Consider the following 72,089-nt stretch of genomic DNA (forward strand, 5'->3'; position numbering starts at 1 on the left):
CATAAGCAAGTCTTCTAGTAGCTTTAAAACTCTCTCAAGAGATAAGATAAAGATAAGCATTTTCAACATTTTAAACTTCTCTCTTCTCATTCAAATTAGTCAAATGGACGAGAATAATTAATCTAGATTGTAGAACAAATTTACTTCCTCATTTGTTGTGTAACAAGATTAAAACACAACTCATGTAATTAAAATAAAATCAAACATACTAACTTAAAAATTTTCACTCCACCAAAATTGTCGTTCTATCTGTTGTTCGAACAAGAATTGAAATAAGAGAAGCAAATAAAGTTCCAACAAAACTGATAATAATCTGTCTAAACTTGTAATATGGATATGTCCAATCACACTATTATTGATGACTTAAAATTTGAATTAATAGCGCAATAATATAAAGAAAAAAAAGTATAGTCATAACTTGTATAGAATTATAATTAAAACTTTTATCAAAAATCCATTTGATAGAGATTCGAACTGTATTATTCATCTTCACTCCTAATATTATATAAAAAATATAAAAAAAATTGATTTATTCAATTTGATTGTTGAAGTATAAAGTGTGAAACCATCACTTCATGTAGGGCATCCGATTCATTGAAATTTAAACATGAAAACACTTTTAAATTATATAATATTTTCCATACAATAGGTGTTCTCCACCTTCATCCCAACTTTAGAATGATTTAAATAAAAATATTCTAGGTATTGTTTGATTTAATTATAACACAATTTTTACTATTTCATAAATTACCCGACTCGTCTGAACCCAACAAAATCTCAAAATGTGAGACAACATTCGTAAAAGGTACAATTCAATAATACAATATATTTGTCCATCACCCATTTTCTATTTGTCACCATCATTGGAGAATAAATTCTTTTATACACAGCACGACACCAAAATATTTAATATTTAATATATAATATATCATCAAAATAATACAATTATATAAACATATTATTAAAATGTCAAATTTTATAAAAATAAAATATTTAACATAATAAAACATTGGTTAAAATGTGCTTATAGTCCTTTACCTTTCAAAAATTAAGAATTAGTCCTTGTACTTGTACTTGTACTTGTACTTGTATTTTCAAGAATTTAGTTCTTTTAATTTTTAAATTTTAAAATTCAAGTCAAATTATTAACACTTGTTTTTTTTTTGCTAAATTTGTTATTGTAATATTTTGAAATAAAAACTACTCACTCAATAGTCATGTAATTAAAAAAAAGATGTTGTAATTAACAAGAATTAATTAACAAAAATATTAACAGCATTAACAATTAAACTTAAATTTTAAAATCTAAAAATAAAGATATTAAATTCTTAGAAATACAACTATAGGGACTAAATTCTTAATTTTAAAAAGTATAGGGACTATAGACATATTTTAACTTGAAATATATATTAACAAAACATAAATATACAAAAGTCCCTAATGAGAAGAAAGACAATCATGAGACATCATTCACCTAATGTTCATTTTAAAGTCTAATTTTTAGACACCACATGTTTCACTTTTTCCCTAATGATAAGAAGACAATCATGAGACACCATTAATTTTTCATCACTTTTTCCAAAGTGGAAGAAAATCGAAGAGAATCTAATGCATTTCAAAACGTTTTGTTTTATTTATTTATTTATTTATTTAGATTTTATTCTTTATATATATATATTAAAGGAAAGTGGTGAAAACTTATTTTGGTAGGAGTATACATCTTGAGATTAAAAAAAAAAAAAAAAGGTTGTATGGACATTTACCATACCACTTAGCAAAATTGTTAAAAGCCCAAGATAGCCAATAAGTGGCACAACCCAAAACCTGAAGCGGACACAGTAGGCAACAAACAAATGAAGTTATGCACGACTCTAACAAACGACAGCCCACAACGCTAACAAAGATGTTTCAGTAAAGAACTAGGACCAATAATGAAATTATTTCTCGTTTTCTCTTCCCCAATTAATTGGTTTAGACCTCGCAAAAAAAACCTTCGGTACACAAAGCCTCAAGGCCTTCGCTCACTCATCACTAGTAGCTCATTAGCGAAGTTAAACGACCTACCTCATTAAACTACCTTCAAATAATGCAACATTTTGTTAATTTGATCACAACAAGTAGAGGTGTCTATGGACTGAATCGAATTTGGTCAAAATTTTAGGCTTAGGCCTGGTCTGAAAAATGGGCTTAAAATTTTTTCAAAGCTCGACTTAGATAAAAATACTAAAACCCTGGCCCAATTCGGCCCGACCATATTACTTTTTATATTACTATTTTTATATAATTTTTTTAAAAATACAATATTTCAAAAATACTAAAAACATTAAAATAAATGTTTCCCAATAGATTAAAAATAAATTTTTTAAAAAATATGTATACTTCAATAACACTAAGATATGTGTAACTTAACAACCAAATGTCTCTAAAATAGTAACAAAATTAACAATAAAGCAAGAGTTATATAATATCCAAACAATAACAACATAATAGTGAAATGGTAGCAAAATAATGAAAAAAAAAACAAGAAAATAGAAAAAAAAATAAAAGAAAACAACAGATTTTTTTTTTTGCATATCTGGGTCGGGCTCAGGTAAAAAAAGCCTTACCCGAAGCCCTACTGATTTTCTAAACGACCCTTATTTTTTTTTACCCTAGCCCATTTTTCTAGCCTATATTTTTACCCAAACCCTCCCACTTTTCTAGCGGGTCAAGTGGCCCAGCCCATGAATAGGTCTAATCACAACACTACCATTGAAAAGATATCTTGTTTGAAAACAAAAAAAGTTAATTCTTTATTCATGTTAGAGTCAGGGTTGTTTAGCAATGTTTGTTCAGTTACCTGATCAGTTAAAAAATTGGTCAGTTAAAACGCAAGACAGCTTGCACATATTTATATGTTAGTTTTTTTTACAAGGGTCTTAATTGATGTTGTTTTAATAAGCAAATGAGCTTTTTGGACGTTCTCATTCTAGAATTCAAAACTGAAATTAAAGTAGTATTTATGAAGAGTTTGAGTATGTTGAAGAGATTGAGTTCAACTTGGGTTTATGGTGAGAATCTTTCTCAATCTCAAAGACATGTTTTCTAGCTACTTTCAAGGAAGTTTCTTCTATTTAACTTGGGATTTCATTAATAATATTTTCCAGTATATGTGGCCAACAAGAAGTCAATTCAATCTCGATTTATTTGAGCTTATCTTTGTTGCCTGTGAAACCTATAAATAGGTTGTTATTCCGCAATTTGATGGAGCCTTTTGGAGTGCTTTTGGGTGTTTATTTGTTTATCTTTTACTTGGTATTTTTGCACTATTCTGTTAGACTTTTATTACGGAGTTTATATTTGATGTAAGTAAGGTTTTGGGGGTGAGTAATTTGTAATAATTAGGGTCGATGTTGGGGCTGCAATTACTTCTTTGTATAAGGGTAGATTAGGCTAGAACTAATATGTGATCCAGAAGATTGTTGAATAAGAATCATTCACTAAGCGACGCTCCGTAGAGTAGGAATGTTTCCAAACCACATTAGCAAACAACTACGTGCAAAATCTCCCTTTACTTTTTTGTTTTTCATCTCTCTTTCATTGGCTGATCAATACTGTGACTGAACACGACATTGAACAGACTGATTAAACTTGCAACAAACTGACGTGTGTGTTTTCAAGTGGTATCAAAGAAGATTTTAAGAGTTATTTGAAGGTGATCCTATGTTTAGTTTGTTACTGTGGAATCCATGAAGGAAGGTAGTTTGATTGCTTGACTCTTGTTGCTACTTGGTTCAGAAAATTGTGCATATTGGAAGGCTCGTATGAAGGCATTCATCATGTCTAGTAATGAAGTTGCTTGAGAAACTATTGAAGAAAGGTGGGTCCAACCTATTATGGCTATTGTTGATGGCATTAGACATCCCAAAGATAAAAGCAAATACTTTACTAAAGAAATTAAGGCTACTCATGGAAACTCACAAGCTTTAAATGTTATATTTAATAGAGTTAACAAGGTACAATTTAAGATGATCTCCAATTATAAGTCATCAAAAGAAGCATGGATTATTTTGCAAAATCAACATGAAGGAAATATTGTTAGATCTAGTGCCCTAAGTGTAGTATATTCGTTTGTAAACTTGTAATTTTTTTTAGTAGATTGGTTAATAAAATAATTTATGAATTACATTAATATACTTTGTATAATTGTCTTCATGTAGTTTTTGTATGTAAAGAAAAATAGAAGCAAATATTGACCCACTGGTTACCTAATGTTTAAACAATACTAAGTGGTATCACGTGATCGGATCGTAATACGGAAAGACAGCTTATATTAATAGATGAACCTAAACATTTCCTTAGTCTAATTGGAAATAAGCAAACCAATTGAAAGATTAATATGTTGTTTATCAAGTCTAATTGGGGAGATATTTGGTCTTGGGCATCGAAGCAAATGACTAATAAAACATAGAGATATAAATGTAACTGACTAGACTGACAGTACATTGGATTGGACCCAAGAAGAATAGATCCCAAATCTATTTATGGATTTATTCATTTGTGACATTCAAAGTATGACATACCTTAATCCTGATTGGATGACAGACTGTATATGTATAACTCGTATATTTGAATGTAAGAAAAAACCTGAGTTCAACTAGAAAAGGAACCGAAAGCTAGTGCGTCAGGTATATGACTTTTGCAGTATGTAGCATCATTCACAACAGTGGAATTCATAACTCAAGAATGGGTAAATGATATCTTGGAATTACATGGTTGATGAAAAGTAAACATGGCAACGACTCGTTTGTTTCTGTAATTGTTTCTGTAATGAATGACTTGATTACCATTTGATAGTAATTGACTTTTCATGAAAGAAGATGTAATGGTTACCATGAGATAAAATAGGATCATATTGGGAGAATGGATTATCTTAAAGGGATTAAGGATACCCTATGAGGGTAACATACTTATGATAAGGTCATTGGACGAACATTGATTAAGTTACTTTCATAATGGTATGTCGTTGGGGAGACCTTAGTCACGATACTATGGTGGAATGAATTTGTGACTAAATGAGTTTACAATTAATAGGCGAAAAGCTAGAACTTAATTATAAATCATTTTATCCCTAATGATATATGTCTAATCGGTCCCTCCGCTAGCTCGTTAAAACCAGAAATGAATTGCATGTTAAACCAAATGAACAAAAATTGATAGAAATTGTGAAAAAGGAGAAATGGAAAACATTTAGAAATGAATGTGGTTTTTTTCAAAATGGAAACATTTGGAAATGAATGTGGTTTTCTTCAAAATAAAAATGATCTGGAAATGAATTTATGGTTTTCGAATTAAATAAAATTCAAAAAATGGAAATAAATCATTTGGTCATAGTGAACCCGTGAATATAGAAATTGTAATGCCCCAAAATTTAATAATTTGAATGTTAGGTCTTGTTGTAATTATATTTCTGTATCTGTGATTATGTGCTCTACTTACGTGAATGAGGTCAAGTGTACAAGTCGAATCCTTAGAATTTTTCTAATTCATTTTAAGCAACCTCAATCTTAGAATTGTATAATTAAGTTAATTTAGTGTAAACTTGTGTCATGAATGAGTCTTTTGGTTCAGTGGTAAGCATTTGTATCCTGTTTGGTCTTGTGTTCGAATTTCGGAGTATGCAATCAGGAACATTTTTGCTAAGTGTTAGAAATCTGCTGGAAAGTTATGAGAATTTTTAATTTATCATCTCATTCTTTTTTTTTCATTTTTCCTTTCTATCATTCTTTCATTCCCTTTCTTTTTCTTTTTCAATTCTTTTTATTTTTCTTCATTCTGGTTGTTTTTGTAAGTAAATATGTGACTAGTTGAAGTTATACACTGTAAATTGTATCGATCGAATGGCTACTAAGTAAGTTACTATCAATTCGCTCATTTTCACGGTTTTTCCTTTGTTCTTCTCAACTTGCTCTGAATTGGGTGATTGAGTGTGTTGTGAGGATCTTTGATAGACAATTGTTTGTTTTTCTATCATGTAAAAATTTCGAAAGTAGTGAACGGAAACACACCAATTCCAGCGATCGTCATTGAGTTCTCGGTAAGTATTGGTTCCATTGAAGGTTTTGTGTCAAAACTTTGGACATAAGTATTATGGTCGTAATGGGGAAATATTTTCAATTAACTGGCTTAATTGTGTAATTAGATAGTTGTATTAGGCTTTGGAAGTCCCTTACGTTGATTTAGCATCAAAACTACTTCAGGTGCATACCGAAAACCCTTATTTTTGCCAATTTTAAATGTTGAAAAATGTGGTTGCCGATGCCACACGGCCGTGTGGTTGGCTATGTAACTCACTGTTTATTGAATTCGAGCCACATGGGCAAGGGACATGAGTGTGTGTCTAAGCCGTGTGTAGCCGTATTAATGCAGGGTTCACACGGGCAAAGGACATTAGCGTGTGCTCAGGTCATGTGAGGCATATGGGCAAGGAAACAGATGTGTGTCCAGGTCGAGTAACTCACTGTTCACGATTTAAAACCACATGAGTAGATGACATGGGTGTGTATCAGGTCGTATAAGCCACATGGGCATGTGCCAGGTTGTGTGGCATATAAATAGGACCCGAATCTTGTTTCTGAAACCGTAAGTGTTTTCTAAGACAAGCATTGACCTCCACCATGTATTTATGATCTGAATTTGAATGTATGATGACTATTTGATGCTTTAGGACTGAGATATGAATTGTATAAATACATATATAATGTGATAACTGTTATGTTACCGATTTGTATTAACTATTTATCAATTAAGTTTGAATGTCTAAACACATATTGTTGATATCTATAATTTGCATTTGCATGGGTTTGGATATTTGTAAAGGAGGAAGTAATTTGCTCTGAATCAGTGGCTAAGTCATATTATGTGTGTGTGTGTGTGAATTTTGTGCTCTGTCGCAATTCGATCTAGCAGTTAGTTTGCATCTCAATAAACGTGTTAGACAGACACTTTATGGTGTGTAGGGATGGTTGGCCATTAAACACCCTTAACGGTGTGTTAGGATGGATAAAGATGGTGTGTAGCAGATGGGGGTAGGAATAACTGCATATGTATCTAATTTGTTCAGTATCTAAAACTAGAATTGCTTCTGTTATCTATCTGAATCTTGAGATTCGGGAATTATCTTATAAATGTGCTTTAATTGAATTGATGTCTTATATCTACTGAGTTCACCACTCATTTTGTTGTTGATTGGGTTTCAAGTGGCTCTCAAACTTGAACGGGTCAGCGTTGTAGGAGCTTAATCAATCTGTTTATCTTTCCTTCTAACTTTTCTATTAGTACCTTTAGCTTTCTACAATATTATGATGTTTGGGAAGATTAAAGAAATCACTACTTGATGTGATAATTATAATATGTTGAATGGTTTCATTTGACTGCGTTTATAAATGTGGGTTTCCTAATAACAACAATGTAACTCTCTGGACTTTGTCTGGATGTCTAGGCCAGGTTTAGGGTATTGCAAAAATATTAAATATATTTTCTCATAGATTTTTTTACGATAAAGTCATAACGATTTTAACGAAATTAGAATTGGGTTGAGAAGATTATTTAATTAGAAAACTAATTGAGATGTTTATTTTAAGAAATAGAAAAAAAATATAGGATTGGATCGAATTATAAAGTACTGTATTAAAAATCCAATAAGTACTTATAATTGGACCCAATATGAGAGAAGCCCAAAAGTCATTCATGTTAAATGGAGGGATAATAAACTCTAGTATTATTAATTAGTGTTTTCACCCCCTATACTTCTAGTCAGATTAGGAGTTCGTTTTTCTAGTTGAACTAAACCTCTACAATCCAATAAGGGTTTTACTTTTTCTCCCTATAAATCGATAGCACCAGTAGGGCTAAACATAAAACTTTAAGATATTGTTACTCTTCTTGAAAATAGTGAGAGATTATTATCAAGTATTAAATTTATTTTTCAAAATAACAACTCTATCGATTTCTATTGAGAAGAGATTTTCATTTTCGCACTAAAAGCAGAGAAAACTATTTCTAGTTTTGTGTTTGATTCAAATAATGTTATTTACTTTTTTTTATTTTTAAGGATTTATTTATTATAATTTTTTTAAGGATTCTCATTATATGTTATGTACTATAAATGTATAAATGATTTTTTATTGAATTTTTAATATGTATATAAATTTTATAAGTTTGTAATACATAACATATGTAGGGCCCAAATTTTGCCCACCCAAATACTACAGGCCCAATCCAAAATACCAACCCTCAAACCCAATTCAATCAAGCCCAAATTAAAAAACACTACCCAAGCAGAAAACCTTAGTTCTAAATGCTTCACCACTGCAGCCAAGTCGGTTTCAAGCGCCATCGTTGCCCTCCGACTGTGAGCTACTCTCTATGTCAAGACGCCCACGACTTCCCCACGTCGCCATACCTGTGAGGAGATAGCAAAAACAGTAGAGAAGTTGGTTGTATTTTTAGCTATAAAGAGCCCGAATAATGATGGTGGGTGGGGTTTTTTTTTTTCTTTCTTTTTCCTTTTTCTTAAAGAGATAGAACACAAGTTACATACAAAATACAGTGAAAAAAATCAATAGAAAGCACACAAGAGAATACTAGAAAGGTGATTATTTCTTGTAATCTATTTTTGTCTTTATTTTTTTCATTTCTTTCTCCTCTTTTCATTCGGATTTAATACAAATACAAAGTATAAGAGAGGGAGGAGGGGTCTTACCGGAGTCGTGCTCGTGCCGTCGGTGACCATGGACCGTGGGATCTCTGATGGAGGTGGCGTCCGACGAAAATGGGAAGAGAAATGAGAAAGCCTTTGAAAGTTTATAGGTTTTTTTTTTAAAAAGATGCAAAGGTGAAAATGATGTTTAAAACAAAAAAGTGATTTTAATAGCAAAATAAAACAGCACCGTTTGGTGCTGGACCCATGCCTTTTGGCTCAAAATGGGAAATTGGCACAATGAGTCCTTCTCCTTCGCGCTTGCATTCAATTTGATCTTTCCCTATGTTCTTTGTTTTTTTTAAGTTTTTCCCCTGAAACTGGCGCATTTGTTCACTTTAGTCCGCATTGAAATGTTGCGTTTTGAAGCTGGGAATAATTTCGTTTTTGGTCCTTGCATTTGAGCGCATTGCGCTACGATCCTTATTTCATTTTCCATGATTTATTTTATTTATTAATTATCCTTTGATTTTAACTTTTTTCAATTAAGTTTACTTTTTTTATTTTTTATTTTACTATTCATCTTTTTCATACATTATTTTATTATGTACTTGTTTTTAATTAATTATATTTAGGTAAGGTTTTTTTTTTTACTTTGATTTATTATATGACTTATTGGATTTAAAACTTTTTGTATAGTTTTATACCTTAGGGATTTATATGACATTTATTTTTCCACCTTAATATACATATATATCGTTTACCCCAAACACTTTCATTTATTATTAGTGTTTATTATTTTATTTATATTAAGTTTTCTTTATTTCATATATTCCTATATTTAAAGATCTATAGATGTCCAATTCAATACCATTATACATGTATATACATAACTTATATTTTTTTTACTCTAAGTATGCATTATTGATTTCCTATTATTTTATGTAAATATTTCCTTTAATTTTTTTATATTTTCTCTTTATATGCATATATATATATATTATTGATTTTATATTATTTTATGTATGTATATCTTCTTCCAAGGATCCTATTTTAAATGGTATATTATATCTATTTTGAATATTTTCATATGCTAGTATCTTTGTTTTTATATATAAAATTTCCATTTTAATGTATATCATTTATTTAGATTGACAAATACTATGTTATATGTTATTCACTTTTCTTTATATATACATTATGTCTTTTGAAATTTCATTCAAATATTATTATTTCATATATGATTTTTATTTAATTATTTTTGATCTATTTCGAACTTTCATGTATGCTACTTTAAGATTTGTATATATGTTTGGTTGTTTATATATTGATAATTCCAAATTGCATTTCTTCTATGTCACTTATTTATTTGTTAGTTTTAAAACTTGCCACATATTGTCTGTGTTAATTTGCTTTGAACTTCTTTAAATTTGCTTTTAATTCGTTAGCCTTCAAATGTGAATATTGGTTTTTTTTAATATATAGTATGTCGCTTTTACATGTATCCTAATCCTTTGTATTTTCCTCATTATCTATCCATTTCATATTACTGCTTTTTAACCTAAAGTAACCCAAGCGAATATATTTTGAGCTGATTTTATAATTGCTTATTTGGGAAACTTTTTCAAAACAAGGCAATGTTTCATGTTTGGGAAATTCGGGAAACCGTGCCCTAACATGTTGGGTTTCGTTTTTTTCGTTTTGTCAAATAACAGAGTACCCTTTTAAGAGTTTGTTACGTGTTTTGGGAAATTTTGAGGCGATCTCAATTTTTGGAGGCTTAAAATATCATGTCCTAACGTGCTGGATGTGGTATTTTATTTCTTTGAAACGAGTGAATATTGAAATCCAATTTGAGTGATCACACATTTTTAAAGGAATCGTATTTTGGCATTTTTCCTTAAGTTTTCAACGATAGGACATTAAATAATCAATTGGTACCAATTTTGGGCGCTACGAGGGTGCTAACCCTTCCTTGTGCGTAATTGACTCCCGAACCCTTTTTCTCAACTTTTGTAGACTTAAAATTATTATTTTAATAAATCAAATGTTTTATTAAAATGATCAACCTCAAGGTGATCCGATCACACCTAAATAAAAAAAGATTGGTGGCGACTCCAAACTTTCGTTTTAAAAGTCGATTCCCTTTTTTTTCAAAACTCTTTAAAAATGGTTTCAACAGCTTGGCGACTCCGCTAGGGACTAATAAGAAAGTCAAGCCGTAAAATTGATTATTTTCTGTCTTTTTGTCGAAAATTTAAAATTTAGATTTTAACATACGATCCTTTTATTGCATTTCATGGGTTTTATGGTTTTTGGTCATTTTATTTGTGTTTTACATTTTGAGTTTTTTATATCCCTTCGCATCATCTTGCATGACCGTTATGGTCGCACCTTTTTAAGTGGGAGTGAGAAACTACGCCTTCGTGAGGTTTTCACCTCCGCATGGGCTAGTGGACTACTTCCGGGATACATCCGTACCTATGTCTTCGTGAGGTTTTCACCTCCGCATAGCCGTAGGGAAATGTATTCCCCTGAACTGAACTCGATCTGCATGAGCCTATAATGGGTGAGGGTTGAGGAATCTGCTAGTTCAAGTACCATTTTCTTAGAACCGAGCCGCATATAGTGAACTCTAGGAGCCCGCCCTAAGTAGAGCTATGTTGAACTCTAGTGATTACCCAGTTAGGTGTTTAATTATTTTCTATTTGTTTAGATTTTATTTTTTGATACTAACTTGTTGCGTTTTGTTGTGATCATGTTTTGCATGTCATTTCATATTAAAGAGGTGCCGATTTCTATTCGGTTGCTACATTAGAAAGCTTGTTATGGGGAGCAAATTCCTTGATAAAGTAGAGGATAATACGGCTGTCCGTATGTGGTCAGAGAAGATGCAACTTGAGAAATGAGATAGCCTATCTGAGGGGTATACATCGGGGTTGTCGGGCTTTACTCGCATCAACGTGACGCAAAATGAGTTCCAGGCATTGGGGGATATATGGGCTCGTTGGGATGATGAGACCAAACAGTTATTCTATCAAAGTTATGGTGACTTACCCTACCTGCTCGATATTAAGGTGGACAAGTACTTGTTTCGGGCTATGGCTCAGTTATTGATCCACTGTTTGCAGGACAGTTTGGTTGGGGCTGGGACTAAGTGGTACAATCAATTAAGTCGTACCCAAGTCAAATCATGGAAAGACTTAGCGCAGGCCTTCATGAAACAATATGGCCATGTGACCGACATAGCGCCTGATAGGATCACATTACAAAACATGGAGAAGGAGTCGAATGAAATTTTCAAACAATACGCTTAGAGATAGAGGGAGATTGCTACACAAGTCCAACCCCCACTGTTGGAAAAGGAAACAACCATGCTTTTCATTAATACCTTGAAGGCACATTTTATTAATCACATGTTGGGAAGTGCAACTAAGAGTTTTGCGGATATAGTTATGTCTGGTGAAATGATTGAGAATGCAATAAGGTGCGGCAAGAGAGAGGCAGGGGAAAGCACCCGGAGGTTAGCCCCAAAAAAGAAAGAAAATGAAGTCAGCAATGTGAATATGGGTTATGCGAAACCAATCATGGTAAATCAACTGAAAGTGGTAGCCACGGGCCAGCAAGCTTCGCTAAGACAGGAGCCCAATACAAAGCAGAACACGGAGAAGCCCCAGTTTACTCCCATTCCAGTAACGTATCGGGAGCTATATAAAAGTTTGTTTGATACACACGTCGTATCTCCTTTTTATTTAAAACCACTGCAACCCCGATACCCCAAGTGGTATGATGTAAGTGCTCAATGTGAATATCATGCTGGAATCGCGAGACACTTGATAGAAAACTGAACCTCTTTTAAAAGGGTAGTCGAAAGGCTCATCAACATGGGTATTGTAAAATTCGATGATACACCTGGTGTAGGAAATCCATTACCCAGTCATACTGATAAAGGGGTAAACGCAATAGTCAATAATATGGGGAGGAGAATTAAGTTGGTTGTGGCAGAAGTGAGAACCCCGATGAGGGAGGTTTTGAAGAAGATAGTGGAGAAAGGTCTAGTCATGCAAGACTTTGGGAGCAAATCCCGAGAAGCAGGGAACTATTGTGAGTTCCATGGAGAGGAGGACCATGAGATAGAAGAATGTAATAAATTTAGGGCCTTGGTACAGGCTTTAGTGGACAACAAAGAACTGAAGTTCTTTGAGTTTACTGAGAAAGAATATGTATGTTCCTCGGAGGAGGGGTTGATAGAGAAGGTTACTGAGGTCAATCACCCAGTGGTGATCATTTCGCGACCGAAAATTAATGAAGTTGGAGCAAAAATTACACTGAGAGTTGTAATACAGAGACCCGCGGCTTTTCTATATAAGGATAACAAAAGGGTGCCTTGGAATTACAACTGTAATGTGACATATCCAGGGGAGGAGAGTCTGGTCAGCATGCCAAGTACAAAGGCCGAGCTTGGAAAAGGGAAGTCCGTGATGATTGAACAAGGGAAAGAGAGGACAAAACCACTGGTTAATGAACCAGTAACTGAAGATGAAGCTAAAGAATTTTTGAAGTTCCTAAAACATAGTGAGTATAGTGTTGTGGAACAGTTGCACAAGCAGCCGGCATACACATCAGTACTAGCTCTGCTTCAAAACTCGGAGGTTCACCAAAATGCATTGATGAAGGTGTTGAACGAGACCTATGTCACTGAAGATATTTCAGTGAACAAGCTAGACTGCCTTATCAGTAACATAAGCGCCGATAACTTCATCTCCTTCAGTGACAATGAAATACCACCAGGGGGTATGGGATCCACCAAGGCTTTACACATCACCACTCGTTGCAAAGGGTATACACTACCGGGGGTATTAATTGATAATGGGTTAGCACTGAATGTTTTGCCCTTGTCCACATTAAATAGGTTACCAATTGACAGCTCTCATATGAAGACATGCCAGAACATAGTGAGGGCATTTGATGGCACTGAGAGGAAAGTGATGGGAAGGATTGAGGTACCTCTGCTGATCGGACCAAACATATATGAGGTAGATTTTCTTGTAATGGATATTAGCCTTCTTATAATTGCTTGTCGGAGAGGCCTTGGAGTCGCTCGGCAGGGGCAGTACCGTCATCGTTACACCAAAAGTTAAAGCTGGTGAAGGAGGGCCATTTGATAACAATAAATGCTGAGGAGGACATTATTGCATCCGTTACTAGTAGTGCACCGTATATAGAAAATGATGAAAAAGAAATTGAGTGTTCCTTTCAGTCATTGGAATTTGTAAATGCAACTTTCATTATTGAATGGGGCAGGGTCCCAATGCCAAGAATATCTAAGGCTACGAGGATAAGCTTGCAATTAACAGTGGGAAAGAGAGTATTGTCTAGAAGAGGACTTGGAAAGTATCTTCATGGATGAGTTGAGGTGCCAGTTTTGGCTGACAAACAAGATCACTTTGGCTTAGGGTATAGGCCAGATGCAAAGAAGAAAAGAAAGGAGATGGAAAGGAAGCAGAAGAGACAAAGAGCACGACTGAATGGGGCAGAAGTCGAGTGGGAATCAATGACTTTTCCCCATATATCTTATACATTTGTGTAGGGTGGAGTTATTTATCCTGAATTGAAGATGAAAAGAGAGGGAACAGTTGAAGACGCAATGGAAAATTTGAATATCAATGTCATATCTGAAGAGAAAGTGATAAAACATGACTTAGCAAGCATTCGTCCTTATGAGCATGGAAGTATTCTGAACAACTGGACTGCGGAGGAAATTCCAGTAGTTTTTAGTGCTAATACAGAGTAATATTCAAAACACATTTGTTGTTTTAAAAGCTTAAAAGCAATAAAAATCTTTTGTAAAATAGGTTCATTTTCAAAATGTTTATTTCAATATAAATGCACTTTTATGTCTTATTCTGAGCAAATATTCTTTTATCTTAAATAAATTTTCTTTTCTTACATTTCGTTTATAATCATACCAGACAAATAAAGCTATACTTAGGTTCATTTGTTTGTTGGATATTCTTTCGTGCCTACAATAGGTCTCTAGATATCAATGGCATGAGTGATTGTTACAAACCCGGAGTTCCTTTTTGAGCGAGGCGTGTGTCGGAGGATCTCGAGGATTTTGAAGATGATGAAAACTGTAGCTTACCTTCAGATTTGTTAAGGATGGTAGAACAGGAAGAGAAACAGATTCTACCCTATAAAGAGACAATCGAGAGTGTGACCTTGGAAGAGAGGAAAGAGGTGAACATTAGAACTTGCATAACTGAGGAAACAAGACGGGACCTCATTGATTTACTGCAAGAGTTCAAGGATATCTTCGTGTGGTCAAATCAAGACATGCCTGGCCTAAGCGCTGATATTGCGGTGCATCGCGTCCCCATAAAAGAAGAGTGCAAGCCTGTTCAACAGAAGCTTCGAAGGATGAGACCCGATGTTGTAGTAAAAATAAGAGAAGAGGTCAGAAAGCAATTTGATGCCGGGTTCTTACAAGTTGTTAATTATTCAAAATGGGTAGCTAACGTCGTCCCTGTCCCTAAGAAAGATGGAAGGATGAGAATGTGTGTAGATTACAGGGACTTAAACAAGGCCAGCCCAAAGGACAACTTCACCTTGCCTCACGTCGACACTCTGGTGGACAACACAGTAGGTTACTCACTGTTCTTCTTCATGGATGGTTTCTCTAGGTACAATCAGATAAAGATGCATCCTGAAGACATGGAAAAGACCATATTCATAACCTTATGGGGGACTTTTTGCTATAAGGTGATGCCATTCGGGTTGAAGAATGCCAGAGCAACGTATTAAAGAGCCATGGTAACCTTGTTTCACGACATGATGCATAAGGAAATTGAGGTTTACGTCGATGACATGATCGTAAAATCCCGAACAGAAAAGGAGTACATACAGGTTTTGAGGAAATTGTTCCTGAGATTGAGGAAGTTTCAGCTAAAGCTCAATCCAACAAAATGTACTTTTAGAGCTAGGTTAGGGAAGCTGCTTGGTTTCATAATCAGCGAAAAGGGAATCGAGGTCGACCCCGACAAAGTCAAGGCTATACAAAAATTACCTCCACCGCGCACTCAGAAGGAAGTTCGAGGTTTCTTGAGAAGACTAAATTATATCGCCCGATTCATTTCACAGCTGATTGAGAAATGTGACCCTATATTTCGCCTTATCAAGAAACACAACCCAGGTGAGTGGGATGATGAGTGCCAAAAAACCTTTGACAATGTTAAACAATATTTGTCTAATTCCCCGGTGCTAATGCCACCTAGCCCTGGTAGGCCATTGATATTGTATTTGACAGTATTTGACAATTCAATGGGATGTGTGCTCGGTCAACATGATGAGACAGGAAAGAAGGAAAAGGTGATATATTACCTCAGTAAGAAATTCACTGAGTGCGAAATGAGATACTCGCCAATTGAAAAACTATGTTGTGCTTTGGTTTGGACTACTCGGAGATTGAGGCAGTACCTGTTGTATCATACGACTTGGTTAATTTCAAAATTGGACCCTTTAAAGTACATGGTGGAGTCAGCTGCTTTGAGTGGAATGATGGCCCGATGGAAATTCTGCTTTCCGAATTCGACATAGTTTATGTGAGTCAAAAGGCTGTGAAAGGGAGTGCAATAGCAGATTTTCTAGCCAGCAGAGCTTTGGAAGATTATGAGCCTTTGAACTTTGATTTCCCAAATAAAGATCTAATGTATGTGGCAATTACCGAAGAGGACACCTCAGAAGATCATATGTGGAAATTGAATTTTGACGGAGCATCAAATGCCATTGGTAATGGAATTGGGGTAGTCTTGATATCCTCAGCTGGAGATCATTATCCGTTCACTTGCAAATTGGATTTTGATTGCACAAATAATATGACAGAGTATGAAGCATGTATCATGAGAATCTGTACAGCCATCGAACGTAAAATTAGGGTTTTAGAGGTATATGGGGATTCTGCACTGGTGATCTATCAACTCAAAGGTGAGTGGGAGACAAGAGACCTAAAGTTGATCAACTATCGAGAGCTAGTTTGGGATCTAATTAAGGTGTTTGATGATATCACTTTCTTTTATCTCCGGCGAGACGAAAATCAGATGGCAGATGCCTTGGCTACGTTAGCTTCTATGATCAGAGTAAATGGACGAGAGAATATGAAACCGATCCAGATGAGTATATATGAGGCTCCAGCTCATTGTTACAATATAGACGACGAAGAGGAAAGAGATGATTATCCATGGTATCATGATATTTTACGACATGTGAAGAATCGTGGATATCCTGCCCAGGCAACAAAAAATGATAAAAGAATGTTGAGAAGGCTAGCCAGTGACCATGTCTTGGATGGAGAAATCTTGTATAAAAGGAGGAAAGATCAGGTACTGTTAAGATGTGTTGATGCTGCTGAAGCTAAGAAAATCCTGGAAAAGGTCCATGAGGGTGTCTGCGGGACGCATGCCAATAGGTTCACAATGGCCATGCAGATTATGAGATTCGGGTACTATTGGTCCACAATGGAAGGAGATTGCATCAGCTATGCCAAGAAATGTCATAAGTGCCAAATTTATGGTGACAAGATCCACGTGCCTCCTTCACCCATTCATGTCATGATTTCTTCGTGCCCTTTTTCAATGTAGGGCATGGACGTTATAGGGCCGATTTCACCAAAGGATTCTAATGGGTATCGATTCATCTTTGTGGTCATCGATTACTTCACCAAGTAGGTAGAGGCTGCTTCATATGCCAATGTCACAAAGTTGGCAGTCGGCAAGTTCTTAAAGAAGGAGATCATATGTCGATATAGCATGCCAGAAAGGATCATATCTGACAACGTGTTAAATTTGAATAACAGTGTGATAGTAGAGGTCTGCAAGCAATTCAAGATTAAGCACCACAACTCGTCACCTTATCGCCCAAAAATGAATGGTGCAGTTGAGGCAGCTAATAAGAATATCAAAAAGATCGTGGGGAAAATGACTGAGACCTATAAGGATTGGCATGAAAAGTTACCATTTGCTCTTTATGCCTTTCGAACATCTGTCAGAACTTCTAGCGGGGCAACACCTTACTCATTGGTTTATGGGATGGAGGCAGTTTTGCCCATTGAAGTCAAAATTCCTTCTCTCCAGGTTTTATCAGAGTTGAAGCTGGACGAAGCAGAATGGATTCAGTCCCGGTATGATCAGCTGAACTTGATTGAAGAAAAGAGACTTAAGGCTATTCGTCATGGTTAAATGTACCAGAGGCGAATGATGCGAGCTTATAACAAATAGAAGGGGAACTTGGTATTGAAGTTAATTCTTCCTATGCAAAAAGATTTCAGAGGGAAATGGATGCAAAACTGGAAAGGACCTTATGTGGTAAAAAAGCTTTTTTTGGAGGAGCATTGATATTAACTGAGATGGATGGTAGGAGCCTGCCTAACCCAGTAAATTCAGATTCAATCAAGAAGTACTTCGCTTAAGAGGTGAAAACTCGCAAATGGCGCTTAAAAAAAAAAGAAAAAAAAGGGAGAGGCTGAGGTGAAAACCCACAAAGGGTGCCTTGAGACCAAAGGGGTTTTGAATTGAAAACCCGAAAAGGGCAATTCAAATTTTGACCAAGGATGGGGCAGGAGGTAGTCTTGCTATGCTGGAATTAATGAAGAAGAAGTACGCATGTCTTGGGGTATCGACAGAATACACTAGATCTCCTAGGCACATGATAGGCTCAAAATGGTTCTCGTGGAGTTCATATGGATGAGCTTAGGCTGTGATATCTGAGGCGCTCATTTTTGTTCCTCTTTAACTATTTTTGTACTTTGGCAATATTTGCTTCCTGTAATTAATCCATTTGTCTTGAATCTTATTCCTAATAAACTTTAATTTTGACCATCTTTATCTTTATGTTCACGTGCTTGTATTGAAATAATGATTAATGGACTAATAACACTTTTGCAAAAGAGGTTTTGCATATTACTCTGAAAGTTTCTAAATGGTATAAGAACCTGAAACAGGACTTTCGTTTAGAACTTACCCAGCTTAGGAGTGGAATATTTGTGTTCAAATTGGGATTATCTCTTCAGTGAAAGATATTGATTGAATAAGAAAACAGGATGTTGTGACAACCAAAGCATAAGAGAGGATCATTATGTTCTTCATTAATGAAATATCAGGCGTACATATCTGGTCATAGGGCCCGAGGAGTGGTGTAATAGACCGAATTGATGGAAGAGGAAGTTTTGAAGATGGTACAAATCTTAGGTTCTAGAAATACAGTGAAATAGACCCTGAAGTTGCAATGGGGCAAACCAGTTAAGCAAAATGGGTTGTTTCTATGGGTTTCGCTAGTCGAGCAGGAAGGCAGCATAATACGATGTGATAAAACTTTGATGAATAACGAGTGATGATACTTAAAGCTTTAAAAAAAAGAAATCATTTTCATTTCTACATTCATATCATTCATAACACATTAGGTTAGGTGCATCTGATTCATTTCAGTCATAGCATTCTAGTCATTTGGCATAAACATAGATATGAAATCGAGTCCGCAGGGCCCCAGAGGACAATGTAGCGACATCGATGAAAGTTACAGATCTTATCTCCATGTATTGGCTATGGAGTAGATCGAAAATGTCAAGTATTATCTCCATATATCGGCTATGGAGCAGATTTTAGCCACCAGCCTTATCTCTCTGAGATAGCAAGAGAGCAGGTTGAAGATACCGGTCTTATCTTCCTAAAGTTGTAGGAAGCAGACTGAAAATTACAGATCTTATCTCTATGTATCAGCTATGGAGCAAATAAAAAATGGCGAGTCTTATCTCCATGTATCGGCTATGGAGCAGATTTTAGCCACAAGTCTTATCTTCTTGAAGTTACAGGAAGCAGACTGTAAATTACAGATCTTATCTCCATGCATCGGCTATGGAGCAGATCAAAAATGGCGAGTCTTATCTCCATGTATCGGCTATGGAGTAGATTTTAGCCACAAGTATTATCTTCTTGAAGTTGCAGGAAGCTGACTGAAAATTACAGATCTTATCTCCATGTATCGGCTATGGAGCAGATCAGAAATTGCGAGTCTTATCTCCATGTATCGGCTATGGAACAGGTTTTAGCCACCGGCCTTATCTCTCTGAGATGGCAAGAGAGCAGGTTGAAGATACGAGCCTTAACCCCTTAAGCAGTAGGGTAATAGGTTAAAAATTACAGATCTTATCTCCATATATCGGCTATGAAGCAGATCAAAAATGGCGAGTCCTATCTCTATGTATCGACTATGGAGCAGATTTTAGCCACCGGCTTTATCTCTCTGAGGTAGCAAGAGAGCAAGTTGAAGATACGAGCCTTAACCCCCTAAGCTGTAGGGTAACAGGCTAAAAATTGCAGATCTTATCTCCTAAGCAGTAGTGGAGCAGATGGAAAGGAGTTCCTATACCCCTGAAGATGCAATGGGTTAAAGTGAGGTTACCTGAAGAAATGAAGCATCACGAAGTCAAACCTTGGCAAGATCGGGCAAAATTGACCTATTTAAAGTCTTTGCTCTATTCTCGTTACACGACAACGAGCAAAGAGGGGTAGCTGTAGGGCCCAAATTTTGCCCAGCCCAAATACTACACAGGCCCAATCCCAAATACCAACCCTCAAACCCAATTCAATCAAGCCCAAATTAAAAAACACTACCCAAGCAGAAAACCTTAGTCCTAAATGCTTCAGCCACTGCAGCCAAGTCAGTTTCCAAGCGCCATACATTGCCCTTCCGACTTGTGCGCTACTCTTTACGTCGGCACGCCCACGACTACCCCACGTCGCCATACCTATGAGGAGATAGCAAAAACAGTAGAGAAGTTGGTTGTATTTTTAGCTATAAAGAGCCCGAATAATGATGGTGGGTGGGGGTTTTTTTTTTCCTTTCTTTTTCCTTTTTCTCAAAGAGATAGAACACAAGTTGTATACAAAATACATTGAAAAAAAAATCAATAGAAAGCACACAAAAGAATACTGGAAAGGTGATTATTTCTTGTAATCTATTTTTGTCTTTATTTTTTTCATTTCTTTCTCCTCTTTTCATTCGGATTTAATACAAATACGAAGTATAAGAGAGGGATGAGGGGTCTTATCGGAGTCGTGCTTGTGCCGTCGGCGACCATGGCACGTGGGATCTTTGATGGAGGCAGCGTCCGACAAAAATGGTAAGAGAAATGAGAGAGCCTTTGAAAGTTTTTAGGTTTTTTTTTTTTAAAGATGCAAAGGTGAAAATGATGTTTAAAACAAAAAAGTGATTTTAATAGCAAAATAAAACAACACCGTTTGGTGCTAGACCCATGCCTTTTGGCTCAAAATGGGGAATTGGCGCAATCAGTCCCTCTCCTTCGCACTTGCATTCAATTTGATCTTTCCCTATGTTCTTTGTTTTTTTTTAATTTTTCCCCTGAAATTGGCGTATCTGTTCACTTTAGTCCACGTTGAAATGTTGCGTTTTGAAGCTGGGAATAATTTTGTTTTTGGTCCCTGTGCATTTGAGCGCATTGCGCTACGATCCTTCTTTCATTTTCCATGGTTTATTTTATTTATTAATTATCCTTTGATTTTAACTTTTTTTCAATTAAGTTTACTTTTTTTATTTTTTATTTTACTATTCATCTTTTTCATATATTATTTTATTATGTACTGTTTTTAATTAATTATATTTAGGTAAGTTTTTTTACTTTGATTTATTATATGACTTATTGGATTTAAAATTCTTTTATATAGTTTTATACCTTAGGGATTTATATGACATTTATTTTTCTACCTTAATATACATATATATACGTTTATCCCAAACACTTTCATATATTATTAGTGTTTATTATTTTATTTATATTAAGTTTTCTTTATTTCATATATTCCTATATTTAAAGATCTATAGATGTCCAATTCAATACCATTATACATGTATATACATAATTTATATTTTTTTACTCTAAGTATGCATTATTGATTTCCTATTATTTTATGTAAATATTTCCTTTAATTTTTTATATTTTCTCTTTATATGCATATATATATATATATATATATATATATATATTATTGATTTTATATTATTTTATGTATGTATATCTTCTTCCAAGGATCCTATTTTAAATGGTATATTATATCTATTTTGAATATTTTCATATGCTAGTATCTTTGTTTTTATATATAAAATTTCCATTTTAATGTATATCATTTATTTAGATTGACAAATACTATGTTATATGTTATTCACTTTTCTTTATATATACATTATGTCCTTTGAAATTTCATTCAAATATTATTATTTCATATATGATTTTTATTTAATTATTTTTATCTATTTGAACTTTCATGTATGCTACTTTAAGATTTGTATATATGTTTGGTTGTTTGCATATTGATAATTCCAAATTGCTTTTCTTCTATGTCACTTATTTGTTTGTTAGTTTTAAAACTTGCCACATATTGTCTGTGTTAATTTGCTTGGAACTTCTTTAAATTTGCTTTTAATTCGTTAGCCTTCAAATGTGAATATTGGTTTTTTTTAATATATGGTATGTCGCTTTTACATGTATCCTAATCCTTTGTATTTTTCTCATTATCTATCCATGTCATATTACTGCTTTTTAACCTAAAGTAACCCAAGCGAATATATTTTGAGCTGATTTTATAATTGCTTATTTGGGAAACTTTTTCAAAACAAGGCAATGTTTTGTGTTTGGAAAATTCGGGAAATCGTGCGCTAATGTGTTGGATTTCGTTTTTTCCGTTTTGTCAAATAATGGAGTATCCTTTTAAGAGTTCGTTGCGTGTTTTGGGAAATTTTGAGGCGATCTCAATTTTTTGAGGCTTAAAATATCATGTCCTAACATGCTGGATGTGGTATTTTATTTCTTTGAAACGAGTGAATCTTGAAATCTAATTTGAGTGATCACACATTTTCAAAGGAATCGTATTTTGACAATTTTTCCTTAAGTTTTCAATGATAGGACATTAAATAATCAATTGGTACCAATTTTGAGCGCTACGAGGGTGCTAACCCTTCCTTGTCGTGAATCGACTCCGAACCCTTTTCTCAACTTTTGTAGACTTAAAATTATTATTTTAATAAATCAAATGTTTTATTAAAATGATCAAACTCAAGGTGATCCGATCACACCTAAATCAAAAAAGATTGGTGGCGACTCCAAACTTTCGTTTTAAAAGTCGATTCCCGTTTTTTTCAAAACTCTTTAAAAATGGTTTCGACAACATATAAATAAAAAATTATCATATATTTAAAATTATATTATTTAATAAATTTTAATTTTAAATAACTTGTTATTAATTAAAAATTATGAAAAAAATTAGAAATTCAACAAAGAGGGTTTATTCTATGTAAAAGGAAGTCCAAAATATCTTCTTTACACTGACGCATGGCACACACTCATGTTTTTTACCATTTTATAAAAATGGTTAATTTTCAATTTTGGTATTTTTAATATGCTTAAAATTAAAATATAATCTTTATACTTTAATTTTAACATAATTTGGTCTCTATATTTTCATGATGTTATTAATTAGTTCAAATAGTTATACAGTTAACTTTTCAATTCAAATATTATGTGGTTATATATAATTCAAAAGTAGATTGTTTTAAAATCCCAAAAGTAAGATTAAATTTTTGAAAATAAAAGGAGGATTAATATGTACATAATATAGAGATTTAGAGTTATGGTTATTTGAATCGGATTGGTTAGCCGAACCGAGAATCAATCAGGATATCAATCTGAAAATAGATATCAAACTAGTTGATCTACGAATTGGTATGAATTGATTGAACTGGACTAAAAACCGATTGAACTAATTTTTTATTTTTTCAATTTTTTATTTTTATGATTTTTCTAATAGTTTATTTAATTCAATTGTACAAATTAATAACCTGACCAATTTAACCATCATTCCTATTCTAAATTTTTACTCTATAATTTAATATAAATAAATAATCACCCCAATTCAAAACATTATAAACCATATTTTTTTTTAGCTATGATTCAAAGGCCGGTATTGACTTTGAAAATGATTTTGAAAATCAGGCGAATTCCCTCAAAATCATGCTATTGACTAGCGTGATGAGCGGCGTGAATGAATAACTTGCGTCATTGTGCGTATTGACTCCAAAATTGCTAATTTCTTGTCCTCCTAATTGATTTTTCTTTTGTGCTTCTTAAAATTATTATCTATCTATATTCCCTGATGCTGTTACTTGTCAATTCTTCTCTGCTCGCCATCTGTTTTGTTGGTTGGTTATATATCTAGATTTGTTCATGGGTTGGACTATTCGATCCGGTTCAAAGATTCGTTAAAAAAGTGGGAGGGTCTAGATAAAAGTATAAGCACGAAAAATGAGTTTGGGCAAAAAAATAAGACTTGTTTAGAAAACAGGTCGGGCCTAGAGTAATTTTTTTTTTACCCGAGCCTAGCCTGAATATGCAAAAAAAATTATTTTATTGTTATTATTTGGATATTGTATAACTCTTTTTTATTGTTAATTTTGTTATTATTTTAGAGGCATTTATTTGTTAAGTTGCACCTATATTTTTTTTAATTTTTTTTAATTTATTGGGAAACATTTATTTTAATGTCTTTAATATTTTTATGTATTATATATATTTTTAAAAATTATATAAAAATATAAAAAATTTAATACGGGTTGGCAAGGCTTGGATTTTAACATTTTTATCCTGGCCAGGCTCGGGCAAAATTTTAGGCCCATTTTTTGGGCCGAGCCTAGCAAACGAGTCAAAATTTTAATTGGGCCCGACTAAACCTAACCCGGCCCATAAACACCTCAAGATATATCTTACCAAGTCAACATGTCTCTCATTTTTAGATTTTTTTTTTGAACTATGAGTATCCAAGTCGATAGTAATAATTAATCTCTTCGTTAGGAGTATTTCGAAAAAGGTAACCAGTTGACTAAAAAATATGCTCTATATATTTTCATAAGTGAGAATCAAATTCCAACCACATGATTAAAGAATGAGATAAATAATCACCACAAAATCCTGTTTCATATTTATTAATAAATTGCTTGTTATCACTGTAAAAAGTGAACAAAATGAAACAATAATTATTCATTGTTTTCTCTAAGCAAAAAATACACATATAAATGAAATTATGAAAAAAATAAAGAGAAAAGAAATTGAAAACTGGTTATGGTAGGCTATGCTCCTAACAGTATTTAGATAAATAGTTGAGTTTAATTGTTTAAAAGATGGATATAATATTAGATTTGTTTTCATTTATTTCGATCCATTTAACCTCATTGCACCACTGGCTTTCAACTATTTTAAGGGATCCTTGATTTTGGCTTGGCATGAAATAGATAAACATCAAATTTTTAATCATGCAATTCCGAATTTTTCTACTTTTAATTTGTAGAATTTTGTGTTAATCCACATAATTCAACAAGAACTTCTACTCACTCACTCCTATATTCTAATTAAGATCATTCTTCATCTAACAATTTCCTCTTAAAAGCTTAGATGTAAACTAAGTTACTTACTTCAATTTACTTATTTAAACAGTTCTTGTATGAACAAATAAAGTGTTTTTTCAATACTCATGTCTAACCTAAATGTAATAGCTTGATTTTCAGTGGTATCGGAAAATGCGGTTTTAGAACTCTAGTTCTGCAAAAGAATAATTACGGAGTTAGTATAAAAGAATATTAGAGTTTGGTCCTTCGATTTTGTTTTTTAATTGCTTAATTTAGATATAGGGACTACATTGTAAAAGTCTTATTTCTACAAATTCTTAAATGAAAAAAGGTTCAAAATGGTAATTAAACTATTTTACTTCATCAAATAGTGGAGAAAGATGTTAATTTCCACTAACTTTGGTTAATTGTGATTAAAGTTTAATTAAGTTAGTTAGGTGATTAAAGAATAAATTAAGGTATAAAAGGCTTGTCAGTGGAAAATACTCATCTTTTTCTTTCTTCTTCCACCAAACTAACTTAAAGAAAACCTAAGGAAGCCATTTTTGAAGCTCCAACACTTTCGATCCTCAATTGTATGTTAATTTCAAGTCATTTTCTTGTATTTTTTTTAAATGTTTTTGAGGTCATGAGAGCTTGATTTAGCTAGCCCATATACCAATTTGAAAAAAAATTAAGGTTTTTGAAAGTTTTCATTGATGATTTCTTGAAGAAATTAGTATTAAATTGATAGATTTTAAGCTTAATTCTGAAAAAGGACTAGATTGTAATGTTTAATTATAAGTTCTGTACAAAAGGACTAGAGTGAATAAAAGGTAAAATTCATGTGAAATTCTGGTAACAATAGATAGTAGAGGGTCCCTAAGGGAAATAATTAAAATCAATTTTAGAACCGAAGCTCAAAATGGAAAGTTATGACTATTTCGATTTTAGGGACTAAATTGAATAAAATGTAAAACTTTAGGGGTGCTAAAAAATAAAGGTTCATAGGTTCATTAATATCATGTTATAGTGTACAAATGTTTGATATTTATGGAATGAATGATATAATTGAGTAGATCAAGATTTGGATCAAACCAGAGATAATTGGGGAAAAGCCAAAATTATCGATTAGTCCCTAGAGGTTCAACTTGTTTGCTATTTTTTAACACTCTATACCAGACCCAATCACGGAGTTTGAGATATAGTGTACCACATTCGTTGCTAGAGCAACTAAGATCATATTTAATATAATTAAATACCATTAAGCATGCAATTGCGAACACTATAAGAATTTTAAGCAACAATACAATAAATAATCATTCTCGGGTCTTATACGAGCTTACGAAATAATTAAACTTAACTTGAGATCGAAGTAGGACTGAATTGTAAAAAATTCAAAATATAGAGTTGACGCCGTGAGGTCGCCAAATAGTTTGTTAGGTCACTCAACGTCGCGACATCAGTTACTATTTTGGCCTCGCCGAGACGATGGAGTTCCTTATCTCATCGTGACATTATAAGTCATTTATCGTCGTGACATGATACGTTTAACATTGCAACGTCACATACTGTTTCCGCAAAATTTCCTTTGGTTAAAACCAACAACTTTTCAAATCAATTCTAAACATGCATATTATGCTCAACCAACACAATTGCCATTGCTAACATCAATTTAAAACACACCAAAACCTCAATCATCAATTCATCATACTTTATCAACTATAAACTAACTATCTAATAAGATTCAATCACCTCAAACATGCTTGAACCTATTATTTAAGATCATTAACATAAAACATGGCACATTATTACAACCAAATTTATAATTATCTATAAGTCACATTAAATTAGCTAAATACTTACATCAACTATTAAAACCACATAGTTAAGTATCAAAATTGACTCAACTTAGGTATGTACATGTCAAACTATTAACAAAACCAAAAAATGTGCAAACATTGTTGAGTTGAGTCCAATTTCTGAATGTTGAGACGACCTCCATTCGATCTACCAAGAATTTACTTACTTGTCCACATAGGAAACAAAATCGTATGCTGAGCAAATCACTTAATGGTAAATCTACGATTCAAGATACTTTGAACAAATATAAATCGATGCATACATCTAATTCAACTTAACCTACAATCATTCATACTTATCGTTTTTAATGCAATATAACATGTATATATTCATGATAGTAATCTAATTCAATATACATATATAACATCTTACCATGTAATATACATTTCATAGGCAAATTAAATCATTTATATTATCACTTATAAATAATGATATTTATATTAGGAAATGTATATTGTAGTAAACATGTAACTGTTTTCTATTTATTTGAATGATTGAAAAATAAATAACGTTATTTTCAAATTTTACTATTATATCTTTTGTGTTTCTATCTTTCATGTTTTGCATACATAGTGAAATTGTGACAAGCAAATATTGGCTCATTGATTGTCTAAGTTAAGTTCAACTAATGATAAGTGGAACTGTAAAAACATTTACATTGCGAGAAAGATGACTTACTTCAATAGATAATTTAAACGAGTCTTTAATCCTATATAAAAGAATCAAAGTGAGCATTTTATTCAAATACATAGAAGGATTATTATGTCATCTACAATTCCAATTAGAGAGATGACTAGTCATGGCTATCAGAGCAATTGACTCCATGGGTGGAGACATAAATGTACTCATTGAAAGAATGATACATTGGACTAAACCAAGTTTAATTAATTCTAAATTCGTTTGTGAATTAGTTCACTTGTGACATTCATAGTGTGACTTACCAAAATTATGAGTTAGCCACTGACCATGTGTATATAACTCATGTGCTTTGATATAAGTGGAAGCTTATGCTCTAAAGATGATCAAGTCGATAGTTGATATGTTGGGTACATGGCTTATGTATGACATGACTTTACTAGCAACAATGTAATTCATAGATTGATTAAAGAGTTAACGATATCTTCTCGTTGACATTATGTAATTCATTATGACACAAATCAAAATGAGTCATCTTTTAGGTTGAACCTTGATTTATTGGAGGAAACTAAATATCATCCGAAACTCGCCTTGCAACCAAGAACCAAAGAGTGATGAAGTATTATAATTCAAGGGTATAGGGCAAACAGTTTCAAGATGGAGATTTGGTAATGCATAACATAGAGAGGCGAGCGTACCTGGTGGGCAAAGAGGAAAGATGGTCCCTAATTGGAAGGGTCATATGAAGTCGTTAAGAAGTTAGGATTTGGGGCGTATCAACTGGCTCAATTAGATGGAAAGATCGTACCTCGAACATGAAAAACAAGGCACTTGAAAAGATTGTGCATGTAATATTTAATTGACTTGAATTTAAGCACATTCCTATCTAGATGGCTATCCTAATTTATCTGTTTGTAACATAGTAAAATATGCGGCCAAGTGAAACTTGTAGCTAACTGAAGTCCAAGTTTCAAGGCAAACCTCACTCTACCTTCGAAGTCAGTGTGATTTATATAACAAGTTCTACTTTACTTCCAAGATAAGCCTCATATCAAGATTGATTTAAAAATTTTCAACTTTATTTTAAGTCGAACCATACTTTATTTCTCGAGGATAAAAAGTTAGAAATATAGCATGACAAAATATGCAATATAATAAGTAACATTATTTTTTCTTAAAATACCAGCTTCATTCCATAAAAATTAATTGTATTTTCAGAATAAGAAGCATTAAAGTGATGGCAGTATAAAAGTTAAAGAGGCGGTAGTGTTATCAGCTTCAGTTTCATCCCTTTTTATGTACATCAAGGAACATAACTCAAACAAAAGGTATAGCTTAAAGTTGTCTTTTGCAATTAGAATTATAAATAATTAATATTAAAAAATTTCGGCATCAAACAAACAAAAAAACTGGGTGTTAGGTCAGTCCCCACTTGGAGCAGTAAAGTCGTCTCCCTTGGGGGGTTGAAGTCAAGCATGCACAGAAAACTTGATAATCCACGGAATATATATATATAGTTATGCTTAGTGGGATAAAGCCAAGTATGAGTCCCAAGTTCATGAAGTTGATCCTACTGGCTATGATCCTTACGTTACGATTCCACGAGCTGAAATGCTGTGTGGAAGAGGAGAGGGTAGGTCTGTTACAATTCAAGGAATTTATTGAATCGGAAGGCTATGATGCGGACCATCTCTTCCCTTCATGGAGCGGTGATCCACTAAGCGACTGCTGTAGTTGGGAGAGAGTCACCTGCAACTCTTCCACTGGTCGTGTCATCCAACTCTCCCTCAACAACACCAGGAAATATGCTATGGAACATATACGGTATAGTTACGACTCTAATTGGTATGTGAACCTCGCTTTGTTTCAGCCCTTTGTTCACCTCACAACTCTAGATTTATCCTTCAATGCCATTGGTGGATGGATAGAAAATCAGGGTACGTATCTAATAGTAACTTAAACCAGATAACTAAATAGAAACAAAAATATAATTTATTTTGGTTTGGGCATCTTACATGACAGGAGGGTTTGGAAGCTATTTAAGACTTAAAAAGCTTGAGACGTTGGATCTTTCTCAGAACAAGTTAAATAAGAGTAGTTTAAAACAACTGAGTGCACTTACTTCCCTTAAGAGTCTTAATCTCAGTGGCAATAACATGGGAGGAGCATTATTTGATAACTGGGAAGGAAGATTCCAACGCCCACGAGAAACTATTCCTGTCCAAGGTATATTTAATTACTTTCCAAGAAAAAGTCATTTATATTCCTTATAAATTGTTTTCCTTATTATTCTGTAGTTACTTTTTCTCACCCCTGCTCAACTCAAAAAACTCCACAATATTTGATGCTTGCATTATCGTGTAGAAGAGAGTTGAATTGAAATATGACATTCTCCATTTCGATGTAGAATTATCCATTTTCGAAAGCTTGGAATATTTGGATTTAAGTTCAAACGCACTCCAAGGCAGCTCATTGACAGCACAAAGTAAGTAGTCACAACATTATTATTATTATTATTATTATTATTATTATTATTATTATTTGGGACACTGAAAATAAATTATAACTCTTTTTACATCTTAATATCATTTTTCAGTTTAGGCCTTGTGTGTTACTTAATTGAACTTTTAGTTCTAGCAATAAATCGAGACCACCAAAATGTTGGAAGAGTGGAATTGGTTTTTGACAAAGACTTTTAGCATACTATATCTAAGTTTATTTCGATTTCTTTAATAAAATATCTTGAAAATAGTGAATCGTGTTAATTATTTTAAGTATGATTTGGCATAGAAGGTTAAATAATGTCGCAAGTCAAAAGGACTAGTCTATTTTCTTTACATCATTTGGTTTAGGTTGATGATTCCTAACAAAAATGGGATTTTATCATTTTATGTGTAAATAGATTCTAGAAATCTGTCTAAGCTTAAGGAGCTGAAGTACCTATATCTGAGCTGGAATGCCATGAATAAGGATAGTATGAAGTTCTTGGGCTCACTTCCGTCCCTTGTCTACCTCGACCTATCGCTCAACACCTTGGAAGGTCCTCTTTCTGGCGTAGGTAAGTATTTATGTATGTACACTTTAATTAGTAAAAGAAAATGCTTGATCGGCTTTATTCCTTTTATTGTTCCAATTTTCCTTGACAATGTCCTTCAGCGTGAGAACACCCATATGTCTCTCAGACTTTAGCTCAAGTAGTAGCATGTAGGTCATGGAGTCGAATTAGACCATAGTCGAGAAAAGAACTTTTAGAGAAAACAGTATCTGACATGCTGAGGGTTAGACCCTCAACACTACTACAAAGTACAAGTCAAAGAAGAATATTTTTGTTTTTCCGTTTCAGCTCTTTCATGCATATATATATATATATATGAATGTTTGTGTATCCTGGTGCAGAATTAGAGAATCTAAAAAACTTGAAGGTGCTTAATTTGTACTGGAATTACCTCAATGGAACTCTGCCAATCCAAGGTATTTCTTTGGTTTATTTTATTTGATGTTTTTGAAAGCCTAATGGAATGCATAAAGTTTTCCTAATACCTAATAAGAAGAAGACGATTTACACTGATTGGCAGAGTTGATGGGGTTTAGTAGTTTGGAGATATTAGATTTGAGCTACAATAACTTGGAAGGTTCCATCCCTCCAAATATAGGGAACCTATCCTCCCTTAAGGCATTTTCCGTTGCTCGGAATTCACTCGCTGCTTCTTTGCCCTCAGGTACCAGTTTATATGTTTCTACTTTTCTTGCTTTTTGGTTATTATAGAAAGATACATAAAAATGATGGAGGCTACCATTTTGTCAAATTAATGCGGTAATTTGAAGTTTTATATAATTAGATTATTATGAATATTTTAAAAATAAAAATTTCAAAATATTAAAATTTATATAAACTTATAAAACATTATAAATATTATAAAAATATAAAAATCTAATAAACTATAAAAATTATAAAATTAATATTGACATATTTAAAATATTTAAATTTTATAAAAACTTAGAAAATTCTTAGAATAAATAAAAATCATATAAATATAAAAATTATTCAAAATCATTAAATTATTAAATTATTAGATATTAAAATTGATATAAACTTATAAAATTTATACAAGAAATTAAAAATCATTAAAACTTATAAATATTTTAAAAATATTAAAAATCTAATAAACTATCAAAAATTATCAAAAGAAACATATATAAAATTAATAAAATATATTTAAAATTTTATAAAATTCATAAAATTATAAATAATGTAAAAATTATAATAAATTTTAAAAATAAAAACATATTAAAAATTTTAAAAATTAAAATGATATAAAAGAATCATTTAAACCCTTAAAATCATAATGAATACATGACATTCCACCAACCCTTGGATAATGGGAATAGTTATCATATTATTAGGGTCATTTTGATGTTGAACAAAATGCTTTAAATAATTTTGGACTCTCTCCTTTTATTGATAAATTATTCTTTTTATTTTTAAAATTTTTATGTCCAATTTTTAAGTACAATACAATAGTTTGAACCTTAAAAAGTTGAAAATTATTTGCTAAGTATTGTATAATATAAAATATTTTGATACAATTAGATATTATCAAACCAAGATTTCTTTATCTAACTAACCATATCTTAGAATGAAATATTATGACCAAGGTTTTTAGAATCGGATAAGTAGTCAAATCAATCGAAAATATTAAATAATCAGTTCAACTGTCGATTCTTAGATCAATCGGTCTAATTACTTTCTCCAAACCAATACCATTATCGATTTTAGTCTAGCCAGTTAGGCAGATTGATCTAGTCCATTCAATTTTTATGATTTTTTTTATAATTCTATGCGTTTATATCAATTTTAATAAATTTTATGATTTTTTTATAAGTTTTAAGAATTTTAATTTTTATAAAATTTTAAATATGTTTTTAATTTTATAAAATATATATTTTATAATATTTATAAGTTTTATTATTTTTATATATTTTATAATTTTATATGTTTATACCAATTTTAATATATTTATAATATATTTATAATTTTCCTGATTTTTATTTTATTCTTTTGATCATTTTATAGAAAATTGTTAGATTAAATCGGAAACTATCACATGTCACTATTTTATTAGTTTGTCAATTTACATGATAAATGGTGAAATTATTAACGGAGAGAATTAATTGATTTTTAATTAAAATTGATAAAATGAATAAAATAAATGATAATAATTTGTAAGGAAAAATAATTATTTTATTTCAAATTTACGTAATAAATAAATGTTGTCAAATCTTAAGATAGGTGGGTAATTTTTTTTTTAATAATAATAACGGAATGAATTTATTGAAGATGAGAGAGGATACAAAATAAATTTAAGATGTGTAAAAATAGAAACTTAAAATTCCGAAAAAGTAAAATAATATTGAAAAACAAAAGAAAAAGAGAAATAAAACAACCTTTTAAGTGTGTAATTATTAAACCCATATGAGTGAATATGTTTTTATATAAAAGCTTACTAACATCACAATAAAATGGATAAATTTCAAATGGTCATTTATAATTTACTTTCTATATTTTTAGAAGGAATTCATTTATACTGATATAAAATTGAAATAATTTTATACCCTTTTATATCTCTTTGTATAATTAATTTTATACTTAGTAATTCATGTAAAATTTTAAATGCATTTGATATTTCCATCCTATAGGTCTAAAAACTATATATAGTTGAAAGTTTTTACTTAAAAAAATAGTTATAAAATTTTAATTTGCATCAAATTTAATGCTCATGATTTATATAAATGAAATAATAAATTCAACGATTAGTTTGTTAAATATTAATCATACGAAGTACAAAAATATATTAAACTACTTTAATTTTACACTTACATTGGTGTAAGTGGATTTCTCCCTATATATAGATGTACACACGAATATGAAAAACTTTTGAACTAATTAATATAGCTTTTGTTGTTTATTATGTTGCTGAATTTATTATTTTAAAGTTTTATAACATTTATAAATAAAAATTTTAATTTTCTAATGTAAATTGTTTCAAAAATTTTACTTGATTAGAAAATTTCACTAATAAATGATTTTATATAATAATAAAATAGTGAAACCATTAACCCAAAAAGTAAAAAATATATTATTTTTATTTTAAATAGTAAATTTTAATTAGTTATATAATAAGTACCTTTATCTCATATGTATAATTTTATAAATAATAAATTTTATAATATAATATATTAATTATATATTATCTAAAAATTTCACTGTCAATTTATTGACTATTAAGTAAAACTAAAATTTGAATATTGAAGAGTTTTATTTATAATATAGTTTTTACAAATGGTTTAATAAATATTAGAATTTTTTTATTGGTATTATATTTTGAATAATGTTGCGTTGCATTAATTACATGAAGTAAAATTATATTGTATATTGAATATGTTGAAATACTTTAATTACTATTTAAAATTATTATTATTATTTATAATATTTGAATTGTTGAATAAGTTGATATATTTGAATTATATTAAATTTTAGACTATCTAGAAAACTAATTAAAAAATTAAATAGATGAAATCATAAACTAGTATTTTATAAATGAGAATGTAAGAGCATGCATTTGTTTATTGTTTTCACAGATTTGTGCCAACTGAAGAGACTACAAGAGTTGGATCTTAGCCAAAACTACTTTGAAGGAATCCTTCCCCCTTGTCTATCCAATTTAACGTTTATTGAGTTGTTGGATGTCTCACATAACAATTTTAGTGGAACCCTCTCAGCGTCTTTGATACACAGCCTAACATCTTCTTGGTATCTTGATTTTAGTTACAACCATTTTGAGGGTTCATTCTCACTAAGCTCCTTCAAATCTCACTCCAAGCTTGAGGTACTCCAATTCGCAAGCAACAATGGTAAATTGCAGATTGATACTGAGAATCCTCCAGGGTGGTTTCCCTCGTTCCAATTGAAGGTTTTGGCACTGTCCAACTGTAGTCTCAACAATCATACCTACAGCATTCCTAATTTTCTTCGCCACCAGTTCCACCTGCAGATAGTTGATCTTTCTTACAACAAGTTGCGTGCAAGTTTTCCTGGTTGGTTGCTTGTAAACAATGCCGACCTTGAAATTCTAAAACTAAGGAACAACTTTTTGTTCGGGGAGTTCCAGTTACCGCCATTCGCTATGACCAACGCAGTTATGGTGGATGTATCAGGCAATCAAATTCACGGTCTTCCGGAGAATATCGGGAAAATCCTTCCACACATGGAGTATCTAGATTTATCAAGAAACGCTTTTGAGCAAGATCTGCTACCCTCCATTGGTGACATGAAAAATTTGCAAGTACTGGATTTATCTTACAATAATTTCTCTGGAGAAATCCCCAAAGAACTGATTGTCGGCTGCAATGATTTGCGCGTTCTAATGTTATCCGGTAACAAACTTCATGGACAGATTTTTCCGATGCTCTACAACTTGACTCAGTTACGTGTGTTGCAATTAAGGAACAATTACTTCAGTGGGAATCTGTCAAATGTGAAAGCAAAAGGAAGGGTACTTGGCAACCTGGCGCTATTGGACATTGGTTACAACTTTATGACAGGGAATATTGGTAGCTGGATAGGTAATGTGACGTATCTGGATATACTTGTGATGCGGAGCAATTATTTGGAGGGTCAGTTCCAATGTGAAGGCATTTCGCGTTCTGTGTATTATTTAGACCTTTCTCATAATCTCCTTTCTGCTCCACTCCCCTCATGCCCTCGTTTACAGCACTTACACTTACAGGGGAACAGATATAGTGGATCAATATCAGAAGCTTTTCTCAACACTTCACAGCTTTTGGTATTAAACCTCCGGGATAACAATCTTTCAGGGAGCATCCCTGGTATTATTGGCTTGTTGACTAGCTTGAAAGTTCTTTTATTGAGTCAAAATCTTCTAAGTGGTTTGATTCCAGAAGAACTATGTGAATTGAAACAAATAAGCATGATGGATCTCTCCCTCAACTCCTTCTCTGGGTCAATTCCCCGCTGTTTCCAGGGTATCAGGTTCGGAAAGATTGAGCCTCGCTATTTGGATTTGGACATTTCACATGAAAAGGTTTCTAATGAATGGGATTACACTACATATTTTAGATATGGAACTTTGAAGAAGGATTATGTGCTTCACAGCACTACCGAACAATCTGTCACAAATGTGGAAGTTGACTTCTTGACAAAACATAGATCCAACACCTATAAAGGTGGCATTCTTAATTTCATGTCGGGATTAGATTTGTCATGTAACAAACTATCCAGTAGGATCCCGTACGAGCTTGGAAATCTAGCTTGGATTCACGCACTAAACTTATCCTACAATCACTTGACGGGACCAATCCCGGAATCTTTCTCAAATCTCACCCAAATTGAAAGCTTAGACCTTTCACACAATATGTTGAGTGGAGAACTCCCTTCATTACTGATCAATCTCTATTTCCTCGAAGTGTTCAGTGTGGCATACAACAACTTATCAGGTAGAATTCCAGATATGAAAGCTCAGTTTGGGACATTTGATAGAAGCAGTTACGAAGGAAATCAATATCTTTGTGGACAGCCCTTGAACGAGAACTGTAGCATCGTGTCACCGCATCCCCTGATAAAATTCGTAGATCAAAGTAAGGAGAAATGGTATAGTATTGATCCTGTGTTCTTCTCCGTAACATTTAGCACCACATACATCATTTTCTTTCTTAATTCCATAATTATTCTCTATCTGAATCCTTACTGGCGAAGAAGATGGTTTAATTTCTTTGAAAATCGTATATATTATCCGGCTTATGATTTCATTTCCAGTAGTGTACACAAGGCTTGTGCTAAACTGTATTGGTAGGCCATGTAACAGTTAAGCCTAAGTTAAAGCTTACCATGTATATTTTACTATTAGTATAAATAATGAGTTCCATAATACTCTGGTTTAGTTCAGAAAAATTAACCAATCCAAGTTGATAACTGAATTATAGAAATTTATCTCTGCAAATTGATTATGTAAACATGATACATAATGAATCTTATTAGGCTTCGTCCTGTTTGAAACACATCCTTGGTCATTGCAATAGTTGGAATATAATCACAAAGTTTGTACTTACAGATTCCTTCATTTGTTTTGTGGAATGTGGGGGTTTACAGAAGTGTCAGTACATAGTGAAATGAATTTTGTTTTCCCTGGACAAGGACACTGCAGGACACTATCAGCCCGCTTGAGATTTTTCTATATTTTCAAGTTTAATTCATCAGTTTCCTCATTTTGATCGATCTGCATAAATAAGGTCTTCTAACAATTTGTTTCTTCAACAAGGTAATAAACTAATCATTTTGGATTCCCTTATTACCATTTTACTTTTTAGGGTTTTGATAAGAAAAAAAACAGTCTATTAATATCCACAGAATTAAAAATTTAACTAAGTTAGATGCACTTATTAATTAATAGTGAGTACAAAGATCGTTTCCATAAATATTAAAAGTACTAGTAATTACTGTCTTTCTATTATTTAACCGAATAATTAGAGTGATTGATTAAAAACTAAAATTAACTAAATTAATTACTAATTAACATGACAAAGAATAAAATAGAAAAATAACCGATTAATAACCAAGAAGCAAAACAATACCCAGAAAAAATTCACCTAGATTTTATTTGCCATTATCAATTTAAATTACGCAATTTCTTAACTTAATATCTTGATTCGTGGAAATCCTAAATTATACAATATTGATCCATAGAAATCCCTGAGCAACTGACTCTAGGTTGATTAATTGAATTTTTTTCCTAATTAAAACATTTATTATCGCATTAACTCGTACTATAAATTCTCCTATTAGATTTGACTCTAATCCGATAGATTTATATTATCCTATTTTTAGGATTGTATGCAATTCCACTAAATTACTAAGATCTACTCTTAACAAAGTTTACTCAACCTCTGAATTAAGCACATTAAACATGGATCAATAATTTAGAAATATTAAACTAAGAATTAAGCATACATAATTGAGAAAAAAAGAACTAAGAATTTATTACGTAAAATAAAAAACAAACGACAGAATCCCTCATAGGGTTCATGCCCCTCGATATTTAGAAAATTAGTCCATACTTAAAAATAAAAAAAAATCCAATATACAATATAACTGAAAAAAACAAAGAAGCTCACGATAATCTCCAAAGAAATCAACTAGGAATCTTCAATATTGACGGAAATTTGCTTTAGAATAGACTTTAATAGTGTTTTTTGAGTTATTTTCTTGAATATTCCATGAGGACTCACTCCTACCTTTCTATTTTTGTCATATATACATCTTAGAATGCTTAAAAAAACTTTAAAATCGTGTTTTTCCACTGTTTAGTGTATAATCCTGTGAAATCGACACGGCATGTGGAATGGGTCAGGCCGTGTAGCTCTTGTAACTTGCTCCGATTTTTCGATTTTCGCTTGTTTTTCTCTAATTTTGATCCCCTACATATATCATATATATATCACAATATATCACACTATATCACAAGACTTGTGATAAGAGAACAAAATTATGCTATGATAGGATACGCTTGTAAAATGGCAAAGAATAGGATGAATGAGAAACATAAGGAACTTTGAACCACTAACAAAAAGGTAAGATAAAATAAATAGACAGAAACGAGCTTTTTCGAGTTGGGGATAGAGGGACTTGAACCTTCACGATTTTTAAAGTCAACAGATTTTCCTCTTGCTATAAATTTTATTGTTGTCAGTATTGATATTGACATGTAAAACGAAATTCTATCTTTATTCTCATCCGGTTAATCAGTTTTTCAAAAGATTTATTAGACTATGGAGTGAATGATTTGATTAATGACTATTCTATTAGATTCTTTCTTCAATTTGGAATCGATTCACAACAATTCTTTTTCTTTTTCATATTTTCATATAAATATAAATTGATTTTGCATATAATATAATACAAATAAAAAAAATACGGGTTCGGTTCATCTTTTTGAGATAGTTTTTCATTAGTATACCTATAAAAAAAATAGGTATATCTTGCATCTTTTCTAGAGTTTCGATATAAAAATTCATTTACCAACAGCAACCCCATTTGTTAGAATAGCTTCCATTGAGTCTCTACACTTACCGTTTCCTTTTTTTTATTATTCTCGATTGCTGAACCTTTGTTAATGTTTATTTTTATAAAATAATTAAATAATAGGATTTGGCTCAGGATTGCTCATTTTTCCTTTCAGGGTTTTTCAGAATTTGAAAGTTATCACTTAGTAGATTTCCATACCAAGGCTCAATCCAATTAAGTCCGTAGCGTCTACCAATTTTTCCATATCCCCTTTCGTGTTTTGAGATTAGGATCTCATTAGGATGCCTCTCATTCCCCCTTTCTCCCTCCTTCCCTCTTTCCCCCCTATCCCACTTCTTTCAATTGTTTATTCTCTTTCATTTATTTATTTGCTTTCTTTTTATGCGAAACAGTTGAATTTAGTAGATATAGATATAGATTCTTATATCGAAGGGCCTTTGCTTATTTTCTTGTTTTTTTATCGTCTTTCGTCTCTATCGGAAACCCATATTAATTTTTATTTGGTCCAATTAGAAAATATTTTATCATTTATGTATTCGCAATTCAATATAAATGGGCATTCCATAACATATATATGCCCCTCTTACTCTCAGTTTTCTCAGGCAATTTGGTGGAATACTCAAACGGTCAATTCTTTTTTTTTGTCTTAACTTTTGTCTTTATGGATGAAAACAAAAGAAAGGAGTCTCTCATTATGATTTGGATTTCATTTCTATGGGTTGCATTTTTTTTCTTTAATTTCATTTTGATTCCTATCCTTTTATTAGACTATCCTATATAACCATAATAAGAAAAAGATAATTAAAAAATAAAAATGAAAATTGAATTTATTCATTATTAAAAATGAAAATGAAATTAATTATTTTTTATAGTATAATAACTAGAACTAATTATTTATATTTAATAACTAGAACTAATTATTCCATTCATTTCTATTTTCAAATTCAAGAAAATTCAAATTTTTAGTCTAAAAGAGTTTCATTCTAATTATCTAGACTTATAACGTATCATTTCACAATTAATATCAAATAATCACCCTAAAACACATTAAGAATGAGATTAAAACATACTACTTTTAGCACAATCAAGCAGATAATCATGCATTGAAAATTCAAACTAAAATGACACTAAAAAATACAAGCAATTCAAGCAGAGATTGTTAAGGCTTAAAAATATTAGACATTTTCCTTATCTCAATAATTACCTGAAATTCAAACTCAATAAGAAATAACATCCTCACTAAAGATTTACTCAAAGCACTCGAAGTGTTTAAGTTTCAAGTAATATGCACTCAACAGTCGAACAAGAAATGTTATTACCATAAACTTACTTGAAAATCAAATCTCCACCATTATAGACCGAGATAACACACCAATCAAGAGGTCTTTACAAGGTTGTAACGGGGCTTAAGTTAAGGGTACGAAAAATGTTAGAAGAGTTGATTACAATCGAGAATCAAGTTAATAAGTTACCAAACTAAAAAAAAAACAATTGTTGAATTAAAAGAATTTACATCAATAAAAAATAAAGGACGAATGTAAGCTTTTATACAAAAGATGAAACTCATGATTCAAGCTCAACCAAATTTTTTTCTTGGTTTTTTTCTCTTTTTTTTTTAGAACAAAGAGAAAATTCAGCAATGCAAATGATGAAACATAGTCGGACACTTGCCAAATCGAATTTCAATAAAAAGGGAGCCAATAAAAAATATGTTATAACATTAAAGTGGTTTATGGGTTAACATGAACAGTTGTTAAGAAAAAAATGTGTTAGGATCAACGAAGTATACTAAGGGATAATACAACAAATAATTTGTGTCAAAGGTTAAGCGAATTAAATTCTAAGTGTCTTTATCATCTTAGTATGTCAAATTAATAATGTGATATTGACATGTATCACTGAAGTAAGTTCTAGAATAATAAATCAAGTTGACATACTCACAATCAAAAATAAAATGAGCACGAAATAAAATGTATGCTCTATACGCTCAAAAGCTCAAAAAAAATTATGGTTTTGATGTTAAACTTGTAAATTTAAAGTTTCAAGATAATGCTTTAATTCAAGGAGATAACCTAAAATAATAATTTATAAAAAAATATCTTATCATGCTTGACTTTCCCGTATCTTAAAATATAAATCAAACAATGCACAAAAATCCACAAATTATACCAAAACAAAATCACTAAAAACTCCATATTAAAGAAAATTAACTTTAATGATAGGTTTGAGAAAATTACTTAAACACAAACAACAATTCTAGGACTATATCACATAAGAATATAACATCCTCCCCACACTTAAGATGTACATTATCCTCAATATACAAACTATTCTAAACTAATAAGTAAAATATCATAAGGAGGGAGAGAACTGAAATTATCCTGAATTTGGATGATTTTGTCGGAATAGTAAAATTTGGAATCTTAGGAGATTTTAAATGAAGTACATGTTTCGAGCACACTAATAAGAAGATAGAGAAATATAAAATAAAATAAAATAAAGAGATAAAAATAGAAAAATAACGATAAAACAAATATAGTAAAGTGCATAATAAAATAAAACATATAAGTCTCAAAAATAAAATAAAAACAATCAACAATAAAAATAAAAGTACAACTTAAAATAAAAATAAAAATAAATAAAACAGAAAACTAAGTAAAGTCAGTGATCAGCATCGTGTGGGATGTCAGGATCAGAAGGCGCAGCAAAGGGATCGGGTGAAGAAATATGGAAATGTTGGCACATCCGTTGTAAATATGCCTCAATACAATTGATCCCCCATAACTACTATTACTAAAGACGAGAGATATCCTCAAGTGTAACCATATGCACAAGTGCATCAATAGAGTGACTCAAAGAAGGACTAGGAATGGGTTGCGGTGGTGGTGGGAGGTCATTGTCTGGATGCTCATCATCCTCATTCTGCTAAGTCGGATGTAGCAACACATACTGATCATCGAAGGCCCCGGGCTAACAAGCGACCATCCTCATATGTTTTATTATACTTAAACTCTGTGGTGCCATGTCCCCAACCAAACTAAGAGAACTAATCTACTCAGGGGTCTCGAGGAGGCCAAAGTAATGGGCCATTAATGTCACGTATGGACCCATACCGATAGGTCCTTTCCATAGATACTCATCCTAATGCCAGCAACTCTGGGCCACAAAATAGGCTAAGATCAATTGAGTATTACTCATGCATGCTCCATAAGAAGTACGCGTCTAAAGTACCCACGACACTCGTGCTCTCCTTCTGACCAGTCAAAGTATGGGCTAAAATGGTGTGACTATAGCATAGGGCCGAAGGTAGTCACCGAGCCTTGGATTGGCTCGGGTTGTACGAAGTGGCAACCTAAAAAATGTCAGACCAGCAAAAAAGAGTCAGTCGATAGATGTGTCGTAGGAGGGTAGAGAACTCGAGCGTTTCCAAAAAGTCATCAGAATATATATCGAGAGCGAATCTAAATCCCACAATACTCAAATATCGAGTGATGCCCCCAAGACGAAATGAGATTGCTAGAACGATGGAAATGTGAAAGTGTACACAATCACAATAAGTAATAAAGTGACAAGTAAATGTCGAGTTATCGTACCTATAGGGACTGTGTAAGAAAATATTTATGAAATGCAATTAAAAACACTTTGGTGAAGGACAATCGTTTGTTTTGAAAAATGGTTTAATAAAACTAGATTTTAACTAAGAAATTTAACTAAGAAAATTAAAAGGTAAAAATTCCAACGCACAATTTTTGAAAAACAAGTTTAATCAATATGGCATAATTGTGTTAGATCAATTACATTTCCTAACTTAATATTACTAAAATAATGTTCATGTTGTTATGAATAAATTCACAATAACTTGGTATTTTGTTAACTATAGCACATACAGACTTACAAAATTAGCTAACCTCTTGAACGTATTACTATGTCAATTCAAATAATTAATCAATTTTAGTAAGCAAGTAAAAGATTAAGTAAAGTAACAATATATTCCTACATTGAAATAGTTTAATCACAATAATCTTGCAAGTTATGCAAGGCTAAAGTATCATGTAATACCATCACTAATTTAACCCTTGGCTGCCTTTGAAAATTAAACATGTATTGATTAAGTATTGTGTCAATTAATTACAATTATAATGCAAGTATAACATAATCATAGTTTCACTTAATCAAAAGACCTATAACAACACAAACATGATTTTAATAACTTAAGTAGATAAAATGCAATCAACCTAACACGAATTAAATTTAAATCATGTTAATTAAATTTAGAATAACAACATAACAAATATTCATAGACATCTTCATAACAAAAACAATGAAAATTAAAGGATAGGAAACTAGAATCAAATCTAGTGTTTCTCCGAAGCCAGAGTAGTTTGCTCCTCTTCTTCTCCCTCATTCTATTGTTTCACGACTTCTATAACCACTTGAATGCTACTACCTAAGGTGGTTGAAGGCTCTTTTCCAAGAGGGAAATCGACAATGGAAAGTAGAAGGGAAAAATGAGAAACAAAGAGAGATTTTGAAAGGGAGAAAGTGACTACAAGAAAGAGAGAAGTGTGGAATGAGAGATGTGTTGAATGAATAGGTGAAAAGGGTATTTATAGGTGAGAGTGGCTGCTAAAAATAGCAAATAATTAGTAGCCACACACTCCTTTTGGCTGACCACATATTTAGCAAAGTTTTAATGTTTCAAACTTTTCTAAATTTAGCTTGGGACAAATCTTCAAAAGCATAATAAGTGGAGGGGTTTGAATGCGATTTCAAGGAAACTTTGAGGGCTGTTTTGCAAGCATAAAAATCACCAAAATTCAGTTGATTGGGTCAGCTTGTTAGACGGTTTCAGGCTGCCATTTCTCTTGTTGGATCAGTATTCTTTATTAGCACAATTGGGCCACTTCCTCCTTCAGGCTTTATATTAATTTTTGACCCAATTAACTTTGGATAAAAATTAAATATAAAGTGCATAAAATAATAATTATTTGGATCATCCTTGGCTGGAAAAATATTTAATCTTTCCCTTGGTTCACTCGATGCAAAAATTTCCCAACAGTTCAAGCCTTTCGAGGTGTTTGTCGAGCCAATTTTCACCTTTTGTGCGAAACTGTCGAAAATAAACCAAATTTATGAAATTTATTATAAAAATAATTAAAATTCAATATGTTAATAACTTAAGTGCAAATTAATTATTTTAATAACTTAAGTGCAAATTAATTATTTTAATAACTTAAGTGCAAATTAATTATTTTATAATTAAATTATGAATTTCGACAAAATTTTCAACGAAACTACATGAATTTAGGCTCAAAAGGTGCTAAAAAAGTCTATATTTTGTGTTTCCAATAGCTCGTGGTTCATACCCCGTCGTTAGCATGGTCTGTAGGGAAAATGTGGATAAAAACTCTAGAGTAAGCTCAGTATACGTCGACTCCACGATCATGAAGAACCATTCCTATAGAGTCGCGTCCAATAGAGTATGAACCCTATGTAGATTAACCCGCAGTTTAAAGGGCTTCCCAATCGATACATCGACCCAAACCCTAATGATTTGTCCTACAGGTGTTGGTACCTCTCTTTTTGGGGTGAATGGTCGAATGTGAGGTATTCATGGTGAGTGATTGCGATCTGTGAGGAAGAAGATAAGGTCCCAATAACCTTTCATTTCTTGGATTGAGTAGGTACTTTTCTCTTGCCTCGTGTATTCAGCATTATGTACCCAGAAAACAAAATACATCAGTAAAAATGAGTAAAAAAAATTCTAGATAAATTGTGCCGAAATAATTTAACTCAACACATATCAAATTTGACACGTAGAGATTTAGCATAAACAAAAATAGAATTATCACCGCCAATCACTACATATGTGAGTCATCTAAGATCAGTACCAAGACAAAGCAATATCGCAGATAAGCACTTCAATACATGAAACGCACGACCTAAGTTCAATCTATCTCCCAATGAGAATCAACTCACTAAATAAGCCAAAACTAGCAGAACTAACATTTAATCCTAATACTTGAGTAATAATAATAGTAAAGGAAATATAAAAATAATAAATAAAATAAACAAAAAGAAAAAGGTTGATAACAAACGGTGGTGGAGGATGGACAGATGGTAACGAAAGAGAAACAATTGGCGATGGTACTAGAAAAAAATAAAGGGACGTCTAGTGAGAAACGATGGGACTCCGATAAGGACGATAGTGTGAGGAAAATGGGAGAGAAAGGGTTGATTGTGAGTGGGAAAGGGCGAAGGGGGTGTTTGGGAGTGGCAGAAGGAAAAAGAGGGGACAATTAAGGGTTTTGGTGGCTAGAAACAGCGGGGTAAGAATGATCAACGATAGGCTAGGATGACGCTAACAAGTATGGGGTCTTAAAGGGAAAAAAACAATGGTCGGCAATTTGTGAGGGGGTTGACGATGAGAGGGACGAACGATGGGTTAGAGGATGTTGAGGAAAGGACGACAAGAATGATCAATTGACATGGAAAAAAGGAAAGGAGACAATAGTAAAACGACGACGTGAGTGAAAAGGAAGGGATGGGAAGTGAAAATAAAAATGTTCAAGTTAAAAAGAAGGGTACGGGCGTGTATGAGGACCATGTTGGGCCACATGGCCGTGTGGGTCACCCATGTAACTCAATGTACTCGTGTAGCCTATTAGAAAATTTTAAAACCTTTCTCCAGTGTTCACAAGGCTAGGAACATGCCCGTATGTCCAGGCAGTGTGTCATCACTTAAATTGTGTGCTATTCTCATTCACTTCTCCCATGGTTGTGTCGCTAAGCCATGTGAATCCACTCAGACTATGTGTCATAAAAAAATTGAAAAATTACCTTTAGTATTCACACTGGCCTTAACACGCCCGTGTGTCCAGGTCGTTTGTACCATTACTAATTTAATTTTTTTTCATTTTTGGGAGGCGTAAAGTGCAATTTTATCATTATTAATTTAATTTTTTATAAATTATAAAGGGACTTAAATTAAAAAAATTCCATTTTACGGGGGCAGGGCCCTTGCCAGCCCCTGGCTCCGCCCCTACTTACTTGGATATGATGATCTTGGAATGAAGAACTTATCTAGTTCTTGGTGGATGAACAAGGCCGGCATTTGGTTGATATGGTTTTGACTGCATTGTTAGTTTAAATCAAATATTTGTTTTTGGATTCGTGAACCAAATTAAATATTTTCAATAAAATTTGCTTATCAAGTTGAACTTGCTAGGAAGTTTAAAAGTAAGATCAAGAATTTTCAGTTGTCTTATGATTTGGATGCAAAAATGTTTAGATTATTGTGGCGATTTTGGTTACCAAGTAAAATCCTTATATTTGATCAGAAATTATTTAATAATTTGTTGCCTACTTGCTATAATATTTTTAGTCATGGTATTCAACTTCACAAGTTGTTGTTTATACCCTTAGGATGCAATCTGCATCATGTTGAGTCATAATCTATAATATCGGGTTGACGAATATGGTACATTCGCAATCAATATTATCATGCTAAAGTAGTCCCAAATTTTAGCTTTGTTAGGGATTTTTGTAGGATTTTCCTTGCTAATTCGACAGTTGCTACTAAGCTACTATTGATAAATTTTAATTCTGATATAATGGTTCCTAGATGGATTGAACCACCGGATGGGTGGTGCAAATTGGCGAATGGGTATTGATATAGTGCTTAAAGGTAATTTTTGGCAGCCATATAGTCGTGTATTGCTTGTAATATCCTCAAGGTACAGTAGGTGGTACAATAGCATGTTAGGTCGACAATATTAGAGAAATTTTTTTAGAAATAAATTTATTAGGAATATCTATGTGATAGTGTGGAATCTAGTTGGAACCGAAAGAGGGTTTAGAGTGTTTTAAATTTAGAAAAGTTAATTCGAAATATTGACTAATTTGTAGGAAAATGAAATGTAGTAAGGCAAAAGTGCGAAATTAAAAGTTTAAATATAGTGGCATGGAATTGGTGAATAAAGAAGAAGGTTTAAAGGTGCAGTTTATACTAAACAGGTCATGATTCATATAAGGTATTACTAGGAAAGTGTAGGGATAAAATGGTAAAAGAATGAATTAGATATTTTGTAGATGTCATGATTAAGGGTCAAAGTGTAAAGATGTAAAGATAAAGGGTTAACTAGCAATTTGACCAATTTGCTTAAAAATCATGAGATTTTTCTTAAGAAGAGTGTAGAAAAGTTGAGAAAAGATGAAAAGCATTCATCTTTTCTTGGAAGTTCAACCGTCACCCTCCTCCATCCTCCAATTCAACCTTTTTTTTTTTTTCATCTAAGTCCTTTCCTCCATTTTTGAACCTTCCAAGTTAATTTCACTAAGTTTATTTCATGTTTTCCTACCTAAATTAATAGAAAAGTGTAGTCATTACCTTAATTTCATGAAAAAAGGATCAATAGATATATAAGATGGAAGAGAAAAGTTAGGGTTAGTATGTGATATTAAGGATTAAATATTTAAATCTTAGATTTATATGAAATAGTAATATAAAGGATTAAATTATAAAGATAGTAAACTATGGTACAAGAATGTGAATGAGAATAAGGTGATAAAGTGAGTTATATGTATTAAGATTATTATATGTGTGTGGTAAACATGTGAAATTAAATGGAAGTTATATGTGAAATTATAAGATCAAGGGCTAAATTATAAAAATTAAAAGTTGGTATAATCGATGTTGAGTCCAAGTAGACAAATATGAATCATTAGGATATTAATGGCATGCCATTAAAGAATATATTACGCGCTTACTGTTTATCCGCTTCGGCGATGTTCAATTCTGTTTCACATGCCCTAATTGTTTTAATCAGTCAACTTTGGGCCTTGTGGACAAAATGTGAACTGATAAGTGTAATTTGATCAAGTATAACCAATATTACGAGTATATATATTAAATTGCAATATGAAATGTAATACCCCTAACCCGTATCCATCGCCAGAACAGGGTTACAGAGCATTACCGAAGTTTACAGATCAAATAAAAAAAACATTTCATATCATATACATTCATGGTAGAAACCAATTGAAATTAAACATATTATCCCTTATACGATCCCTTGAAACCCAAAATACGTGTTAGAAATAAGTTGCGACTAGATCGAGTACTTAAAGAATTTTTTAGAAAACAATGAAATTTTCAAAGCTGCAGGGGTCACACAGCCGTGTGGCCAAACCGTGTGATTCACACGGTCAAGAGACACACTCATGTCTCAGGCCATGTGGGCACTCAAAATAGGGACATACTGTAACGTCCTAAATTTTGGGCCTAGAATTTCTGGGTTTTGAGTGTGGGGATAGTGGGAAGGTTGCACTATAAGTTAAGTTGTGCAGTTTAGTGGCAAAATGGGCCTACTGGTCTAGTGGTTGTGAGTGTGTTGGTTTGTCTCAGGGTTCTGAGTTTGAGTCCCTGTGTGGGCGTTTTAGAAAACATTTTAGTTATTTCTGATTTCAGTTAAAATAATTATTTTATTTATTTGTCTTTAGTGTTATTATTAATTATTAATTATTTTTATTTTTATTTGATTTTACTTGGCACGTTATTTTTGTTCTATTTCTTCTTGGTTTTTTTTCTTGTGTTCTTCTTTTTGCTTTTTAGAATCGGTGGTGTTGTGGGGTCGAAGGACTTTGATTTTCTACTCCTCTGTCGTCTTCTTCGTCATCGAAACAGGTGTAGGACTCAACTCTGACTAATCTACTTATCTTTTGTTTTTTGCAAGTGTTGTTTCGGCTTTTTGTGAGAATGCTTTGATTCTCTAGTTTCAGAGCTTTGAAGGCTGAAAGGGAGTGCGATACTCCATTTTCGGATGTGGTTTCAATAGTACCAAAGTTGGAGGGCGGTTTGGTGGCCAAAGTGGTGTTTTTGGGGCTGTTCTGGGGTGGTTTCATGGCTTCCATGACGGCCACACGGGCATGTGCCATGGCGCACAGTCGTATGGATTTGGGAAATTAGAGTTTCAGCCAATTTTGGTACCACACGGTCGTGTGGCTGTTTTGGAGATTTTTTTCAGAAATTACAAGGCCGTGTCTCTTGGTCCACACGGGCGTGTGAGTTTGGGAATTAGGGATTGAGATTTGGGGTCACATGGCTGTGTGACTGATTTATGAATTAGGGATTCCATATGGGCGTGTGTTTTGGAACACACGGCCGTGTTTGGTGGCCACGCGGGCTTGTGAGACCCTCATACGGCCGTGTCTACTCTGCACTTGAGCTTAGTGAAATAGGACAGTGTCTTACACGGCCTGATCACACGACTGTGTCTCTACACTACACGGGCATGTGCCTCTGTCACCTGGCCGTGTGCTACCCTTCACACGGGCGATTGGACCCCCACATGACTTGGAATGCTCCACACAGCCAAAGCACATGGGCGTATGGCCCTATATCTCCAAACTTTGGGTTTTAGGTCAAATGCAAGTGCAAATGCGACTCTGTGTGTTCCAACCCCCAACTAAGCCTTACTAGGGGTAATTATGACTTTGATTTGGGCTTGATATGTGCGCATTTGTGATTGTTTGTTAGATAAGTTGATACTGGATTCGAGATACGAAGGTACACATGTTTGATTCTGCAATTGATTGATCGGATGTGTGTGTCTCCTTTTGATTGACTGTCTGAATTTTTATTCTGAATTGTGTACAAATGACTGCATACATACATACATATGCATAAATCTTTTTGGGTGGGATGTTGAAGAGAAGGGAGATTTACGATTTGGCAGTTTGTTTGCATTCTGAAAGCCCTTAATAATACCCAGAGGGTCATGGGCGATCCCAATACCCTAAGGGTCGTAGACATTACTGATAACGGTATAGCGGTTTGCCGCCTTGCACTGTACCACATGTACGTTAGCTACGCTACATACCATTATCTGATCTAGCAGTTATACTGCACGTCTGTACCACGGTTCACTGCATTGCACAGTACAACTTATACGCTAGCCTTGCTGTGTAGCACATCTGATCTGGCAATTATACTGCATGTTTGTATCGCGGTCTTTCGCATGGCACCGTACAGCTTACTGATAGCCCTAATACCTAGAGGGTCGTGGGCGGTCCCAATTCTCTGAGGGTCGAGGACAATATTGATGATCATTATTGCCGGGTAACCCGGGATGACGTTCTGTGGAGTATAAGGTTGAATGGGCTTTTCGAGATCCTACTCGAAGTGCAGGGATGGGTGGGTTGATTAAATACCCACAGGATGTGTCAGGTTGGACGGAGATGGTGTGTTGGTTGGATGGGTGGGTGGGTTATTTTATAATTCATTTGCACACATATGCGTCTGTGTGATTCTGTGACTGCAATATCTATTTGACTGTCGGACTGAATTATTTGACTGTCTGATTGACTGAGGAGTTGGATTGTACTATTTGACTGAAAGGCACTCGTGTCTAAAGAAACCTTGTGTGATAGGCTAAGGCCCAACCGATTCTGATTCTGGAAAAAAAGGCTTAGGCCAGTTTGTGACTTCTGAGAATTTCTGATATTGTGTCTAACAGAGCCATATGACTGTAAAGTCACATATGGTCTGTTTTGTTATAGTCGCTCTATAAGTGTGTTCTGTTGCTAAACTATTTTTAGGTTTACTGTATCTATTTCTGTTCCGGTAGCTAGTTAGTTTGATCTCACACTAAGCTCGTATAGCTTACCCCCTCTTTTGTTTCCCTTTTCAGGTACATTTTGGGATTTTGGATGCTAGACTCGGTGTGCGGAGGACTCAGACAGTTTTGAGGCTAATAAGTTATTAGTTTGTGGTTTCAAACTTTTATTGGTTATTCAATTTTGAATATAAGGTTTTTAACACTATGGTATAATTCTGTTTTACGGTTTAATCATTTTATTATTCTGGTTTTTTTTTAATACTCGATATTAAATTATTTCAGGAATTGAATTAAGAATAACTAGTTTTGTAAGATTTTCTCACAATCACTTCGGTGGTCAATGTAGCATTCTGAATTCGGTCTAGACTTCTAGGCCGGGTTTGGGGTGTTACATATACGGAAGTGTCCCTACCCATGTCTTTGCTCGTGTAACTCTTTGACTTGGGTTACACGGCTAAGCCACACACCCTTGTGCTAGACCGTGTGAGCAAACTGACTTGCATTCTTAAGAAGATACAAAGGATACACGGCCGTGTCACACATGGATGAGACACACGCCCGTGTCACTGCCCGTATGGACGAAAATAGGCCAATTTCCAAGCCACATTTCTCACCTAATTTGACACCAACCTAACTCAACATTTTTTGCACATCAACAAGCCATAATTCAATACAAACCAAAAATGAGTCTTAAACATTAAATATCACCACAAACAACTAATATACCCTTATACACCTCAAATGACAATTCAAAAACATATCAATCAATTATCTCAACTTACCTAAATGACCAAATACATATATGCATATTCAAACCTCATTTTTTTTTTCTTTCATTCTACCATATCAATCACACATCAAACATGATAAGACTACATATATACACATCAAAATATACCAAACACAAGCCATATAAATGGTTAATCTCAACAAAACACTTATATGCCAACATTGGCCAAATTAACCTATAAATGCCATTATAATCGAATTTAAATATCCAAAAGTACCAAAAGAGTTGATGGATAGTGTGATATAGCTCCAACAAGCTTCCGAATAACTATAAAACATAGAAAAATAACACAGAGTAAGCATTTAAGCTAAGTAAGTTTGTATAACAAAGAAATTAACTTACCATTTAATCACATTTAAGGTAAGCATGCAACACATATACAAACCAATTTGGCCAAAAGCCTAAACACATATCCTCAACATGTTAGCCATGTAAAACACATATAATAGCCGATAAACATGGATGAACATAATCACTAAGCAAGTTTCATATACATGTATCATCTATTTCATGTTTCAATATATCAGGTAATAACATTTCTGTGTATTTCATGTATATACCTGTAATAGTTCGTATCGAACTCATATAGTCTCATAACAAAACATTGCCCGTTGAACCATTTAAAATATCGTTGGATACACGGGTAGTACACATGTGGTGTACTGAACTGTAATCCGTCAATTCATATACATATATGTTCATACAAGCTATGAATCGGTATGCTCTCACGAGCTGTGAATCGGTAAGCTCATACGAGTTTAGAATCAATAAGCTCTCACAAGCTGTATATCGGGAAGCTCATACGAGCTGTGGTCTGTCTGCAACACATGCAGGTCCCCAACCAAATCGGTAACCCTAATGACATGTCATTTGTATCCTACGAATTCTTTAGGTTCAAATGGGACTCAGTAATTGTCAGCTATGCGATCGGTATTTATACATGGCAATTATACAAATCACATGCATATAATTCAATTTAAAACATATAAATTTACAATTTAATTACACGAACTTACCTCGACAAGTGTACGTAAATATAGAGACAACTAATCTGATATTTTCTCTTTCCCTCGATCTAACTCTATACGAGGTCTGGCAGGATTTATACGAATAAATTTAACTCATTTCAATATAATTCTCATTCAATTTAATCCAACATGAAAATTTTGGCAAAATTACCATATTGTCCTATACTTTTAATTCCTTTGTAATTTAGTCCCTAGACTCGAAAATGAATTTCATGCAATTTAATCCTTACTCAAGCCTAGCCAATTTTTATACATCTTAATAGCAGCCCATATAATTCACAAAATTCACAAATTTTACCATAAATTTATCACCTTTTTCAATTTAGCCACTAATTTATGATTTCATCAAAATTCTCTTTTAGAAGTTGTTTATCTAACAACAACCATTCATTTTCTATCATCAAACTTCAAAACTCAAGTATGTTCATCAATATAAAAACCCTAATACTTTAATATTTTTGCAAATTAATTCCCGGGCTAGTTAGATTAAGCTACAACGATCCCGGAAATATAGAAATCATCAAAAAAGGAACAAAATACATACCTAATTGAGCAAAAAGAAGCTTGCCTATTTTTCAAGCTTCCATGGCTAGGTTTTCTTTTCTTTTCTTTTTTTAATTTTGGTGGAAGATGATGATAATAGTTTATTTTATTTTATTTCTTATAACTTTAATTACTAATTTCCAAAATTAACCTTAATAATTTATTCAATTTCCAACAATGACTAATCATGCTTATCCGTTAACAACTTTAATGGCTAATTACTATATAAGGACCTCCAATTTAAAATTCTACAGTTATTTAATACCTTTAGTTATTAGAACTTAACTTTTGCACATTACGCAATTTAGTCCCTTTTATCAAATTAAGTATGTAAATGGTAACATTTCTCAACGAAATTTTTATACAGTATTTCTATCATAGACCATAAAATAATAATAAAATAATTTTTTTCCTACTTCAAATTTTTGGTTCCAAAACCACTGTTTTGATTTCATTGAAAACGGGCTATTACATGAAATTTAGTTTACAATTAAATTATTACAATACTTACTAAGTTATTCTAGCTCAATGCATAGGTTGAAGTCCAAAGAGAAGCTGGAAGTGGTCCGAGACCTGCTCGTCCTATCACATCTCCAAGCTTGATTAAGAGTGCAATTTTATATTTTGTCGATAGTATGGCATGTACATAGGCTCAACAAGTAGATCTTAGTAAAAGGGACTAAATCGTTATTTGTGTGAACTTTGCTTAAGTTGAATTTATATAAAATTATAGTATGTTTAAAGTCTAATTCCACCAGTTTGATGCTTATGAAAATGAATATGTTATGAATTATGGATAAATTGGATCATGTTGGAATGTTTTGGATTGTTTTAAAATGATTTTAAGTTGTTGTATTGATTTGATAACTTTGCAGGGGGTTTTAACAAATTTCCAAGGTATTTTTTACTGAATTAACTCAAGGTATTGATACCCTGGGGTTAGGTATCGATACTTGGAGGTTGGTTTCAAGATTTTTGAAAATAGAATGTCAATTTGGTACCGGTACTACATCTTGGTTTCGGCTAGTATCGGTACCTAAGGCCCAGTATCAATACTTGAGGTAAAGGTATCGATACTTGTACATTGATTTCAAAAAAATTGAATTTTAGAGGCCGATTTTGGTATCGATACTTGTCAGGGGTATAAATACCTTGTTTTAGGTATCGATACCTTATGATTTAGTACTGATACTTGCCCCATGTTTTAAGTGAAATCATATTTATTACATTTTCAAATGTAATCGGTTAATTGGTAATGTACCCGAACATCCATAATGATAATATCAAGTTGCATAAGTTAAAATTTTACAGTTAATTGTTCAAGTGATTTAGTGTTTAGTCAAGATCACTTTGACACCAAATGTAATATTTTTATATCGAGTTTAGAGGATTGAATCGGGTATAAAGATGTTGCATTGTATTGAGTTCAGAGGATCGAATCAGATATAAAGATATTACATTGCTGAGAGATAATTTGTTTTTGGAGTACTTGGCTTACAATGGTTATGATATCAAAAGTATTCATTTAATCAAGGTGGAAAGCATTGTTTAATTTTTTGTCAAGTTCTTTATAGGAAGTCGTAGTATAATGTTAAGTTTGGGGTATTTGATTTCTGAAATTAAGCTTATTTCTTTTAATTTTGGTTCTATGCATTGAAAAGGGGTAATTTACTACCTCATTATGTAGCTTTTTTAAGCGATGAGAATGTAATGACATGGTGACGCAACTTGTATAAATCTTTGATTTGTAACGGTAATTAGAGTTAAAAAGGGTAACACATATATTTTAGGATCTTAATATATATATATATATATATATATTCTTAAGTAATTGAATTTGAATTAAAAATAAAAATGTGCCACTATGCATTAGAAAATGATTCAATAAAATATACCCTATATATGACTATTCAAATTTAAGTTCAATTATTTCTTTTAACTTAATAATAAACAAATCCAAGTAAAATTCACTCATATCCTCTCTCATTACATTAGAATTTCATTATCGCTAGGATTCATTATCTTTTAAAACATTTAACTGTTCCAAAGTTTGTGAAGTGTGATGTGATGGTTGCTTATTTTATCTTTTAATTATACGGTAAGGATTTGATTCATGCCTATAGGAATGAAGCACATTTCATGGTCAGTCATTTACCTCTTTAAAGAGCATTCACGGTGAAAAGAATGCATAATAACTTTTTTTTGACTTTGAACTTCCATTATTTGTCAAATCATCCCAAAATGAATATAAATGTTAACTTTGTTGATGTGTTATACACATAATTACCACGAGTATACCACGTTAGCAATTAATTAATTTTTTTAAATTAAAAATATTAAAAATATTTTTTATATTTTTAATAAATTATAATTATTTAAAATAGTTTTATATTTTTTTGATATTTTAAAATTTAAAAATTAATTAATTGCTAACATGGCATAACGTGGATTGCCACGTATTTCAGCAAAGTTAGGGTTTTTTACTATAATAATATGAAAAAAAAACCAAAATGGGATATCCTTAAGATTATATACGAAAATGGGTTATTAGAAGTGATGGAGGGTGGTGCATAGGCGGCACCACCCTCAAATCTGACACAATTTCAGTTAAAAAAAAACATTTTCAGCTAAAAAAAAAAGAGTAGGACGAAAAAAAATAATAAAATATAGGTGGAGGGTACCCCACAGGCGGCACCAGTGGAGGGTACCCCACAGGCGGCACCGCTGACTCCTCTGCACCGACGGGACTCGTCACTGCCACCGACGGGACTGGTCTCAGACATTTTTTTATTGTGTTTGGGGGCCTTAAAATGGTCCCCAATTTCTTTGTGTGCGTGAGTGAAGAAGAAGAAAGGGGGAAGGAGAAGAGAAAGAGAAGAGAAGAAGAAGAAGAAGAAGAAGAAGGAGTAGGCGGCATTGGTGAGGGAAGAAAAAAGAAAAAGAAAAAGAGAAGGAGAAGAAGAAGAAGAGGGAGGGAAGGACAAAAGGTAATGTTTTTTTTAAGGAAATAATTTTTAATTGATAATTTAAGGAAATAAATGATTTATATTAATTGTTAATGTTATTATTGTTGATTGATTTTGATTTAATTTTTAAATTTAATTTTTGCAAGGTATATTTTGGATAAAAAGATATATTAAGGTATGTTTGTATTTATTTTAATTTTATATATATTCATAATTTATTTTTAATTTTTATTGAAGTAAAAAAATCCTATCTATGTTATGTAGAAAAATATTTTATTATTATTTTATTTTATTTATTTGGTAAGTGTGTTTTAGGTTAATTAGATATATTTTATTAATTTTTTTGGCATGTTATATTTTGATTTTTTTATTTTTATGTGATGAGTTTTTTACAAAAATAGTATAAAAATATTAAAAGAATAGCTTAATAGTATATTTTAAAAATATATTTTAAGAAATTAGAAAATAAAAAAGGTCAAAATCAGAGTTTTTTACTAAATTAATATAAATATACTAAATTAATACATATGAAACATTATGTACTAAAATAATAAAAATAAAATACGAAAATAATATATTTTGAAAAATAAAATCCGAAAATAAAATAAAAACAAACGGCCAAAATCAGAATTTTTACTAAATTAATATAAAAAACTAAAATAATACATTTGAAACATTATGTACTAAAATAATATAAAAAATAAAATACGAAAATAGTATATTTTAAAATACAAAAATCCAAAAACAAAATTAAAAAAGGCCAAAACCACAGATTTTTACTAAATTAATATAAAAACTAAAATAATACATAAAACATTATGTACTAAAATAATATAAAAAATAAAATACGAAAATAATATATCTTAAAAATAAAACCTGAAAATAAAAATAAAAAGGCCAAAATCAGAGTTTTTTCTAAATTAATATAAAAAAATAAAATAATACATTTGAAACATTATATACTAAAATAATATAAAAATAAAATACAAAAATAGTATATTTTAAAAAATAAAATCCAAAACAAAATAAATAAAACGGCCAAAATCACAGATTTTTACTAAATTAATATAAAAAAACTAAAATAATAAATGAAACATTATGTACTATAATAATATAAAAAATAAAATACGAAAATAGTATATTTTAAAAAATAAAATCCGAAAATAAAAAATAAGAAGGGCTATAATTAGAGTTTTTTTCTATATTCATATAAAAAACTAAAATAATATATTTTAAATATTATGTACTAAAATAATATAAAAACATAAAATACGAAAATAGTATATTTTAAAAAATAAAATCCAAAAATAAAATAAAAATAAACGGAAAAAATCAGAGTTTTATTAAATTAATATAAAAACTAAAATAATACATTTAGAACATTATGTACTAAAATAATATAAAAATAAAATATGAAAATAGTTTATTTTAAAAAGTAAAATCCGAGAATAAAATAAAAAACAAACGGTCAAAATCAAAGTTTTTATTAAATTAATACAAAAATACAAAAATAATACATTTGAAACATTATGTACTAAAATAATATAAAAATAAAATACGAAAATAATATATTTTAAAAATAAAATCCAAAAATAAAATAAATACCAAAATATATTGAACTACATGCCGGGTATATTATATATATTATAATTTAAACCAAAATATTTTACTTATTATCATTTTAAAATAATAATAAAAATATTTGTATTTGAATTGGGTATATTTATTTTTTTAATGTAGTATGACAAAAAATATGCTGTCGGAAAAACGGTTTGGTATTTTTTTTGTAATTAAAAGCAATATATATAAAATTTAGTTATTTTGACAAATATTTAAAATCCATCAAACATTGAAATTAATAACTGAAATTTATTTGAAATTGTAGGTATGGCAACGGCTTCATTGATTAAGGAAGATCCTCACATAGCTGACACAGTTAATAAAATGGTAATATATTGTTATTTGTTACTCACATGTTCCATTTAAAAAGATTTATGTAATTTACGCAAATAAATTATGTTATTATAACTTATTTCTGCAATTTAACATTGTCAGGAATCGTATCGCGTATTAAGGGGCCGGGTGAATGGTTTAGGATATTCCTCGGATGCACGACTGATGCCATACTTGGAGCTAGCTGGATTCAGGTCAGCAGCATTGATCCGGACGTTTGATTTGCGGTATGATTTAATATCTGCATTGGTTGAGCGTTGGCGCTCGAGACCCACACTTTTCATTTGCGTGTGGGGAGTGCATCATCACTCTGGAGGATGTTGCATCGCAACTTGGGCTCCCAATCGACGGAGTCCCAGAATGCGGGCGTAAGTCGTTAGTGAGCCATTGCACTTTGTTATAGCCTCCTAGGAGCCTCGCTCGGCGATGATGAGTCTACTTTATCGGGTTTGAAATTTACATGGTTGAAATCAAATTTTCAGCATTTACCAGATAATGCCACTGAAGAAGAGTTGATGTGCGCAGCTTGAGAGTACATTATGCATATTATAGGGGGTGTATTGATGCCTGATGCGAACAACAACAGTGTTCATATCATTTATTTACCTCTATTAATTGATTTGCATAATGTTCGCTCGTATAGTTGGGGCTCCGCAGTTCTGGCTATGTTGTATCGTGAGCTTTGTCGGACGACAAAGCCTCATGCTACAGACATAGGCGGATGCCTTATATTGTTGCAGTCATGGGCTCTTTATCGAATGCCATTCTTGGCATCGGTTAGTCACCAGCCATATGTATATCCACTAGTTAACAGGTGATAAAATTTAACTTGTTATTAATTGATAGTTTCTTTATAATGATACTATTCTAACGATACTATATTTATTTGAAATTTGTTTTCGTAGATAGAGTATTTATCCAGGTATCGGGAGGTCGTACACTGTCCCGATATATCATTTGTTGATTGAGCAACATGCCGGAGAAGGGGTAAGCTATTCCAATATTCGCGACATGTAATTACTTTATATATCTTACTCAAACCGTGTGAAATTTTAACCATGGTATTAATCGTGCAGTTTATTTGGATGCCATATCGTAGACCATAAATTGTGGCCGTTATACCATCTTCTGCCTATATTCATTCTCAATTGTGGTGCACTAACGCACCAATTATCATTTTCAATGTAGTCGAGTGGTACCATGGGGATCGAGTATTACGACAGTTTGGTTGCATCCAGTATATCCCGGATCCACCAAAGGAGGTGGGGAAGGTTCACGGCATCAACAAGAAAGGGAAGCATGGAATGCATTGGGGGGTTGTGCACTGGAGGTATATTGCGGTGTGGGATAATCGGATTGGTCGAAGACCTCGGATGGATATGTCTTCCGATTTGCAACCATCGCCAGAGTACATGCAATGGTACTTTAGTATGGGAAAGCCATATTTACTTGGTGCCCAGTCGACTATAGTCCCCAAAGACGGCAATGACTGGGCATACGAGCTGATGGCGATATAGAGCCCGATCCACAGCCAGATCTCGAGCTCGAGCGAGAGGTGGAACCCGAGGCATAGTCTGAGGCCGAGTCTGAGCAATCGCATTCACATTCGGCTGATACTTCTTATCATCCGGATTTCCCAGACAACAACTATTTCCCGGGCTCGTCAGGGGGCGGATACCACTACGGGTTTGATATCTTTGGGTCGTCTCTATTGTAGCACAGCACTTCTCTCTGCCTGTATCCCCCTCAGTACAGCACTAGCCTCGGCCCATATCCACCGCAGTACTCCACTCCTCCTGGGATGTATTCGCTGCAGCATGGCACTCCTCCTAGCTCAAGTTCATCGATGCCATTTGAGCTATATGATTTTTCTTTCATGTATCAGACACCCTCACCTGCGACTGAAGAGGATGTTGGTCATCGTGATCACCCACAACGTGAACGTCGACCTCCGAATAGGTATACCCCTAGGACCACACCATCTAACCATCAACTTTAGGGGTTTATTGGGTTTTGATATTAAAAAAGTTTGTATTTCTTTCTATATATTTAATTAGATTAATTGGAACTTTGAAAATTGTAACAAAATTTGACCATAACGTAAATAAGATTAATTTGGACATTTTGAACATTAAAACAGTAAAACTTAACAAACTTAGTATTGTAATATAAATTAAATACATTACAACAGTAATCTAATTGGAACAAATTTTGCAATATAATTTTTTACATAAATTAAATACATTACATCATAGGCTCAATTCCTACCCGATCGCGACGATTATCCAATATGATAGTTTCGCTGCGGGCATTTACTCTTATTATGACCAGTTAACCTGCATAATCCACAACGCTTACCATTGGATTTCTCCCTAATGTCCATTCATTATGAATTCTGGATGATTGCGGACGACCTCTCGGATTCCTGCGTAACCCTCTGTCTGAGACAAGTTCGAAAGTCGTCGGAGGCACCTCCCACGTAGACAAGTCAGGCAGGACGGGGAACTCATTTTCCCAGACATGTAACGTGCGCTCGAGTGTGTACACATCATCAACAAATTGTTCAACATTAAGGTTTACCTTAGCACACGCTGCCACGACATGCGTACATGGATAATGAAGTGTTTGGAACCTCCTGCAATCACACTGTTTGTTACGGAGATCAACTCCATATGACCTAGGTGGTATACCGGGTCGACGACCGCGGTCTCTGTAACACGAAATGTTTCATGGCGTCGTGAATAAATTTCTACATTCATCGACCTCGCCATCCGACGGTTTGCAACCATTACATCCCTGACATCTTCGACAAACACGTATCCCGCCTCTATCTGGTTGACTTGTTGCTGACCCATTCTTGGCATCAAGGTTGCCAACCTGTAAAATGTAGCCGAAAAGACAGATGAAATCGGAAGATGTCGTGTTTTCAACAACACAGTGTTGACCCCCTCCACTAAGTTTGTGGTTATTTGACCATAACGAAAGCCCTTATCAAAACTTTGAGCCCATTGCCATGAATCTATAGTACCCAACCACTGTTGGAAAAATGTGTTCGTTTAACCCTGCATGTCACTCTCAAGTCGAGCCATTCTTTGGCGAAAAATATGTGGCTCCAGCTCGTGCGCTGTATATGTATTAAAGAAAGATAAGTTACAGTATTGGCCTAAAGCATTAAAACATATGTTGAAAAGATAAGGTAATCATTTACCCATTTTCACAACTTGTCTCTTCCAGTCTGTATTCTTATAATCTCGATGAAAGTTAGCCGCGATATGTTGGATACAGTAAACAGATTTCCATGGTACACTGGAACTCCTAATGGCGGCAATTAATCCTTTCCCTCTATCGGAGATGATACAAACATTATCATTGCTAATAACATACCTCCGCAAGTTGGTAAAGAAGAATTCCCACGATTCCATGTTCTCTTTATCTACGATGGCAAATGCTATCGGGAGCACATTCCTGTTGCCGTCTTAAGCAACCGCAAGAAGTAAGATCTGTGTATATTTTCCATATAGCCATGTCCCATCTACTTGCACAAACGGCTTGCAGTGGCGAAATGCACGCACACATGGATCAAACGTCCAGAACATCCGATGGAAAATTCTTTTTTCTGGCTGTAATTGGTCATTCGGCCCGTAATAAGGTCGTGTCTGTAACTCAATTATAGTCCCAGGTACGTACTCCCGCATAGCGGCTATCCATCCCTATAACTCGTTATACGATGCATCGAAATCCCCATACAATTGCTCCATTGCCAATTGTTTAGCTATCCACGCCTTTCGATATGATACTCGATACTGAAACCGTGCCTGCATTTCGGCAATCAGTACTGAAACTTTAATAGTCGGTATGTCCTTCACCATTGGCATGATAAACGTACAGATAGTTGTAGAATCAAGGTTTCCATGGTCTTCAGTCATACGTATTGATGTGCACGTGTGAGGCCCAACAAATTTACGTATCTCCCACATCTGCGATTTTTGAATAAATGCAGCTCGTACACGCCAATTACAGCCTTCTGCCGACTTCCAACACTCTCCAATATATAATGTCAGTTTAGACACTGCAACTTTGGAATCCACTGATATATTCATGCTATACCGCTTAATAGCAAATACATTCATGCTATACCGCTTAATAGCAAATACACACTCTTCTTTGCTTTCGAATCTCTGGCCTACCAATAACTCCTCATGATCAGAATTTACCACCAGCTGGTGAGCAGGAAGTATTTCAGGGTACTCCGGGAACTCAGCTTCATACGCCGCGTCGGGGTCTATGAGCGACATGTGTGGCCCATGGTTATTGTGTATCATAATACGTCGCATCTGGTTCCCCACTAAAGACGCGTTAATGTTTTCATCGTCATTCACATCTTCATCGTCAATATCATCGGGGACATCGTCCACATCGGGATCACTATCACTATCGACCTCTTCATCACAATGATCACTATTATCGTATCCATCATCACCAACCACGTCAATATCGGGTGTAACATTAAGATCGATATCGATCCCACATTTAGTCGATTCACTATCAACGTACGATATTGGAGCCACCACGCACGGTTCTTCAGTTGCATGTTCTTCACCATATGCAGTGAGATATTCATTCTGCTCCATACCAGCTAACTCAGCAAATAAGTGAATTGGTGAATTTTTTTCACTCCTATTCCCACAGTAAAGAGCTATCATTGTCTCCACGTCTTCGTCTTCTACAAGTTCCATTTCGGTGAATTTGATAGGATCTGTCGAAACTGGAAACTTGTAGAAAAGTTTTGAGATCCTTCTCCCACAACGTTTAACAATTTTTGCGTTAATTCTTCCCTTCATATCATCCAATGAGACATTTCTATTAAATCTCATTGCTATTTGTTGTCGACATTCAAATATGCATCCAACAGTTGTTGTTGAGATGATTCCATTGAAATAAACGCATAAGAAAAACTGATTATCCATCTTCAATACTCAATTTGTTAAAAAAATAAACAAAATTTCTCAAAACAATTTCGAACAATAAATAAATTACTTAAATACAAAATTAATTAATCAATATGCAATTTTTTTCATTCATAAGCCCATACTTTTTCAGTTCTAATTTTGTACATGAACAACATTTATTTTTACATTTAACCACTTATATTGAGTTCTACATTTTCTTCCATCTCCGATCCCATATCTTCATCTGGGAACTTCTCTACAATCTAATTTCGAAATTCTTGATTCTCTTCATATTCATCTTCTACAATCCAATTGGAAATTCCTCGGGACCTTCTTCCTCTTCAATCTTTATAACTGGTATTGAATATATAAGTTCTCTTGGTAATTTCCTAACAACTAATTTATCCATCCATGGTTTGTCAAACACATTTTACTTCCCAATTAACTTTCGTGAACCTATACTTTGTCTCGCTATTTTCCTTGCTTCACAAGATATTATAAATTTCGCGAAGTTTATAACTAGATTCCAATAAGTTCGTGGTACCGATGTCTTCCAAAGTTCGTCTAAAATGATTTGGTGCTCCTGTTCTATTAATGTCCTTCTAAGGGTTAGGTATTGCACTTTATTGTTTCTAATCATTTCATGACCCATCCATAACACTTTTTGCATCTTTTGATTTACGGTAATAAGGTGTTGAATAATGTCTTCTTCTGGTTTCATTCTGTAATCTTGGACGTCTCTCATCATCTTATCAACTTTCTCCCTTTGTGCTAAACTTATTATCTCATCAGGCAATACCAAATATGTTGCCATTTCTAACAATATGTATAACAAAAATATTTTTAGTTGTTATCACTAATTAACAATTACTTTATAATAGTTTTACTAACATAAAAACTTTCAAATATATTTAAAAATTTAAAACATAAAATTCACAATAAACACATAATTAATCTAAACACAAAACTTACTAATATTTCACAATAAACAAAATAAATTTTAAAACAAAACATAAAAGTAACACTAAACAAACTATATAATACTAACAAAATAATTTTTTCTTATCATAATCTATTTTATTTAAAAAAAAACAACAACAACAAAATTACCTTTTCTTTTCTTTCTTCTTCTCCTTTCTTTCTTTCTATCTTCTTCTTCTGTAATTTTTTTTTTCAATCTAGTAGTCGAATGGAGGGGGTAGGGTGAATATATACTGGAGGGGGTCAAGGTTGTGAAAAAGGCACCACTGGTGCCGCCTGTGGGGTACCCTCCACTGGTGCCGCCTGTGAGGTACCCTCCACCCATATTTTATTATTATTATTTTTTCATCCTACTCTTTTTTTTTAACTGAAAATATTTTTTTTAACTGAAAATATTTTTTTTAACTGAAATTGTGTCAGATTTGAGGGTGGTGCCGCCTATGCACCACCCTCCATCACTTCTAATAACCCATTTTCGTATATAATCTTAAGGACATCCCATTTTGGTTTTTTTTTTTCATATTATTGTAGTAAAAAACCCCGCAAAGTTAATAAACATTAACTTTTCCATCTATTTTAGGGTGATTTGACAAATAACGCAAGCCTAAGAATTAAAAAGACAAAAAAAAAGTAAATGAATGACTAAAATAATATTTTTTATAAAATTAAAAGACCAAATAACTCATTATACCAAAAGAAATAAATTAACTTTCATGCTCATATCAGTACCACTTGCCAATTTCATGCTTTAATATATGACATAAATCACTAATATATTAATAAGATAAACAAATATCATCAAAAATACTAGATAAATTAAATTATAATAAATAAAAATAAGCATTATGCAAAAGAATTATAGAAAAATATTAGATAATTATTATATTATTTTTAAGTTAAGAATAAAAAATACAAAATAAGATTTTTATAAATTAGAAGAATTATAACTTCAAAAATATTATTTAATTCTTATATTGTTTTTTTTAATAGAAGCTGGATTTTTATTCAAAATTAAACAGTCTAAAATAAAACAACAAAATTGTATATAAGCAAAAACAAGAGAAGGCCCAACAACAAGTCCAATCCAACTAAAAAGGAGGGTGCTCTAGAAACATCTTTGTTTCAGCTGAAAAAATTTAAAACCCCACCTCTTGAAAAGCAACAAAATATAAGGAAACAAAACATTAAAGACACTCTTCATCATTCTGATATTTCATAGCCATTTTCTCCTTAGTCTCTTCTGTTCCCCCAAAGCTACTTAGTCACTAAAGACCCTTCACAACTCAGACCTTTCCTATCCCTCTCCACCGCTTTTCCGGAAAACTCAAGAACCCCATCTCGTAAGCACCACCGTTCTCTTGTTTTCAATCCCTCTACAGTTAGCAAGTGAGCGACGTTGTTCACCCTTCTAAGGCTATATTTGAATATACAGGTACAAAGCTACTTACCCAAACATTTTCCATCTCTGATTAAGGCCCATATTTTGGATTTATCATCCCTCTCGTTTAACAACTTTTTTTATGATAGATAGTGCATCTCCTTCAACCTGCGTATCCATTGGTCCTAGATCCAATCCTACCTAGATACTTTGAATGCATGCAACCGCTTCTACAGCAAAGACTGAAGGTACGTTCTCATTAGTAACTATTTTTTAGCATAGTACAAGTCCCTCAAAGTTTTGAATCATTATCCCAGAACATGATCTTTCCTCATGTTTTCTGTAGGTTGCGTCAGATTTGATTTTTACGAACGGGGGATTCGATGGTTGCCAACTCTCCGACTCCACACGCCAAATAGGTAAGGTAATCTGTACCCCATCTACCTCTCGAACATAATTTCTTATGGAGGCTGCAATAGTGTTCCCAGATTTTTTCCTAAACCTCATGAATATACTTATTTTGTTCTGTCCAAATAGACCATAGAGCACATACGAACATTCTACATTGGTTATTGGTGTTATGCTTAAAGAACCAAGTAATCCACTCCAATATCTCCATACTTGACACCCTTTTTGGCCAAGACCAACCTAAATGATTCCATATATCTATTGTCTCAGGGCACTCACGCAGGGCATAGATACTGGTTTCAATTCCACCTGTACATCTCGGATAGAGACTAGAATTAGTAACTATTCTATAGTGTAGATTACATAGGGTAGAAAGATAATTTTTTTAGATTCGCTAGATTGTAACATCTATACTCTGCTATAATAGAGCTTCTATGCGTTTCAGACTATGAATTCTCCAGATGCCTCCCCTTGCCACACCCGGTAGTCTTCATGTTGGAATTTGTATAGTGGGATATTTAGGATCCTTCTAGCATCAGTGTCACTAAAGGTATTCCTTATTAAGTCCACTTTCCATTCCATGCTAGCATTATCAATCAAGTCCACTACCAAAGAATTGTACTGGAATCGTTCACTATTTTGGATTCTGTAATTTTCAGTTCCTGGAACTTACGCTATATCACGAACTGGAATTCTAGTCCCACTCCCTACTCTCCAGCCCAACCCTTCCTAGAGCACTCCCTTTGCAGCCCAAATGCTCTTCCAGGTATAGGAAGGTATAATTCCTAGCCTTGCGTTCTTAAAGTTCGAATTTGGATTATATGTTGCTTTCAAAGTACACGTAATTAATGAATTAGGATAATTAATCAATCGCCAACCCTATTTAGCAAGTGACGAAAGATTAGATTTATCCAAATTGTGAAAGCCCAATCCACCATCCTCTTTAAGCTCACAAAGTTGTCTCCAAGCACACCAATAAATCCCCCTCTTTCCATATCTCTTCTGCCACCAAAAGGATGTGCAAATATTCTCCATTTTAGAACATAACGATTTTGGCAATAAAAAATAAGCCATGGAATAAGTTGGGATAGCCTGGAGAACCAATTTTATGAAATTTTCTTTACCTCCTTGCGATAGAAATTTAGTGCTCAAACTGGCAATTTTCTATTTCATGTGATCTTTTAAACCTTGAAACACCAATTTTTCTCCCACTCGATCGTATTAGGGAAACCCAAATATTTCTCTAGATTTGAGGATTTCTAACATTCAACAATTGCGTAACTAAGCTCTTGATCTAATCAGTTGTATTTGTGCTATAAAAAGATCGTAGACTTCATATAATTAACACACTAACCTGAAACCTCTTCATACTTCTACATAATCTTCTTTAATGCTTGTGCCTTTTAATTTGAAGCCTCCTCGAACAATATGCTATCATCCGCGAAGATTAAATGGGAAATTTTGGAGGCCCTTCGACTTACTCTAACTCCCTTTCACTATTCTTTCCCCCTCAGCTAAACGCATTAAAGTAGATAACCTTTCACTACAAACCAAAAAATATATAAGGACTCAAAGGATCCCCTTGCCTTAGTCCCCTTGTTGGCTTAAATTTCTCACCATCAAACCCATTCACTACAATCAAATATGAGACTGAACCAATATAGTGCATAATAAAGACTACCCACGAACTAGCAAACCCCATCTTTAATAACATTTGACGTAAAAAATCCCATTCAACACGATCGTACGCTATACTCATATACAATTTTAATGCAAAAAAAAAAAAACCTCTCTTCCCTATTCTTTTTTGCTTGAACATATATAGAACCTCATAAGCAAATAATGCATTATCAATTATCAATCTGCCTGGGACAAAGGTTCTTTAAGCCTCATTTATACAGTAATCTAAAACTTTTTTGAAGTGATTTGCTACCTTTTTTAAATTATTTTATAAAGGATCAAGTATAGACTTATAGGCCTAAAATTTGATAAATTCGTTGGTTGAGCAATTTTTTTGAAGAAGAACAATATTAGTAGTATTACAAGGTTCCAAAGACATACATTCGTCCAGAATACTCAAACATAACTCGCTCACATCTTGTCCAATAATATTCCAAAATTGTTGATAAAAAATCGCAAGGAAACCATCACTACCCACTGCCTTCGTTGGTCCCGTGCTTTTAACAATAGCAAAAATCTCTTCCTCCACATAAGGTGTCGTTAACATCTAATTCATTTCTTCAGTAATTTTCCTATCCACTCTAGGAAGGGCATGATCTATATTTTCTACTCCTCTTGAAGAGAAAAGATTGTTAAAATAATTGCGAACAATCATTTCCATATCCTTTTCTTCATGCTAGATCACACTCATTTCATTCTCCAAGCCTCTGATTTGATTAACATGTCACATTTGAGACGCAAATCTATGAAAAACGTCGTGTTCTTGTCCCCCATTTTCAACCAGTTTGCTCGGGCCCTCTATTCCCAGTATAATTCTTGTTTTTCCATCTCTCAGTTCAACTGAATTTTAATGCCAATAATTTCCACAAGCATTTCATCATCCCTCTCAGCTTCCAAGAGGAATTCCAACCTGTTGTTTAGATTCTTAACCTCCTCACCCTATTTCTTTTTTATATTCCTCTCTCATTCCTATAAGGCAACTTTAAGATAAACTAATTTTGGATAAGACATCACTTGATTCAGACTCTCACACCTTCTGAATAATCACCTCAAATGATCCTCCAGAACCCATCATGCTTCAAATTTGAATTTTATTTACATCTTCCTCCATTTTCTCCTTTGTTCGTTCTTATTAACAATAGAAAATGGTCTGAAAAAAAGTGAGGTAAATGATCAATAAAATAATTAGAGAATAAGTTTAACCAATCTATATTCATCACTCCCCTATCTAACCGTTCCTTATTATTTGTTTCTGGTAAATTACCTCTCCCAAGTGTACCAATAACCCGAGAAACCTCCATCCAATAATTGAAAATCCTCAAGCACCTTTCAAAAATTCTCCATGTGCCTTTCTTCCCTTGGTATTCCCCTTGCCTTTTCATAAGCAAACAGAATCTCATTAAAATCACCACAAACTGGCCAAGGGACTTCACAATTTTCCCTAAGGTGTCAAAGTAGACCCTAACTATCTTCTCTATGTCTAACAATTGGGGCTCCATAAAAACCCGTAAACCTCTATTTCAAACTTCCAACTTCCTCTTGAATATCAGCATCAATATGATTTTTAGATAAACTCCAAATACTAACCAATGCATTTCCATTCCACGCAATACTTAGACCTCATCTAGAACCTTCCGCATAGGCGTCTATCCCATTCTTGAAATCTTCTACGCACTTTCTCCATTCGTATCCTATCTAACTTTGTCTCTATTAAAAGACAAATTGAGGATTAATAGACTTCAACATAAATCGAAGCCTTCGAACAGCCCGTGAACTCTTCAATCCGCGGACATTTCATGATAAAAGTTTTATTGTATCAAGTCAGCTTGCCCCTTGACAACTGCCGATATCTGATTGTGGTGAGTATTATTTCGCTCAACTAAAGCTCCAAATGAATCAATAGAAATAGAAACATTAGGAATCATCATTTCAATTATGGGCATCTTCTTTCCATCAACAGGTACTATTGGATCATCTTCAATATCATGGTCCATATGCATTCAACCCATTGCACTAAAGGAACCAATCTGATTAGCCAAATCAATATTATAATATCCTTACAAATTAAACCCCAGAATTGGGTTGATATAATTTCCAAATCCATTCCTCCATTCCTCCATCTGATTACTCTATGACTCATGTTTTGACTGATTTCTTTCTTAAGGCACATCATTCCCTTCCTCTTGCAACCAAACACTATTTGCAATAATAGCCCTTCGTGTTATTACTTTCAAAGAAATACTCCACTTGAACTCCATGATTTCATCTTTGACATTAATCTAGCAAGGCAAAACTTATCGCTATGACCTAAACATATACATAAGAAACAAAACAACGTAAACTTTTCGTACCAAAAATTCACATAAGTGAATTTCAAGGAATGAAGCATAATTTTCTTCTTTCTTTTTAATGGTTTTTTATGTCTATCTCTACAAGAACTCTCAAATAACTTATAAGCCCCCTATTCAGTTACTTCGAGTCAAATTCTATAAATCTACCCACAAAATTACCTACCTACTTTTGCAATAGCGTCTGTAAAAAAACTTAAGGGGTAAATCATGAATTTGGATCTAGAAAGCTGAAAAAACTAATGGCACAACTTTGGATCATCATCGTTTTTCAGGCTATGAATAATCAAAAGATGATTATTGAAAGTCCAAGGACATCCATTGACCACTCGATCTACATCTACTTGATGGAAAAACTTGAATAGATATCGTCTTCCCCCAAGATCCGTAATTTGAACACCCCTTAGAGGATGCCACAAATTTGCCATTGTAGTTTTCATTGCAGAAAAATGAACCACACTCGATGTCAAAAAACATCCCACCAAATAGTATTCATACATCGCCTTTTGTAAAGCCGTATCAATCAATAGTAGAACCACCGCCTCCTCCTCCTTCCCATCGTTTATATTGAGACCTTCTAAATCCTTTTCTATGGTGAGAATCACTATCAAAAGAGCAAGCAGTACAGATCGTTATGAATGTAACAAAAAGAGAAACTTTTGACAAATTAAAACATAAACTTTTGACATTTTCTTTAATGTGGTATATATATTATTTTTGATGCAGTATAGTACCGGCATCTAACAAGAGTTATATATTTTGATACCTAAAGGTAATAATGTTGACTTTTAGTGTTTAATTTAAGTTTTAGGGTTGATTTGATGAAAGTTAATTACTAATTACTAGTTTTGAGTTCTCATTATTTTGTTAATAGAATAAATTTATGTTACGTTTGATAGGAGTATTATATCTTACGCATGTTTTAATATATAAGTTAGTAATAAACTAAATCAATTGATAATATTTAGCTATTCCCATAACTTATTTTTAAATAAGAGGAGGAATAATTTTACTTAATTTATATATGTCTTATTTTTACGAGAGCTTTACTTTCTTTTCTAATTCCAAAAAAAAAAATTTACCAAGTGTTACATTTAGAAAATTTGATATATAACAATTTGTTAAACATGTCTGTGAAATTATTTTTTTAATCTCATGATCAGACAATGTTTTAGAAATTGGATGGTGTCAAGTGAATTTAGAACATAAATTTTCAGTCCAATCAATTTAATTATAGATTTAATTATTATAAAATAATAAATATTAATAAATTAATACAAATGAAATATAAGCATCCATGGTATAAAATATAAAAACTAAATTAAATATTTAAACCAATTTAAATCTAATTCAAACTATTTTTTATTAGTCTTGTACTTGGTTCTACCAAATTTGTGTGGATTCAATCTTTTCAAAACTTTTATATCAGTACAACCAATTAATCTAATTCAAATTTCAAGATCACACTTAAAAATTAATAATTTATTATTGCTAAATTCTTTAACCGAAATTTTCAAGGTTTTTCTCATCTTTTTTTACCGCTGAACTAAACATAATATTATATTATTGAAGAAACATAATCTAATTTAAAAATAGATTTACAGTGAAGGAAGAAAAGTTGTAGGAATTAGTTGAACCATTTTATCTAAGCCAATGTTTTGTGTAAACGTTAGTGTTTCTTTAGATTTTGTTTGTCTCCCAATCTATCCTTGCCACTCTTTGTTTTTCAACGCTTGGAAACCAGCTTTGTTTTCCTCTCCTTCTCTCTGTCTACGAGGCAAAAATTGCACTTCGTAATTCATATAATTATATATGTTATCAATAAGGATAAAATTAATTAAAATATAATACTATAAAATAATATAGGGTAAATTACATTAGTAGTCACCTAACTATCAATAAATTTCTTTTTTTTTTTTTATCATCTAACTATTAAAAGTTATAAAATGATCACCCAACTATTAATAAATTTCTTTTTTTCTTTGTCACTTATCTATAAAAAGTGACAAAATAGACACCTAACTATTCAATTTTGTCTCTCTCTTTTTTTACCCGCTGACTAACGATGACAAGTTTTAAAATCAACATAATAGCAACTTTAACCATCAACATTTATAATCATGTCAATTTAATCTTGATTCTAAAAAATTAACCCTTAACACTTAGACATTGTATAATTTGGTCTTCTTCTTCTTTTTTTTTCAGATTTGCTTTTCTTTATGACATTGGATTTTTAATCGAATTTAGCTAATAAACTTGTTTTTTAGAATCAAGACCAAATTACAAAAAGAAAAGCAAAACTACAAAAAAGACCAACTTACACAATGTGTAAATGTTGAGGGTTGGATTTTTTAGAATTGAGACTAAATTGATGCAATATATTAATATTGAGAGTTAAAGTTGCTATTATGCCAATTTTGAAAGCTACATCCATTAGCCATCTGGTGACAAAAAAAAGACAAAATTAAATAGTTAAATGACCATTTTGTAACTTTTTATAGTTGGGTGACCAAAAAAGAAATTTACTAATAGTTAAGTGACAATTTTATAATTTTTATAATTGAGTGACCAAAAAATTACTAATAATTAGGTGACTACTAATATAATTTACTCAATAATATAAATATGACATAAGTATGTACAAATATCGTAAGTCAGATTTATACAAGTTATTTGCATTTCAATTTTATATAAATATATTGTATCAAAAGAAATTTATATAAATATAAT

General features: G+C 32.7%; 2 protein-coding genes across 2 annotated transcripts; both read left to right on the forward strand.

Moving 5' to 3' along the window:
* Positions 1–12,096: 12,096 nt before the first annotated feature.
* On the forward strand, positions 12,097–14,474 carry LOC108458572 (uncharacterized). Its single transcript, XM_053026736.1, has 4 exons — positions 12,097–12,397; positions 12,602–13,683; positions 13,767–14,048; positions 14,271–14,474. The coding sequence occupies exons 1-4, from the start codon at positions 12,097–12,099 to the stop codon at positions 14,472–14,474; spliced, it is 1,869 nt and encodes a 622-aa protein (XP_052882696.1).
* A 14,608-nt stretch (positions 14,475–29,082) lies between these two features.
* On the forward strand, positions 29,083–59,132 carry LOC128291566 (receptor-like protein 15). Its single transcript, XM_053026737.1, has 11 exons — positions 29,083–29,556; positions 29,642–29,845; positions 30,027–30,104; positions 30,522–30,677; positions 31,016–31,090; positions 31,195–31,338; positions 34,259–36,274; positions 57,548–57,609; positions 57,718–57,983; positions 58,259–58,391; positions 58,854–59,132. The coding sequence occupies exons 1-11, from the start codon at positions 29,139–29,141 to the stop codon at positions 59,130–59,132; spliced, it is 3,831 nt and encodes a 1,276-aa protein (XP_052882697.1). The 5' UTR covers positions 29,083–29,138.
* The last annotated feature ends 12,957 nt before the right edge of the window (positions 59,133–72,089 follow it).

The sequence above is a fragment of the Gossypium arboreum genome, chromosome 4, assembly GCF_025698485.1.
Source record: "Gossypium arboreum isolate Shixiya-1 chromosome 4, ASM2569848v2, whole genome shotgun sequence".
Lineage (NCBI taxonomy): Eukaryota > Viridiplantae > Streptophyta > Magnoliopsida > Malvales > Malvaceae > Gossypium > Gossypium arboreum.

Coding starts and splice junctions, on each gene's coding strand:
- LOC108458572 (XM_053026736.1), top strand. CDS start 12,097: ATGTTGGGAAGTGCAACTAAGAGTTTTGCGGATATAGTTATGTCTGGT. Junction 12,398..12,601: donor GTATCGGGAGCTATATAAAA/GTTTGTTTGATA, acceptor CACCTGGTGTAG/GAAATCCATTACCCAGTCAT. Junction 14,049..14,270: donor AATTAACAGTGGGAAAGAGA/GTATTGTCTAGA, acceptor ACATTTGTGTAG/GGTGGAGTTATTTATCCTGA.
- LOC128291566 (XM_053026737.1), top strand. CDS start 29,139: ATGCTTAGTGGGATAAAGCCAAGTATGAGTCCCAAGTTCATGAAGTTG. Junction 31,091..31,194: donor TGGAACTCTGCCAATCCAAG/GTATTTCTTTGG, acceptor ACTGATTGGCAG/AGTTGATGGGGTTTAGTAGT. Junction 57,984..58,258: donor CGGAGTCCCAGAATGCGGGC/GTAAGTCGTTAG, acceptor TCGCTCGTATAG/TTGGGGCTCCGCAGTTCTGG.